At 30.5% G+C, this 72,089-nt stretch overlaps 3 protein-coding genes across 4 annotated transcripts; 1 reads left to right on the forward strand and 2 right to left on the reverse strand.

Annotated features, from left to right (window-relative positions):
* Nucleotides 1–1,294: 1,294 nt before the first annotated feature.
* Nucleotides 1,295–24,897, reverse strand: SOS1 (sodium proton exchanger, putative (NHX7) (SOS1)). 2 transcript variants are annotated; one of them, XM_020366787.3, is made up of 24 exons: nucleotides 24,754–24,897; nucleotides 24,210–24,604; nucleotides 21,926–21,976; nucleotides 21,635–21,726; nucleotides 20,864–20,941; nucleotides 20,630–20,787; nucleotides 20,337–20,438; nucleotides 20,144–20,261; nucleotides 19,850–19,902; nucleotides 19,687–19,752; nucleotides 16,018–16,062; nucleotides 15,792–15,844; nucleotides 14,999–15,183; nucleotides 13,324–13,371; nucleotides 13,071–13,178; nucleotides 12,293–12,524; nucleotides 11,117–11,419; nucleotides 10,672–10,769; nucleotides 10,338–10,469; nucleotides 10,024–10,233; nucleotides 9,733–9,939; nucleotides 3,663–3,930; nucleotides 2,514–2,815; nucleotides 1,295–1,807 (listed from the first exon to the last, which is right to left on the reverse strand). In XM_020366787.3, exons 2-24 carry the CDS (start codon nucleotides 24,502–24,504, stop codon nucleotides 1,514–1,516), a joined length of 3,498 nt encoding a protein of 1,165 aa, XP_020222376.2. In that variant the 5' UTR covers nucleotides 24,505–24,604; nucleotides 24,754–24,897; the 3' UTR covers nucleotides 1,295–1,513. The 2 variants fall into 2 exon arrangements, with proteins under 2 accessions (XP_020222376.2, XP_020222377.2); XM_020366788.3 differs by having other exon boundaries at nucleotides 24,210–24,601; nucleotides 24,754–24,867.
* Nucleotides 4,946–8,304, forward strand: LOC145949172 (uncharacterized). The gene is made up of 4 exons (XM_083068875.1): nucleotides 4,946–6,979; nucleotides 7,063–7,250; nucleotides 7,346–7,732; nucleotides 7,824–8,304. The coding sequence occupies exons 1-4, from the start codon at nucleotides 5,577–5,579 to the stop codon at nucleotides 7,973–7,975; spliced, it is 2,130 nt and encodes a 709-aa protein (XP_082925001.1). The 5' UTR covers nucleotides 4,946–5,576; the 3' UTR covers nucleotides 7,976–8,304.
* A 6,548-nt stretch (nucleotides 24,898–31,445) lies between the features above and the next one.
* LOC109805061 (putative potassium transporter 17) lies at nucleotides 31,446–36,128 on the reverse strand. The gene is made up of 8 exons (XM_020367011.3): nucleotides 35,966–36,128; nucleotides 35,629–35,854; nucleotides 34,902–35,123; nucleotides 34,750–34,800; nucleotides 33,800–34,060; nucleotides 33,431–33,483; nucleotides 32,971–33,340; nucleotides 31,446–32,574 (listed from the first exon to the last, which is right to left on the reverse strand). Exons 1-8 carry the CDS (start codon nucleotides 36,068–36,070, stop codon nucleotides 31,718–31,720), a joined length of 2,145 nt encoding a protein of 714 aa, XP_020222600.2. The 5' UTR covers nucleotides 36,071–36,128; the 3' UTR covers nucleotides 31,446–31,717.
* Nucleotides 36,129–72,089: the final 35,961 nt, after the last annotated feature.

Consider the following 72,089-nt stretch of genomic DNA (forward strand, 5'->3'; position numbering starts at 1 on the left):
TTGGTAATTGTAAGTTACATCTTTTTTTGGGTCTCTTTCGATGTGCAAGAGGTCGTTATTTGATTTTTATTTTTTCCCTTGATTCAATGTTTCTTTGACATATTGGTTTAAAACTCCCGGTGAAGTCACGATATTGAGCTTATATTTATTTAGGGAATTTGGGTCTAAATGTTGGACCACAACACTTGCCTAGTAGCTTTTTATTGGGCTTTGTGAGTCATTTGCTTGTACGGGGGCTATTGGGCTCGCCTTAAGTTTAATTATGTATTAGTCTTCCAACCTAAATTTATATCATAGAATTGCTTCTTGCAACCATTTTTTTTTTTATCTTACATCTATCATATGTTACGAGACACGTTCTGAAACACATATGATGGATGTAGGATTTACATATCTGAGTGCAAGAAGTATAAAAAGTTTAATAGGCATTTTAAATGACCTTTTTTTTTAACTAAACAAGTTTTAATAAAAAATTTATTTTCACTTAATTTTTAAAAAGGTCTGACCTGATATAAATTATTAGGTCATAGGTCCCTATTAAATGATCTAACTTATTTTCATCCCTTCTTCTCAAATTGTTGTAATATTTTCCCTTTCCTTCCTATGATTATTTAGATCTAAGTTTTTTGTCTAAGGACTAGGTCTTCAATTGAGAATTTACAAAGAATTACACACTAGTTGTAGTTCGTTATTTACCATGGGATTGGGACAACTACTTAATGTAATTATTTTGGTTGAGTCAAGTATTTTCTTCTATCTAGTTAGGATCACATTATTAATAATTTCAATTTTCCTATTGATTTAAAATTTTCTTGGATACAAATCTAGAAATACTTTTGATATTTTCTGTATGAAAAAATACTCTTTTATTTTAAATAAAGAAATTCTTAAAATCACTAATAACTTGTGTCCAAACAAGCTGATAAGCACTCAATTGACATGAAATTTTGTTGTATTACCTAGTTTTCCAATGTTCCTTAGAAGTGTCGATCTATAAATTGTGTTGGATTATGATTTAGAGATTCCAAATAGGGATATGAAGTGAGGGTACAAAAACTTGACCAAGTCCTTGCTTGTTCTTTTTGCCCATAACTTCAACTTCTATTCAGTTGGTGAAGTACCTTATGCCACGAGATATTTGACATGTGGATGTTAAGCTGCTTAGCTCTAACGATGGAATGCTATGGATGTCAATATGTTTTTGGCACATATCGTAATACTTCGCCCAAAATCTCCCCCGAAACCAAAAAACCAAAGAACAAGATCGCCATTAATGTAATGAGAACATCTTGAATATGGTTTGATTTTTCTAAATTCATTTCTAAAATAACAGTTTCCAGTACATTTTTTAAAACTTCAAGTAATAATACCCATTTCCAAATACGTTTATTGTTAACAAAATACAGCTTCGTGGTCTATTCTTACTATTAATTCTAATATACAATGTTGGTGAGATAGGGGCACCATTTATTACACAACAAACAAATAATTACAAGATTCTTCACCCTCAAGACTAGCGAAAAGATAGCGTGCTTGGTGAATCAATCCTCACAATAATATCTTCCTCTTCAGCTGCAGAATCATCACTTGAATTATCTCCATGATGATGCTGTCTTCGTCCTGTGCTTTGTGAAGGTGGATTTGGAACATGTCTTGTGACCTCATGGACCTTCTTGGCAGTTGCAGCTCCCTCTGATTTGACTGAAACAAGTGGACGGCCTTGATGCGACACAATGGTTGGATAGGAGAAACTATGAGGTGGTCTGCCATGATTGCTTAAACTTCTACTCCGGTGAGGGATGTCGACCTTGAAAATGATAATTAATAAATGGAAAAATAGAAGAGCTTAATAGGAATATATATTCGGTGTACAAGTTTTACATTGATAACCAATTATAAAAGTCAACAAATTCATCATATATAGTGTTTTTGTAATTATCTAAGTGTGTATATTCTTTATTCAAAATAAAATAAAGATTAACATTTCAGGTGCAAGCTAAATAACATTATAGGAATTTAAGCTAGTTAGTGAGGTTTGTATATAGTCAATTATGCCATGTGAGCCTAGGTAAATCCACAATTCCACACAATGGTGATAGAGCTCTTAATTGATAAGAAAATCACGTTATAGGTAAAATTCACCTTAGGCAAATCCCTTTGTAACATGCTAGTCAACTCGAATTATGATAGCAATTCACGTATTTCAGATAAATTCACTTGTGCACATATGTGATCTGTGCTATAGACCAGATCCAAAAGTTTCAGTGACTAATTAACCATGAACTATTGGGGGGATATATTGGAAACTAAAGCATTTAGGATCAATGGATTGTGGATTTAAATTTAAGCAACAAAAATAAAAAAGAAGGTAGATTCTCCTTTCAAAACTGCAAGAAAACTAAATTCATTTTAGAACTGATCTCAGTCAATCAAATTTGGAATGTAGAATTGGAAAAACTAAAAATACTTTTGTTCAATGAAGCAAATGTTATTATGTTTTGTCTTTGACATACCATGCTCCCATAAATGCTCAACTGCATTGCCCTTGCAGACAAACTATTGGTTTGTCGCCCAATGTCTTCAGATCCCTGCTGATGGTTTTTGTAGAAATGTTCGGGCCAACTCATAAGACCACTATGTTTTCGGCGGAAAGATCTATGAGGATGATCCGGGGCATGTGATGATAACAGTGAACTTGATCTTCTAATAAGAGCATCATCAGCCTCAAATTCTGGAATGTCAAACACAATTACCCTTGATGTAGTTTCAACTAGATAACAAGATCCTTGATGAGTAAAACTAGCTTCCTTAGAACCTGTTTCAATTGAAAGTAGAAGTTTGATCAAAATCATGTTCATCCACAATCAGACTGTACAGTTTTCCAGGAGGGCAGTGAAACTAAAAAAGTGGAGGTGGGGATCATAAAATCATAATGGAAACTAGCCAAGGAAAAGGGCAGAAGGCATGATGATCAAATTATAAATAAATATTAAATGATAAAATGCCAACAAATATAAATTTTGACGATGTAAAAATTATAGAATAAAACTATTATTGGGCCAATGGGCATCCACTTGACAATTTAAGCTTCTAAAAAATACCGTCCTTAACAATGGGCAAAAGTTTAATCCTTGTGATCCCAGTTTCAAAATTAAAAGGGTAAATGGTCAGGATTCAAGCCCAAATGGTTCTTGCAATAGGTGTGTTAGAGATATCATGCAAGTGTGTTTGCATATACGTTACATTCAAAGTAATGTCAATCCAGCTCCCTTCTTCCTTTAATGTTTTTGTCTCGGAATGTGGGAAATTCTCATCCAATACTAGCACAATGGATTTCTAAACAAAGCCAAAATAATTATCATGCCTCCACCTAAAAAGCTTAGGGTCTGTTTGGTTCAAAGGAGGGGAGGGGAGGGAAAGCGATGTATAGCCATGATTGGAAACAAGTAAAAACAGAAAAGTAGCATCTTAGTTAAACATAGTTTCCTCATCCAGCCTAGTTATAGTATTTGCACTTGAATTCTGCCTCCTCCTTGTGCCTTAGTATTTCCCAAACCATATAAAAACCATTGTCCACTTACTGGCAGTACAATGGAAACTCAAGTAAAAAGTATTAGACAGGGAAAAAATATCACAGACAGCATTAATTTAAGCTTGAATACCTGAACTTGCCAAATTTTGGAAGCTTGGATTCCCGTGTGAAGGAAGCAGCGCTGCTGGTGCTGTTACCAGTTCTTGACGACCTTGAGTTTTGACATATCCTTCTAGTAAGAGGGAAACTGAATGCTGGGGGATTTCTATTGTTTCCCCACTAATGAATATGGTCATTCGAGATCTCTTTGGATCTGCAACAAGAGCTCTTAACTCTTGCATACCCAGTTTCTCAAATATATGGGGAAGCAATAGTTTGGACAGGAAAATAGAACTTTCCTGCAAATTAAGATAAACTTGAGTATGACTATGACCAAAACTCTAAAATATATTCATTCAAACTGAAAGTAGTTATGTCATGTCATCTACTATTTTTATGTCTTCAACAGCACCAAACTTTAACAGCAAGACATATCTTTATGAATTAAACAGTATATCTTAAAGATGCATTTTGAAACTGAAAAACTGAATCCCTGTTGAGGTGAAGGGACATGTTGAAATCCATAGACAATGCATGCTGGAATTTCAGAATGCAGTGACATAAGCAGTCAGAAGCCATTAATATCAAAACAGCAGTCGCAAAAATGAATTATTAATGTAACATCCTTTATTATACACACGTGCTTATTTATTTATTTATTTAATCCATCTTATTTGATTCAAATGAATACTTAATTTTTTTTTAAAAGCAACATTAAATAAAATAAAATAAAATTTAGAACAAATGATACAAAACCACACTCATAATTATATTATACATTTTTTTTAACCTGCTTGAGTTATAGCCATTCTACTATCTAGATAATAGGAAAACAGTTTTATTTATTTATTTATATATATATATATATATATATATATATATATATATATATTCCTCTATAACATATTACTCTTTAGCTTTATACGGCTAGCAAAAACATAAAAGCAAATGGATTCGCATGATTGGTGAAAGGAAGGAAAAAAAGTGACTATTATAGGTCTTTCTAGGATGTATGGATCTTCCTATTGAGAAAAGAGTACTAAGGATGATAATCCTTGACCACTAAAGGTCACAACATTGTTGATAATATCTAGATTTCAACTAGTTCTAGGGAAAACAACTTGAATTACTATAGAAAAAGGTTATAGCATGTTCAGGGCATCCATCTATTTAAATTTGCAATCCATTTTATTCCAAATAAGAAATAAGAAACACAAAAGGAGTGAAATAAATATCATATAGAATGATAAAAAAAAACTGTATAACCATACAGCCATACTTTAATACAATATATATATATATATATATATATATATATATGGTAGTAAGTATCGCACGATTCGCGATACGTATCGTACGATACGATACGATACAGAGCCTCCGCGATTCGAATCGCATGTAGAATCGTTTTTGATTACGAATCGTATGCGAATCGCTTGAATCGTGTTCGGAATCGGAAAATCGCGATTCATAGGAGAAATCGCACGATTCTGAACATTTTGGGTCACCCCCGAAACCGGGTCGGGTCACGCACGACCCGGTTCTAAAAACCCTAAAAAAATGATTTTTTAAAAAAAAAAAAAACGAAATGAGACAGAAACTCCCGCTTAGACTCCCTGTACATGACCCACTTAGTGGGTTTCACTTTTTGTGGTCCATTTGCGTGGTCCAACTTCTCTGCTTCGTTTGTTTGGGTTGCTGTTCGTGGTCCAAGGTAAGGGCTTCCTTCTTGTTGCTGATTGGGTTGCTCTTGTTGCTGCTTGGGTTGCTGTTCGTGGTCCAAGACTCCAAGGTAAGGGCTTCCTTCTTGTTGCTGTTTGGGTTGCTGTTTGTGGTCCATTCCTTCACTTGTTCTCTCTTTTTTTCTTTGTTATTCCCTCTACAACTTCCCTCTCTTGCTGCTGTCTAAGTTTCTATTTATTGGTACTTGGTAGGCCATTAAAAAATGGGTCATTCAAAAAGAGAGCCGGATATCACTTGGAACTATTGTGATAGTATCCCTCCAAATAGACTCAAAGTAAAATGTAAGTTTTGTTCTCATGTTTGTTGGGGTGGTATTTCAAGGATGAAACATCATCTTGCGGGAACAAAGGAAAATGTGATTGCTTGCACAAGTGTTCCGGATGATGTGAAGGAAATATTTGTCAAGCTCTTGGAAACTAAAGATAAAAAGAAAGAGGATTGCTTGAATATAGAGAATGGGACAGTAAAAGGAAAAGAGGGAACATTTCAAATTTTCCAACAAAAGACAATGAATGAAGTTTGTAAAGATAGGGAATTTGTGATTCAAGAAATTTGTAAATGCATTTATGGTAATGCATTACCATTTAATTTGGTAAGGAGTCCTCTTTTTATTCAAATGTTGAAGGTTGTTGGAGAATATGGGAGAGGTTTGAAGCCACCAACTTATCACGAGGTGAGGGTTTCTTTTTTGAAGAAAGCTGTTGACAACATCCAAAAAAGCTTAGAGAAATATAGAAGTGATTGGGAGAAATGGGGATGCACCTTGATGTGTGATGGTTGGACGGATGGAAAAGGAAGATCACTCACTAATTTTCTTGTTAACAGTCCAAGTGGGACTGTTTTTTTGAAATCTATTGATACTAGTGATGTGATAAAGGATGGGAAAAAAATGTTTGAATTGTTAGACAACATTGTTGAAGAAATTGGGGAGGAGCATGTAGTCCAAGTTGTGACGGATGGGGCTTCTAATCTTGTGGCTGCTGGACAAATGTTAATGGAGAAGAGAACCAAACTATTTTGGTCCCCATGTGCAGCCCATTGCCTTGATCTAATCCTTGAGGACATTGGAGAGCTTCCGGTATTCTATAATACCATTGCTAATGCAAAGAAGATTACTACCTACATATATAGGCATACATGGGTCCTTAATTTGTATAGACAATATTCCAATGGAGGGGAATTAGCAAGACCAGCTGTGACAAGATTTGCAACTTCTTATCTTACACTAAATTGCATTAAACAACAAAAGAATGCTCTTAGATCAATGTTTGCATCGGAGGAATGGGCTACTAGTCCACATGCTAGTAAAAGTGAGGCTAAGCAAGTCATGAACCTAGTGTTGAGTGATGATAGATTTTGGAGATCAATTACATATTGTCTAAAGTGCGTGATTCCACTTGTGAAAGTGTTAAGGCTTGTAGATGGTGATTCAAAGCCAGCCTCACCATACATTTATGAAGCAATGGATAGGGCTAAAGAGAAAATTGCTCAAAACTTTCAAATGCAAGAGTCAAGGTATAAAAAAGTGTGGAAGATTATTGACACTAGGTGGAATCTGCAGCTTCATAGGCCTCTTCATGCAGCTGCCTATTATCTCAATCCTAGGTAAATTATTTAAAAATAATTATCATTTTAAGAACTACTATTTTCTTTGTGCCTAGTAGCTAAGTTATTTCTTATTTGGTTAGGTATCATTATGACAAGAACTTCAATCCGGATAGTGAAGTGTTAATTGGTTTATATGAAACCTTTCAAAGAATGGTTCCGGATATAAGGACAAGAGTTATAATAGATCAACAACTTGAAAAGTTTAAGGGAGCTAAGGAGATCTTTGGAATGGACATGGCAATAGCTACTAGAGATAAGAAACAACCGGGTATCCCTTTAATTTTTACTCTTTATTAATATCATAAACATAATACATAATAATTAATAACTACATTTGTAAAATAAATACATTTTTTTTTGTAGCTCTTTGGTGGGAGAGTTACGGTGGAAGAGGTAAAGAGTTACAAAAGGTGGCCATGAGAATTTTGAGTCTTACATGTAGTGCCACGGGATGTGAGAGAAATTGGAGTACATTTGACCAAGTGCATACTAAGAGAAGAAATCGATTGGAGCAACAAAGATTAAATGCACTTGTATATGTCAAATATAATCTTCAACTTGAGATGAGGCAAAATAGTAGAGAAGAGAATGGAGATACCTATGATCCCATATGTTTGTCAGATATTGAATCCGATGATGAATGGATCACCGAAAAGGAGAATCCTTGCTTGCCTATTGATGCCTCATGGATGGATGTACATGAGTGCTTTGGTGTTGATGAGGGAGCTCCAAAGAAGAAAAGAAAGAGAGGTAATTATTTATATTTAAAAGTTAGTTTAGAACTTGGAAGTTGGAATTAGAACTAGACCTTATTATTTTCTTATTTCTTTTGATTACATAGGTCCAAGAAACTTGAATGCCAAGATTGGTAAGGGAAAATCAATAATAGAAGATGAGGATGAAATTGAAGATAATGAAGAAGAAGAACTTTTGATATTAGAAGATGAAGATGACTTGAGTGATGTAGATCTTGGGGTTGGGGATGATGAATGATCTTGGATAGGGGCATTTTGTATAGATTTTTTGAGGCCATATGACTGAATTTGTGTGGCAGAATTTGTGTGGCAGTAGCACCACTTGTTGCTGAGTTTATGCTGCAACAACACTAATATTTTTTTTGGGTAGCTATATTGCTGAATTAGAATAGCAATCAGTCCTTGGTATATGCATATATTTAGCAACAACAATGATTTTTTTTGGAGGCTTTGTTGTTGAACTGTGCAGTCATTTCTTTTGGCTTTGAGACTGTTTTTATTTGTATAATTGTATCTTTGTTTGTATTGAAGTTTATATGTTACTAATTACTATATATTTATGTATGACTTCATTTTTATATGTCTTGTATGCATATATATACACTATGTTTTTATTGATCATGAATCTTACGATTCACGATACGATTCGATTCACGATTCAAAAAATAAGCCTTCCGATACATTATTTGTATCTCGATTCAACTACCATATTATAAATTAATAAGTATATATTAAATATTTAATTTTATTTTTAAATTGAATTTTAATAACTTTTGTAGTGACTAATTGGGATAAATGAGTTTTAGCATGGTATAATAATACAAGGATCACCAACTTGATCAAATATATATTCATTTAAATCCCCAAGGTGAAAACCTTCATATATATCCATGAATTCAAATCTTTATTACTTATAAGTTATAACATGTTTATATTAGTTAACCAAAAACAATGACTTACTTATCATAATTAGAAATAATATCTATTATTATAATAACCATTATTATTATTATTATTATTATTATTATATAGCTGATATGTAAAAGAGAAAAAGGAAAAGAAAAATTAGATATTATAAGTGCAAACATAATTTTTTTTATTTTTATGTTAACTGTATAAACAATCAATATAATATAATATAGTTTAAGGAATAATCTAAATGAGTTGGGCATTATTTTATTTAATAAGAAGCAAAATTTAAATAAAGTATTTGCAAACAAGAATTAACATACTAAAATGAATTAAAGAAGACACAAACAACACATATAAGATGATAAAAGAAAATAAAAACGGTTGAATAGTATATTAACAATAGTTAGATAACATAAAATCAACAAGATGAGGTTAAAGACACCCACCAAACAAGTATAGCTACATATATATATATATATATTTTTTTAAGATCATAATAGATGTCTTCTCCCCCTACCTTATCACTTGTTGTAAATAAAAACTTCGCTTTTGATAGTATTTTAAGCGATACGAGTCTCTCATTTTTTTTTCCTCTTAGTAACACCTCACTAATTAGAAAATAACAATGAGAAGTATGTGTGTGTGATCTTCTTTGTTAGCTATTTATAGAACTTCACAAAGCCTGTACATGCGTGATACAAATTTACTTTATGCATATCTTACTCTCCTTCAAGATTCCTTCATTAATTTTTCTGACATTCACATCCCTTACGCCTAATCCCTTATCCCTTCATTGTTACTATTCTTTCTTTTTTTTTTTACTTACCTTATCTATCTTTGAACGAGAATGATTGTCTTCATTTACTATTACTTCTATTTTTATATTATTTCCTTTCTTTGTTTGCAGGTCCCCGCCACTGCATAACTGCATGAGTAGGTAGCTCACGCTCATAACTCCTTCTACACGAGTCCTAGTCTTTGCGCTGATTAATACGATTCCCAATTTCTACAACTTGCATTTATCACATGAGTTTTGTTTTTATATCTCAAAAAATTAGGGTATTACAATTAATGTAACCATACCTCCCATAGGAATTTTTCCGTTGAAGGATCTGATTTGAGACATGATCTTATCTTTTCAGCTTCAAGAAAAATGCAGAATATCACGGAATCTGTGATGACATCACAGATATATGGTCTTCCAGTCAGCACTTCATAAAGACCCAATGTGCTCCCATGCGTAAAAGTAGGATAAAAGGAGTGTTTGGTGCTAATCATCTTGCTTTTCCACTGGAAAAAAACAGCAATTTTCAAAAGATGCATTTTGTCTACAATCAGAAATATGTTGAGCTTCATACTGAGAGAATTTAATACCTTCACCACTCCATTAGAAATTAACCAAATACCATTAGACTTGGCACCTTCCTTGTAAAGTGTCAAACCACGCAATTTCATCGTTTCCTTGGTAGAGGTTGAAAGTGATTCACTAACTGAAGATGGGAGAGCACCCAACATAGGATGTATATTACTTATTTTAGGAAGCTTAACCAAGGGAGGATTTCTAAGTAATTTCTTTAAATCAGTCTGAAAAATGAATGGATCAATTAATAGATGAACACACAACTATAATTCACCGAAGACTAAACAAACAGATAATAGATAGAGAGAAAATGAATATCACAAGATACCTGGACAGCATCATGGAGTTGTAGCATCTCTTTCTCTTCCAATATCCCAGCCTTCTCAAGGTTTTGAACATATTCAATTAAATGATTTAGCACTGCATATGTTGCTTGCCTTGTTTTTACAACACGCAAAACCTGAGAATTTGACATCCATAATATAATATAATAAAAAAATCAACAAAAAGAACATATTTTAACAACATAACCAGAAAATTGATGCACAGAAAATCGATTAACAGATTAAAGACCAATCAATTTGACACTGACAGGCTTAATCCAAGTAGAGTCCATTAAAACAAAAATTGAAAACATTGGAGGCCATGATTAACTAGCAAACCTGTGGGTATGTTAAATTAACATCTTCTAGGAACTTACGTGCTTCTTCTCCTTCTACAACACTTTCATTGATGACAGCAGAAGCAACATCACTGTCACCTACAGAAGTATATGAAGAGGAAATAAATATAAATGATCCTAAATACAATTAAAAACATGTTATCTGACCATACAATATTTAAGAAAGTAAGAAACAAGTCGAGAAGAAGAAAATAATGCTATATGAGGACATAAAATTGGACATATAGCATAAATTTAAACAAATTTGACAAAGTATGAGCTAGGAAGCACTGAAACACTGATATGCATAAAATATAAAGTATCCAGTACATTTGAATACATATTCATTATCAATGAATTCCCTGCCCGATTCCCATGCCTAATACATGCAACATATAATTAGAATACAATAATATTGACTGATTCCCTTATTGATAGACTTGTACCTATGAAGTCATGTAATTGTTGTCGAGCAATTCTGTGAGCTCGAAGAAATGCAGCACAAATATAACATGCAGATTCCAACCTTTCCACAGTGAAGTATGTGATTAACTTCGGTGGGAATATACTGGACTGGAGAAACTTGTAGTAATTCGGGAAATGAACGTTAGCTTTTAAACCTCTCCAGTCACATAGAGGCTCAGATGAAGCCAAATCTATTGCTTCCTCTACGGAAAGCATAAGGATATTAGCTGTTGTTTGAGAAATTCTTCCCTCATCAAGCATCTCCCAATAAGCAGCTTGTACACCTAATATGAACAATAAGTTCTAAAATCAGGCATGATACTCATATGATTGAACCAATCAAATTCATAGTAGCAAATAGGAACTAGGCTCATCAAAAGGCTTAACCAACAAGAGACTACCACATGACTAAGTTAATTTAGAATGCATGCATCTGTGTATGCACATGTCAAAAAATTATTACCAATTTAATATACGTTAACTAAAGCAATCACACATGTGTGTGTTGTGAATAATTCTTAGTGTTATTATATCATAACAAATACAACAATAGTCTTATGCCACTAGGTAAGGTCAACTATATGGATCCAATACTGCCATTGTGCTTGGTTAAAAACCAAATTCTCATAATATTATTCTCACAAAAACCAAACCCACAAGATTGACTATATGCAAAAATAATCTTTTAAAATCTCAATTCAATACACTCCCTGAAAATTAACTCAAAGCTCTTTTCTGATGGAAAAAAGTCCAAGAATGTTGATCAAGCACTAACCCTACCCTTCATTACAACAGTACATTACATGCTACAAAACTGAAAGTATAAAAGGAAACGAGATGCTCAGCTGAAAAGTTAATAGAAAGCACAATATAGTAACTTTAAACTGAAAAAGTTTCAGATCAAATTCTTAAATAAAATTGTGAATAACTGATTATATAAAAGCTTCAACTAAATATAAAAACATCCAAGAATCAAGCTTCAAGCATAATATCAAAAAATATATTGTCCTTAAAGATGCAATAGTGTCTAAATGATTAAATGCCTTTCCTAGATGAGGCTCCTCCTGCTGTCAAAATTTAAAAAATTGACACAAATAGTGAAATACTATAAAGTTAAACAACTCTAAGGACTGAAACAAATGTAGAAGTTCTCATACCATTCAGATGGCGTACTCTTATGTCTTTCAAGTTCATAGGATCTAGGTTACTATCACTTTCAAGTGCACCATGAGGGTGAACACGTTCACCTTCAATGTCATTTAAGCAGGAGATATATCTCTTCACTGTGGGCCAGTCAACAGGCCCAAGTTCCTCATCATCTCCAAGTTCCCCAAAAGCCTCCAATGCCTTGTTCAACATTTCATACTTTGTGAAGTCGAGGATACGTCTCTACATGAGCAAAACACGGGGCCAGACTAGATATAAGTCAGAATGAAGAGAAACAGGTTATATTGAGAGATTTTCATTTGGACTCAAATTACAAGCATTTATACAATGTAGAAGCTTCCCTATGTTTCTCGCGATCTATACTTATTTGCATATAAATTTATATAAAGCCCAAATGGTTACATAGCAGCTATGAAGCCTAGATACTACAAACCCATTAGGAGATCATATTTTCTTGCAAAGAAACTTGACAGATTGCTTTTTTTTTTAAGCCTTCTTGGCTCACTAAATTCTTTTAGTTGCTCTTTCTATTTATACTTCGTACATTATTGAAACTACAATTTCAAATACATATTAGTGCTATTGTTACATACAAAGTGAATTATCTGGATATGAGATATTCTTTGTATTTTCCTAGATTAAAGAGAGAGAGCGATAATGAAGATAAAACATGAAGACATTAGGCCATCACTTAAAGTATGAGATATTAAAATACTTCATCTATCATAACAACATAAGTTGAACAAAGAAGATCAGGAGAACCCTGACCTTAGCTGCTGATAATTTATCCATGCCAAGGTAGTGTAAAATGAATTGTGTGGTTGAACCATTTACTATAAGTGTTAAAAACACAATTCCACCAGTGAAGAAAACAAACTGCACAATCAAAAAACAATCGAGTCAGTTCATAAAGACAATTAGGATATCAACAACTTCTGGGTTATGCATTTGAAAATCTTAGAAAAGAGTCATGCATTTGAAACTTACAAATGTTTTATTAATCATAAACTGAAAAGCATACCAGTGTTCCGGTTTCTGAAGTCAATTCAACTGATTTGCCACTCGAACGCTAAACAAACCAAAAATTTAATAATTAAAAGATTAAACTAAGAAAATATGGACATGAATATCAATGTTAGCCTCAATGCCTCATATTAATATAGGAACAACATTTTTTCCTTGCTTTTCTTAACATACACTATAGACAATTGCTATGGAATTTGTTCTAGAGAACAGATTGATTTAGCAATGTGTTGTATCCTTTAGTAGCTAATTATGATAAACCTTAAATACAGAACATCCTTTTGAAAAGCATTTTGTCAAGACAGCAACTCCAAGATACTATTATATGTATTTGAACTTGTTTCAATAAGCGAGTACAACATAGAAAAGAAAGGAAAAAAGGTATAAAGGCTTGATTGCATTTTTAGGGTCCCTTGTGTATAACGAATGTGTAATTTTGGTCTTTCATTGCACCAATTGAGTCCCTCAAGATTCCTCCCATTTTCAATCAAGTCCCTCCATCCTGATTTCATTCAATTTTACGCCATTGGTTTGCTCAAATATAAAAGGCATTTGTTCATTGTTATCATTAATAATTTATCCATAAGAATCATCAACACAACAATTCATAGCACCATTTTAGGTCACTTTACTTTAAATATTGTGTTTTTTAGTTGATACCCTGTATTTAGTCACTGTCATTCATGCCCAGATTGTCTTGTTAGCTAATTTTGTTGAAATATTGGATGGAATCACGATGGAGGGTCCTAATTGTAAATGGGAGAAAACATGAAAGATCCTATAGGAACGTGAGGAATCAAAATTGCACAATTATAATTCTTGAAAGGCTAAAAATACAATTAAGTCAAATGTAAATTACTTTACACAATTAATGCAACAAAACTAAGAACAGGGAAAGAAAATATCTTATCCAGAAACATCACTGTTACAGATATAATATGAAACCATTTGGTTGTCTTCATTTAACAACTTAAGCTTTTGGGATGTGGTTTAGAGTTCAATTCTTGGCACCTCCATTCTTCTAACAAAAAGTTGAATTTCAGCACAAGTTAGGTGGGCTTGTGCATTATTCATGCTTCAAGCCCAAAGAGCTCTTGCATAAGGGTGCGTTAGAGATGTACTATAAAACCATTTATGTGACTTCACCTAACAACTTACTCTTTTGAGATGGTTAGCTCACTACAATCCAGTGTTGTCAATTTTAGATCACGGAAAGTGGTGGAAAGCCTATAGCGGTTCTTAATACTAATGATATATAGCTGATTTGTAGATCAAGCAAACCTGGTCCCTTGACAGGTACAAGAACAACTGCTAATTTCTTTTACATTTTCCAGTAGCCATTATTCATTTCTTTTTCTACAAATCATAATGTATTGGGAAGATGAATATATCTCATTATTCCTAATTCATGCACCATTATTATTCGTATTCCATAATCAGCTTTTATAATTGCAATCATGTGCTTTACCTTTGGTTAGTTTCATTGCTTTGTTATAGGAGTTTACCTTACTGCCCTATCTCTTTTTAAGTTCCCTTAAAATAGAAGTTCTTCCTTTTATCAGAAAATCCAAAAGGCACCTATCTCACTTGTATATAATATAAGGCACTATCTCCATGAAGAATTATCTATATGGAGCACTATAAATATGCATCATTAGTCAATGAATACTTGCCTTAACTGATAATGAAAGTGACAAAGCAACTGCTCCTCGCAATCCTGACCAGATGAGAATAATAGCTTCTTTCCAATCCAAACCATATCCAAAATATCTTAGAAAGGGAAATAATGCTCCAACTACAATGCATCGAGACACTTGAACATATGCATAGAGAAGCAAGAGGTGGGTCCACGATGTTCCTAAAGCAGACCCAATACTTTGTAGTCACTCTTTCAGACTTACAAACATGAGTATTTAAACAAGATAAAAGGCAAGCAAAACTTGCAAGAGTTTGTAGAAAATGTAAACTTATCAAAGCATCAAAATTAAGTCATTACTGCTTCTTTGAGAAGAACATATCACAGTAATTTTTTTCCCAACTTTCTTGGGCCTTCTCATCTTATAAGGTTTGTTACTAGAGGGAAACCAAGAACTGAAACACAAATTATTTATCAATTTCAACAAACTATAAAAATACAGTTTTCTCCAGCATTATTAAGATTTGTTACTAGAGGGAAACCTAGAACTAAAACACATTATTTATCAATTTCGACAAACTCTGAAATACAGATTTCTCCAGCATATAAGATTCATCAGCACAATCATACAAGATTGCTATAAACTCCCATTTACTAACATTATTTTCATGTATTACCATTCAATATACATCGTGGTACAGATTTTCCCAATTAAACAAAAACTAAGAATATAATCCATGGCATAGCGGAAAAAAAAAAAAAAAAAAAAAAAAAAAAAAAAAAAAGAGAGAGAGAGTGAATAAATGAAGTGATTCTTCAAGTAATACTACCATGATAGAAAACATTGTCGTCACCAAGTACTCCTTCCGCTATAACAACTCCACTGCAAAGCAAGGATATGTAATTATTAATGAAAGTGATATACTAGTAAGTATGTCCTACATTTTCTCAACCAGAAAAAACATGTTTCTATTTTTTTAATCAAAATAACATTAAAAGCCTGTTTCACAAGTTATATCAATAGATTATGATTTAAGACTCCAACTAAGCTCTTACCTCAAAATGAAAATTAAGGTATTAGCAATATAAGCAATCATTTCCCTGGATAAAAATAAATAAAGGATTAAAACACAATTATATTTGACTACAAAATATAAATACAGAAAATGAGGGGATTTCATATGACAAATCTAAGGTGTGACCTTGTCACAGTAGCAAGGCATACATTAAATAACTGTTTTAGCTTTGAGACATAATTTCCTTTTCTTGTGTCTTTATAGGTATAGTATTAAGACAGACAAAAAACAAGATACATAAAGAGAACAAGAAATCTGCTTAAATTGAACAGGACACCGATTTATTATGGAAAAAATACGTGAAGATAGTATCCCTCGGCATGTACATGAAGATAGTACATCCCTCCTATCCCTTGGCATGTCAGACCCCCCAAAGTGACAATAATAATAAGAATAATTTATTCAAGCAACTGGATTGGGGAAGGGTGGGGTGGGGGGATTGTTCTTGTAATCTCAGCATTCCATCTCTATCGCTTTTCTTTATTTAGCTTTAATATACAACAACAAAGGTTTTCCCCACTCAGATAGTCATCTAAATAGATAAAACAACACATAATATTCTATCATAGATCATATGTATAGACAAATCATTCACTTCTAAATTTTTCTAGGTGGTTTAGATTAGGTTGAATTAGACCAAATTTGATTTCAGAAATTAAACCAAAATTGAATGATTTAATAAAAAATACAATAGGATTGAATTGGATGGTTTTGGTTTTTTTCCTCAAAGCCTATCCAATCCAATTTGCCACCACCTCTGATCTCCATCCATAAACTACCAATGATGCATAGGCTGCTCCATCAAAACCTTGTGTCATAGGATTCAACACCACCCTCAGCTGCTTATGCTAACATATTTTAAGTGGTTGAAAAATGACAGGCTTCTAGATCCATTGCCACTTTAGTGCACACTAGCAAGTCCCATGCTTATCTCTCCTAATCAACATACCAATGTCCTTGAGTCTTGGGTTTAGGTATGAATCACCAATCACAGCTCTGGCAAGAAATATCTATTCTTCACAATCCTACTTTTGAATATTTGCTTTTAGTCACACCAGCTAATAGTTCCCCAATTCACAATAAGAAGAGGTTGGTATTACCATCCTCTCATTTCCCTCTCTATTGATTACTTATGTTGAGTTCACTTAGTTTGCTCTCCATTAGTTGTTTGACTCACTCCCTTGATTATGTACCCCTTTCACTAAAGTCTAAAGATTTTGCTTATTTTGCAAGATCAAATTCCAAGACAAATGATTGTACTAGATGTGAATCCCAGTGTCCTTTACCAACTCTCCAACCTTGTGTTAACTTCATCATGGATTCCCCTCTCTTTTTCTGAGCTCAATCAGATCATCCTACCCTTTCCAAACTACAGCGACTGTTGTCAAGCCGATCCAATTTACCTAGTCTGCCTTCTAAGTCATGTTAACTAAAGTGAAAAACCCGTAGTCATGCTAAGTCTCCTTTTGCTTTAATTCATTATGATGTTTTGGAATCTAGTTAATAAATCCACTTCAGGGTCCAGAAATTTCTCCACCTTTATTATTCATGTTCCAAATGACTTTAAAATTGGAAAGATATGAAAGTACGGAACTGAAAAGTAATTTTATTACTAATATGAAAATTACAAAATAGAGGAAATTAGTCCTATTATATATCGACTTAATCAAACTTAATTCAAGAACCTCAAGAGACTAAAAACTTTACAATTCTCAAGATCATAAGAATCAAGCCTAATTAAATATTGAAAATTAAAATCTATTAATTACAATAATTATACTCTACTGTCACTTCCCCTAAAGTTGGTGAATGGATATCAATCATTCACAACTTGCAAGTAAGATCTTGAAATTGCTTTATAGGAAGTCCTTTGGTGAATAGACTATCTAATTGTTTCAGGGACTTACACTGTATCTATAAGAATGTTGTCTAATTTTTCTTCAATGAAATGTCAATCTATTTCTATATATTTTGTCCTTTCATGCTGAACTAGGTTGTGTGCAATGTTGATGTGGATTTATCATCACAAAATAGTCTAATATGAGTTTCATACTTTATTCTGAGGTCATTGAGAACAATCTCCATCCATAACAACAAACAAACCCCTTAAGGCATGGCTCTAAATTATGCCTCCACACTTAATCTTGCAATTACATTTTGTTTTTTACTTCTACAGGTCACCAAATTTCCACCTAAAAGCAATCAATATCCCATGGAGGATCTCCTATCAGCAAACAACCACACATAATCAGCATCTATATATATTTCCATAGATAGACTTCCCTCCTTTTTTGAATAGAATTCCTTTTCTAGGAGTATCCCTTATGTATTGAATAATTCTATCAACAAATGACCCCGCACAATCAGCATCTATACAAATTTCCATAGATAGATTTCCCTCCTTTTTTAATAGAAGTCCTATTCTAGGAGTGTCCTTAAATATTGAATAATTAATTACATATTGAAAGTGTTTCTTCCTTGGATCATGCAATAATTGACTAACCACACAAGCTACATAAGCTATATAAGGCCTTGAGAAGATAGATAAATGTGTTTTCCCAAAAGTCTTTGATATTGGTTCTTGATGTTGATCACAATGAACAGTAGCAAATGGGTCTAAATCAAAGGGTGTAACGGAGGAGGGAACCCAAACCTTTCTGCAATGAAGGTGAAAGGATTGTAATCTTTACAATTCTCAAGAACCTAAGAATCTATACAGGTTAATTAAAAAAAATTAAAATCTATTCATTACAACAATTATAAATTACAAATGTAAATAGTGCATAGGTTCATTGTACAGGCTAACAAATCATAATTACAGTTCTTAGGATAATTGTAACTTATGTATTTATTATTTACGGTCTATATAATTCAGCTCTGCTTACATAGTACAAACTCAAAGACGTGAATTTCATCAAATGTCTCTCATCTTTCTCATCTATTTAAGAAATGCCTATCTTTTTCTTTTTTCTGTACAATGGTAGCAATGAAGTTTGAATTTAGGACCACATACAAACTATCCAAGCCCCCACCACTAGGTCGGCCCTAGTAGGTTATCCATGCTTCATCTTAATCTTAATCTTAATCCCTACTTAGACAGAGTTCCTTTGCCCATTTTGGTCACCTAGAAAGTACAATGTTTATACTTTCTTTGATTCCTTTAAGTCCATTAACCTCTCAGCTATATAAGCATAATTAATATAATACAGCTACTAGTGAAAATAATATAGTGTTTCAAGTTTGTTTCATTGCTTTATTTCCCGCATTCCAAAAAGTGATTGTCATTTGTGCTTATCAATTTGAGTAATCATATCACAAAGTGAAGTCGAGAAGTAATGGCCAAAACAAACAAGAGACCAAACAAAGAGAAAGTACATTAGCGCAGAAGAATTTACGCAAATTAAAAAGAGGACTCAAAGATGGACTCCTAAATGAAACCCAGAGCCTAGAAACCTTTAACTGTAAGAATATCAAGGGTGGGGGAGGGGAGCCAATAAAATATATCTTTAATGATCCACATGGAACTAGCAATTCCTTTTCTTTTTCTTTTTCTCCTTGACACTTTATCAAGTGTACACTGAAAATTAGGCGAAAAAACTCCTATAGAATGAATTCAATCCATATACACAAGGACAAGTAAAAAGCATACCAAAAGTGATGTAAGCTTTGTTGACTTTCACCCTTAAAAGCAGTCTTTGCAAAAGCTGAATAGAACCTGTAGAAAGATTTCAATAACCAGATTTCCAAAAAGGGTTATAGACATTTTATACTAAAGGTCAACTTACATTTGATACCAAAAAAGGTCAACTTACATCCCCAAAGACATCACTGTCAAAACACCAGAGACATCTGAACCCTCCTGAGCCTGTAAAAGATTTTGACCATCAAGTTCTCCATGTACAAGATTGAAGTAATTCAAAATAACAAGAACAAGAACCAAATATGATGATTTGATATCAATAGATAAAATCTCTCATCTTGCCACAAGATACATCCAAGAATTAGGGTTATAAAACCAATACACATCCTACTTGTGTAAGTATTCATAATACAAAATGTAATATCTAGTTTACTAAAAGATGAATCAATGTTTGAAGGGTACTTACAGTGAAATAAGCAATGTAGCTAACAGCAAATGTTAGAGCAATCTCAATCACTGTATCATTAAAAATAAACCCAAGCCACAAAACAGATGCAATCCCAAAAGCAAGACCCATTCCTACACTGGAACGAGCAAACAGTCACATGAGCAAAGATAATTTTTGCCACTAGTGCAACAAAGAAGTAGGTGAAACCTACGCTCCAAGTGAAACTTTTGCTAGAAATTTGATTATAGCAACCCAATTGAAGGTCTCTCCAAGAACCATCCGATAGAAAAGAGTATAAACCACAATAGCAGTCCTGGACAAGAATGAAGATTACACTTTGTCAAATACAAAATAAAAAACATTTAAAAAACTACCACACACGGAAATATTCACTCATTCTTCATATTCAAGAATTTGGGCCACTTTTTGATACTTGGATTCATTTGGCAAACACAGAAATTTATTGAGGAGAAATGTTAAAGAGTGAAGGGTACTGAAAAATACCCATCATTCATCAAGGATTCCCCTTCAATTATTGTGCTTAGTTTTTTGCTGGCACCAAGATCTTTCAACAAAGCCACAACAGCAACAGGATCGGTTGCACTCAGAAGTCCCCCAAGCAACAGTGACGTTTTCCAACTCCAATTGTATGGAAAAGTAAGCTGAATTATGACAAAAGAGCTATAATCATATAACACAAATAACGAAATCTAAACATATTAGTTCACAATCACATACCTTCAAAACAACTCCGAGACAAATGGTGGAAAGTGCAACACCCGGACCAGCTAGTAAGATCATTTGTGCAATACACCTCTGCATTCAGTCCAAAATGCATTTTGTGATGCAACATCAGGCATTTTATAAATAATAGTCAACGATTGATATTATTATAAAAAAGCATAAAATTTTCTCCCTGTTTAGCAGTCTTTAATACAAGCTATGTCTGATCTTATTGATTTAATTTCTTCATCCTTCATTTGGGGGTATTGATAATTATATGAAATAGAGTTATTTAGTCTCATTTTGTGCATTAAAAATTTCAAAACTCAGTAATTGATACTTAACTTAGAATTGTTAGTTTCTAGCTAATTTTCAAGTTGGTGTCCTTTAGTTCATATGACCTTTTGGTTAGACTTTGTAGGGCATTTGGATTATTTTGTTCAAGTTTCACACCATTGGTAATGCTTAATTATGAATATGTTGGCTGCTGGGGCTTTGTGGAATTTAGAAAACAAGCATACAAATAAACAAAACAAACACAACAGCTCACATTTAGAAAAGGCACAAAAACATACATAAATTACTTGTAAGTAGGCAATAATTTATATATTGAATTAGCATACCAAAATGAAAAGGCCTTCACAAAATCATGTAAGCATGTGCCAATGCTTGCATACATATATGAGATAGGAACTATCATAACAGAAAGGCACCATCACTTTATAACTTAAATTAATAATAAAAAAATAAAAAAGTTGTGCTCATAGAAAAATCCAAGAAAAGAACCTTAATTTGGTGAACTTCCATTAAGAATGAGCTCTCAAAAAGGAGAGCAGGGAGAAAAACAGCTAATAGAAGATCTGGATCAATCTCTGACCCTGCATATTAAAAATATCAATCACTTTAATTATTTTTAAACAAGAAACAGTGAAGATCAAAGCTTCTTAAGTTGAAACATATTCTAAAAGCCCAGTCTATACACATGCTCCAAAGCGATACAGTGAAAAGTCTTTTCCCTGCTTTCTTTTACTGGAAAGTACATTTAAAATAACTAAAATAAAAATAGAACAAACTTACAAAGGCGAATTCCATGCCCAATCTTTCCCAGCCGATGATGAGTACCATATTCTGTTAAGAAATCCAGCATTAATCAGTCAAGTTATTAATTAAAAATTAAAAACTAAATAAATGGAATTCATTCTATAAATGTTAAATAAAATTTTTTTTAAAAATGTACATATGCCAACAACAGTTGCTAAGTCTTTCAAGTCTCCTTAAGAATGTAATCATCCCTGGTTAGCTAGATGATGTTTTTTAAGGGAACTAGCTTAGATAGTTATGAATGTAACTAGTTAAAACAAGAAGGTCTTGTTTGGATAAACGTCTTCGTAAGCTTTTAAAGAAGAAGAAAACAAGAAGGAAAAATGCATTAAGCTTCTCTCACTAAAATCAATTTATGCACCTTTGCTTTTGGAGAAATTCAATGGGAGGGCTTCTATAAAAGTACATAAGTTGATTTTAGCTTAAAGGAGCAATTCAATTCATTTTACCTTCTCTATAAGTGCTTAAGGAGAAATTTATTCATATAAAGCCTAAGAGTTGGTAAATTACATAAGAATTCTATGAAAATATCTTATCATAAGCAGGTTGTTACAGAAAACGATCAGAATAAATGGGAAACATCACAAGAAGCAAAAGAAGAACACACACAATTTCAACATGGTACAACCAATGTTACCTATTTCCACATGAAATTAGAGAAATTCTATTTCGTTTTACAGAATGAGTACAAATAGTCTCAATCTTGTTACAATGAACACTACAGTACCATTATTTTTTTATCCTAACCTACAGCCAATAAGCCAATTTACATTCCAGGAAGATACACAAAAACACATGCGAACCAAACCGTAGGGGCCCCTCACCCAGAGCTACACCACCTCTCCTTCAAATTTTGAGTTCCAATATATCGGGTCAGGTTTACAATTTGGAACAATCATTTACAAAATCCTAGGCATCTCAACATGGTTTTTGGTAATAACATGCTACTGATATGCACAAAACTTGCCCCTTCAAAGAAAAAGGAACAGGTGGCCAAATGCTCAAGGCTTCCACCAGAGGAGGGTTTAGAGGACAGGTGTATTACCATCACAAGCAAAGAAGCTATTTAAGATCTCAACCCTGGATCTCTAGGTCACAAGTTCGTATCCATTTCTTTCATGTATAAAGGCAACAACGAGGTTTGAATCTAAGACCTCTTGCACTTTGAAAAAGAAAATAAATGAAAATTTGTCTCACTATTTCATTTGAGAAGTTCAATGGTGTTTTCTGCCAATTATCACAATTTGATGCATCTTCTCTTCACCACTTCCGCTTCAGGAGCAGACTAGCTGTACATCTTAATTTAAGTCCAATGTGAAATTACTTACCTGTTCTCCCTTTTTTTATATTTCTTATTTATTTTGAAATTTGAATTCCAATATGTGATGATCTTCTGAAATAGTAGTATGTTTTATGTATGCATGTGTTCTTGATTGGAACTTCAAACAAGAAGCTCAAAAAGACAAATTAAAATAAAGTAAATAATGTACATAGAATCAAGAAAATATGAATGTTTCACTATAAATTGCTTATTTCCTATTTTGGTTTTTGATAAAAGAATAGAGATACCCGTTTCCCATTTATCTCCCTTTGTTTCAAACAAATCTTTTTTACTCTCCAAGTATGGTGAAATAATACCACCATGCCATGATGTTGGTATAAGAACAAGAACTGGCACAGTACAACAAAGGAAAAATTTAGATATAATTGTTTAGGTGTTTTTGGCATTGTTCTAGCATTAAAATTAAGGTTTTACCTTCGAAATCTGCCTAATTTTAATACAAACCAGTATTATGCAAAATACTCGCGTGAAAATCTAATTCTGATTAGTAAATTGCATCAAGAGTACCTAAAAAATTCCATCTTTGTTTTGCTAAAACAAAATATTGGATTTGATCCAGTATTTATTTACTCTCGAGAACATTATTGAGATCCAAAGATAAAATGATTTTGCAACATCCCAGACCTTTGAATTTTTTTCTTTGATTGACCAGAAGTGGACTGAAATTTGAACTAAAAGGAAGTGTTTCAATTTGAATTCAAAGGAAAATTTTCTCCTTTCAGTCAGTTCTAGTCCTCATATTGAAAGTCAACACTCCCAGAAGCCTTTTGACACTCAAAAATCTTTCTTTTTCCTAGCTCTTCAACCGTGATCGCACCAAACCGAAATCCACGGGTAAGTGGTTCTTCCTAGAAAGTAAACTATCATAACAATAATAATAGTAGTAACAGAAGATCGAAAAGAGAAGGGAATGAGAACCTATGGATCCAAGGGCAATGCCAAGGATGAGCAAGGCAACAGTATAAGGAACTCTGGTTCCACGCAATAAGTGCCTACATGCAATCCCCAAAGCCAAACTGAGACCAAAGAAGATAACTGCATCTGATGGATTGTTCTGTTCCTCTGAAGAAGAAGAAGAAGAAGAAGAAGAAGGAGAAGAAGCAGCAGCGAAAACAGAAAGTGAAAGAGGTTGTTGTTGCTCCATGATTCTGCAGGGAAAATTTGCTTCTGTCATCGCTGCTAGTAAGTAAGCAGATATTGGAACTTGGAACATGGAACTGGGAAAGTCGCTATCAACCGTGAGACACGTGCAATGGAGAAAGATGCATTTTCTTCGTATTTTGGATGGTGTTTGTAGTCATCGAATCTGGCTGCTGAGAAGTCATAACATAACAGTATAATAAACGAAAAAAAAAAAAAAAAAAAACAAACAAACAAACAAACAAAAAGCTGCGGTCTTAAGCGTTGTTGGAATCATATACTTGTTTTTTTTTTTTTTTTTACGCAAGTCACACTACTCAACCTCGTGTCAATAGGCCGGTTACTTGTACTTTGAACAAGGATTTTCGATTTCCTTCATTCTAGACTTGTGTTTTAGCACAAGTACTGAATTCTAGGTTGGGGACTCATTTTATTCGTTGGAATTTGAAAACTTCTTTTTACTCTTTTATTTTTGTTGAAAAACCTCTCATCTTCTTTTTCGGATTCCCTTCTTATACTTGAATATAATTTTCGTCTCATTAGTTTAGTTTTTTTTAAAAAAAAAAATCTTTTTCTTTGAAAATCATCTTTTTTTTTATAAGCAAAATCAGTTTCATTTTTCCTTCCTATGATCAAAGTTTATTACAAGAAGGTTAATTTGATAATTTCATCACTTGCCATGTCTGGAAAAGATGATGTCTTAATTATATTATCATATGTCACACTAACATGATTTTACAAGGACAAAAAATGAATAAAAATAAACTTACAAGATGAAAATTTTAAAAATATTACATAGACTAAAAGAAAAAATAAAGTATTGTATATGTTAAATTTAATGTATAATAATAATTATTTTTTCATTTTCTCATCATTTTCCTTGTTCAACACTATAAATATAAATATTATATGTCTTAATAGTATTCACTCCAAACTCATCTCAACCGTGATCCAAAAGAAGTGTTGTAATAGATTCAACCTAATAGGTTAACCTACATATCTCGCAAAAACAAGTTGGATTTTATTGGATTGTACTTTTCAACCCTCCAACAAACACAATCAAACTCATACATTCTATTACTCCAACAAATTAAATGACAAATCAAGTTGGATTGACCTTTTGGGTTCACCTATTCAATTACTTATATTTTTCCTTGACTTTGACCTATTAATTTATATTATTTTATTTGTAGTTAAGTGCTTATTAAGACATATTTATAGTTGTATTATGTACTTATTTTTATTGTTGTCAATGAACTTATTTATGATTGTATTATCTACTTATTAAGACTTATTTATGATTGTCATGTCTCTTATTGATTTCGGACGAAACCATTATCCTTGATGTTACAATTAAGACAACCTTCAAAAGTTTGCAACTACTATTAAGACATAAAGTATATGTGCATATGCATGTTAAAAAAAAAAGAGATAGTGTGGGGTGAATGAGAAAATTTTGAGTAATGGCATATGCAAGTGACCTTATAGTATTGAATAAGGAAAAAAATGAAGGAAAGATTTTTGTTTTCATCCTGTAAGTTCATTTTTTTTTTCATTTTTTATCTCTGAAAACTTTTTCCTTCATTTTTGTCTCTCTACTATGTTGTTAACATGACATGATTACTAATGTGTCATATAATGTTCACATGATACATGATGATGTGACATTATATGTTGACTAAATATATGATGGTGTCATCTTTAATTAATATAGCACGTGGTAATGTCGTGAGGTTAACATTTTTGTAACAAATTTTAATAGCAAAAATGAAAAATAAAAATGTTTGAATTTTACAAAAATGATTAAAAAAAAAGTTATAGGAACAAAAAATGAAAAAACTCAAAATTATATAGACAAAAAAATTATATTTTAACCTTTTTTATAACAATTTTTCTAACCATCTATTGCATTAATAAATAATATTTATAGATAAAAATAATAGACACTAAAATTTAATGAGAAATTTTTTTCTCTTATTGGTTATTATCATTTTTCTCAAAAAAAAAAAAAGAAAGTTATTATCAGTAGATGAGTAGATACAACTTTTTTTAATAAGAGTATATATAATTTTAAATATTAATTAATTAGATAAAAAATAATTAAGTGGAAAAAATAAATGATTAATTTAAATCGGTTAAAGATATTTTTTTTTATAAGCAAAATAAATTAAGGGGAATACAAGGGGTACCCCAACCCATTACAAAATACAAAGTCACCTAAACAAAATCCAACGTAATCCATACAAAAGGTAATCACCAGATTGTAATGTCTACCACCATTACAAAACTATGACCATAAAATGTCATCTAATAATCAAACAAGTTCAGTAATCAAAAAACCCGATACAAAACTAATACCATGGTGTGTACAGAATCAGAAAGAATCATTATTCCAGAAGTTAAAGCAAACACTAGGGGAAGAAAACCACGCTGAGAATGGGTAAAAAATGATTTATCTTTAGTCTTAATCCAGTTCCAGCTACGTAGTTTGATTAATTCCACTAAATCCGTAATTTCCACCACCTTGTCTTTAAAAATGACATCATTTCTAGCAAGCCACAGAGACCAAATTGTGGCTAACCAAACCACAAACCACCTCATCCTATCTCTACCACTGCATCTAGGAAATCCAATAAAATGAGCAAAATTTTCATGACAGAAGTTGTGTAAAACTGTTGAAACACCAAACCAAGCAAAAACAGATAACCATACAGAATAAGCATAATAACATCCGAATAATAGGTGAGAGGTATTCTCCAAATCTTCACTACACCAAAAACATCCACTAACAGAAATATTAAGAACCTTCCGCTTAATTAAGTTATATTTACTTGGTATCCTATTCAGCAAGGTTTTCCAAGCAAAACCTGATACTTTAGAAGGTACACAACTAGACTAGAGAAATTTATGAAGCGAAAAATCTGCGTAGATACCATCATTAATCACTGCCTTGTATGCTGATTTCACATTATATATCCCATCATTAGAATCCTTCCAAAACCACCTATCACAAAAATCATTCTTTAAGACAGTTGTTCCTAAATCAGCAGCTAATTGTGATAATAAATCTAATTCCCATTGAAATAAACTCCTATGTCAAGACCAAATCCACTCAAAATCTCCATCCCTCCAAAGTACCATGTTTGCGACCGATACATCCTTGTCAGAAGCTATAGAGAACAATCTACTATACGATTAAAGATAATTTTTAAAAAATATTATTCATATTATTAATATTTTTAATATTATTAATTAAGTTAATCAATTGTTTAAAATTATATAACGACTTTAAAGGGTCTTATATATAAAAATAATCTTAATATTAAATTTATTATCATGAATTAATATAAATCTTATATTGCAAAGTCCGGAATCAAAGCAAGTTTTTAAAGTTTCATTTACTTTTTTTATGAACAAAATTTTACATACGAAATGTACAATAATTTATACATTCGTAATGGTGAATTATAAGGCGAGGTAAAATGCAGTTCTACATGTAGAGTTATTTTTAATAGTTACATTACTATTTTTAAATTATTTTCTTTCATATGTCCTGATTGTTTATTTATTTTAATAATATATTTAACGGTTAAAAGTAATTTTATTTGAATGATGAATGTGTTTGGCCCTTTTTATTTAAAGTATATTAAATTAATTCAAAAACCAACATTATAAAAATTTCAATTTCTTCTTATTTAATATTACTTGCATAACATTTTTTTTAAAAATAGTTACTAATAAAATTGATGAGTAGTTTATATGATTAAGATATGACCCTTTCTATTTTAAATTATGGCCATAAACCTCAAAATCTCTGGATGCTCAAATTCTACCACTAAAGCATATATGTGTTATAATTCATGCACCACATGTTACATGTTTCATCCAACTTTAATTGCAAAGTAACATTCTCTTTCGGCAAAGCAATCTATTATGAATATGTTGTTTATGCCAAACTATTTATTTTACGGCTACATCAAAGAGGGACCCTGCTGTGTGATTTGGATTATTATTTTGGCACCATAGAACGTGTTAAAGTAAAAGCTTTGGACTTTTCGATTTAAATAAGACGTGACTCAATCTGATCAACAAAGTCAAAGTTTAATTAATGGTCCTTTCTAGTAACATTTTTCATAAATCATTATCATCACATACGACATATGTTAAAGTATTATTGTTTTGAAAATAGAATAACATATCATGTACGTAATTCCTTCCATGAATAATTTTTTATTCAAAATTTAATTGATGTCCAAATACTTTTAAAATTGTACATGGTTCGAAAATTGTGGGCACTCTCTTAAATATTAATTCACCTTATAGTCTTATATATACTGTTTTTTTTATTTTTATTGAATACTTAATTTTTTATTTTAAATTTTTTATCTCTTGAAAATATTATTATTAAATTAAATTTCAATTTAATTTATATTTTAAATCATGATGTATTGTATCAATTTAAAAAAAATTACTTTTTAGCAAAATTAAATTTTAAGATTCACCGGTACTAAAAAAAAAACTTTTGCATTGATAATTTACGCCAATTTTAAACCATCGATTGATTTGTAGATTTTAGATTATTCTTTTTAGCATTAATATGGTATTCTCGCAGATTTTTTTAACCGATTTAGAAAGTGATTTTTAGATTGATTATAAAATAATTGATAAAGTTATTTTACTTAAATGATATCGTGCTCCAAAATTCTGTCATCAACTCTTTTTTTTTTTTTTCATTCACCTTAGATTTCATTTGTCATTGTCTTGTATCCTCTCTGATGATGTATTTGTTCTCCCTCTTTTTTTTCATGGATGTAACTATGAAGTGCAATAATAATTATTAATTAAAAAAAATTAATAGTTGATATTATAATTGATTTTAAATTTTATTTTGTAAGAATTTGATTTTATTATAAGTTTTAATCATTGATTTTATAATCATTAATTGTGAATATACTTTATTCTCTAAAGTTCTCTTATTTTAGAAAAGTTAAATCCTTTTGTCATTGTTGGTAGTAGGCTCTCTCTTTCTTTATCTTTCTCTCTTTATCTTTGTATTGTTCCTTTGTTGTTGTTAAATGGTTCCAAAGATTCAAAGTTGATGGGGATATGGATGATTCACTTACAAACATGATTTATGATATTTGTTGCAAAGACCTTTAAGTAGGAATATGTGTATGATAATTTATATAATGTTTAGAAGAACCTTTTGTACCCAAGTGCATAATGTCATATATGTTAAACTTGTTCGATTTAAAAGTGAAAAAAAAAAGTAGAGTAATAAAAGTTTCATATAATTGCATAAGTTGTTTAAATACAAGTTTCTTTAAAGTAATATTATCCTATAATTATGAAACAAAGAAAGTTTTGCGCCAAATGAGTATAAAATATAAGAACACACATGCTTATCTTAATAATTTCAAATTGCACATAAAAGAATTTGAAAAGTTGCATAAATATATAAAAAAAATGTATAATATCATTATCAAAGTGAAAGTGGGAGATATTAATAATGATATAGTGATTAGTTGATCACATTCAAAAGTATTATAATATTTTTGGGTAATACTTTAATTTAAATCATTGTTTATTAATAATAAAATGTTACAAAGAACTTAAGATAACGATGAGAAAATATGTGATGAAAACTTTATTTTTCTAATTAATTTTCCTTAATAAAAAAAAATTGATCATTTGTTCTTATGTTCAACTATAAGCCAAGAAACATATGACTCATACTTTTATATGAATAAATTGAATCTTTATGGTAACCTTAGATAGTACACACAATTCACGACCTATTTATTGGTGATTTACAACATATATATGTGATTATCACATGATTGACAACTTTTTGTACACTGAGTTTTAGATTGCGGAGAATATTTGCCGATATTTCATCATTTTGAGCATTTAAGAATTAAATCTTTTGATTTTGATATTTTATCCATGTTTGCTCCCAAATAAGTAGGGGTGCTTTATTTAAATAACCTAACTATTACCATTTAATAACCATTTTTAATGTGATTATTATATTCAAATCATAACCAATTTTACATAGTCAATTTTGATTTGACAAAACTAGTTATAATTTTTAAACAACCAATTGTGTTTTTTACACCATAAACAACCGGTTATAACTAAAATTGGTTATCTAACTGGTTATAGCTAAAACTAATGAAAAAAAACAACAACAAAAAAAAACAACAAAAAACAACAAAACAAAACAAACAACAAAAACGAAAAAGAAAGTTTGAAAAATTATCTTTATATTTAATAACCTTTTACAACTATTTTTATACGTTAATAATCTTCTTTATATAAATTAAATAACTATATGTAGTGAGAACATTTTTAAGAATCATTCTTCAAGATTAGAGTTTTTAGCTATATTTTCTTCTAATAAGAACTTTTTTGAGATTTTATTTTAAAATATAATTTTTTTTAATCTATCATTTTTACTTTTTATTTTTAAATTAAAATTTGATATTTTAAATAAATTATCGTTAATTAAAAATAACCATTTATCATAATATAAAAATAAATTTTAGTTAAAAAAACACCAATTTATCCTGTGTATTGATTTTTAAGGTTAAAACATTTTTTTTAAAATTCACAAAAAAAAATTAATTCAAAATTGATTTTAGTTTTAATCGGTCAAATACCCGATTTTGAAATATTACCACTTTTTTAAAAATTAAATCCAGTTATACCAAACCAAAACTTATAAAAAAGAATTGGTTATGATTAATAATCATGTATTATATATGGTCAATTTTTGAAACTATTTTTAAATAAACGGTTATTAGAAACCGATTAAATATGGTTAAATTTTTTTATAACTATTATTTAGATTATCCCTGATAAGCTCTTTGTTTGAACGGGTGAACTAAGAAGTTCAAAAGACTGGCTAACTTGCAGCAGTTTATGGTTATGGTCAATTCCTTGCACACTCGTTATAAACGGAGTGTGTAGCAAGGAATTGACCTTAAGAAGTTCCCTGTATCTCACCAGTAATTGTGCAAGGAAGTCACCATAATCGTATATAACCTGTTTGTAACTGCTACATGAATATGTGTAAATACTCTCTTTACTTGAGCAGCTTTATACATGAATATGATTTAGCCTATAATGTTGCCTACTTGTAGGATCTTTATGGATACCATTGCTCAAGCTCTTTTGTTTATTTATTACTTCAATTTTTTGCCCTCTCTAATGTTATGTGTATGTATGAGCTACTGAAACTACTGAATCTTGGGAAATTTAGATGCTTGAATGCAGTTAACCCTTCAAGCCTCGTATAGCATTCCAACTTCAATCCGTTGCTGTGGTGGAACCCCTAGAGCAGGAAGGCCAGATCTACAGTTACTATGCATGACTTCATAAAACCTGAGCACAATTTTATCAAACCAGCCACAGTTCAAGCCAATGTAAAATCTTGTTTTTCCACGAACATGAACAACTCCGGCACGCCTTGCTTCTTCTAAGTTAGAAGTCTCTTCAATCTCTTGAGAATCAGACGAAAGATTCTCAGGAGACTGAGAGTTCTGTATATGTTGTGTCAAACTACTAATGACTTGATCGACAAAATGATCTCCTTCTAAATTTAGAGCATCTGCATAGCCATATTGAATCACACAGCAATATACCCCTTTGAGATTTGATTTCTTGATGACAATCCTTTCATGTGGAGCTACCTTGGGGATTAACAAATACCGAAGAGTAGTGAATATTGTGATCTTATGAAGGGATTTCATGCTCTTTATGTAGTGTCCAAGAATAGGAGTTAGCCCTTCTTGAATGTTGGTGTAAAAGAAGCATAGCCCAGGAACCCTTTGAACACTGCGGTCAGCTAAAAGCTCTTCAAGTGTCTCAAAGGTTATCTTGTGATTTAACTCATAATCAATCTTTCTTTGTCTACCATAAAACCAACCAAACATGATGAAAGCAAGGATAAATGATATGGCAAAAGGAATCCATCCACCTTCAGCAAATTTAGTGAAAACTGCACTCACATAAACCCCTTCCATCACAAAAAATACAACAAAGTATAGGGCAACCAGCACCATCGGAGTCCTCCATATCATGATCATGACCAATGTAAGTAATATAGTGGTGATAAGCATTACTAGGCTCACAACAACACCTGCAACAAATGTTATACCATCATCAGAAGATTGCAAAGACTGTTATTAGATACTAAATAGTCTCAATTACTAAATAGAAGCAAGTCTAAGGCCTCTCTATATGGCGAAAGCTATATTTATTTCTAGTTCTAGACATACGAAACTGTTACAGTTTTCAGAAGACTGCCTGAGTCTTGATTACAGAATAGCTTATTATTATATTTTGACATACTTGGAGCTAACAAAAGCCTTCTATTGATCTATAATGTACCATTGATTAATTTCAAATCAAAATGCGTGACCCAAAAACTGTTACAATACTTCATAATGTGAATAAAATGGAATTATTTTTTTCTTAATCAGGTAGTAATTATAAGGTAATGTAAGCAATCAAAGGGCTTTAGAAACAGACATACCAAAAGCATTTCCAATATCTTTTCCATCTCCAAAAATAAGTATCACGGCAACACAAAGGACCATCAGGATGTAGTTCACTTCAGGGGAGTAAACCTCTCCTTCTTTATCATGAGATGTGTGGACAACCTTTACACGAGGAAAATAATCCAGCACTACAGATTGCTTGATTACAGAAAATGTGGCTGATATTAACGACTGGCTAGCAACAACAGCAGCCGAAGTTGCAATGACAAAGATAGGCCAGTAGACTGAAGTTGGTATAAATTTGTAAAAGCCATCATCATGATCATTGGGATGTTTGATCAGGTATGCTGTCTGTCCCGCATAAGTCAGAACTAAAGATGGGTAGATTGTGAATAGGAAAGCTATCTGTTACCAAAATAACAAAGAAGATAATATAATAATTGACTGAAAAAGAAGTGACCTTGAAAGACAGACCAAAAAATTTTAGAAGTTAACCTGAATGGACTTCTGATTGAAATGACCAAGATCAGCAAACATTGCCTCAGAACCTGTCAAAGAGAAGATTTTAAGAACAAACAAGATAACATGTACTTCTTTAAATGGATCCGCAAGCATATCCATCTAAAGAAAGGTGAATCTTCCCATGTCAAATTGTGCAATTCTAACAACTACGCAAGATTCTCTTTTGCACAATTCTCATATAGCCACATTATTTAGTCCATATCTTGACCTATTGCAAGTACTAGAACATAGCACGTTGAGTTATAATATGATTTGACAGGGAAAGAAAGGGGTCCTTCAAAGATAAGACTTTCACTTCTATATCAACAAGGGTATATAATTTAATAAGGATATGATACACACCTGTGATGCAAAGGACAGTACCACCAAGTAAAAGCCAGCCAGATTTTCCATTTGTCCAAAAGAAACGGAATATATAGTGCGGAGATAAAGCCTTAAATATGGTAGGATAGTGGTGTATGATGCTGTAAATTCCTACAATTGGGGTACTCAGGGTCCATGCTCCCATTATTGGGGAAAAGAGGAAACTAACACGGGATGTACCGAACTTTTGCAACAAGAACAGAACGATCAAGACAACTGCAGAGAGTGTTTCCACTAGCGCTGCAGCAGAATATGTAAAAACAGAAATTAGTTACATAAACCAGGAGAGTGAATTGTATACTCAGATCTACTCTAAATATGCCTTATGATAAAAGGTTTCTCTTGATTGATGGTTTTATCAGTTTTTCCAAACAACTTCATTATATAAATTTTGTTATTCAAATCATTAAGTTATTCGTCATAAACTTTAAAGAAGAACAATGATCACAAGCTTCTGATCCTATGTTGCTATCCCAAACCCTCAACATAAAAGGCCATTTCTTAATTTGCGAAGGTCATAGTATGCAACAGGATAATGAGAGTCAAACATGCTATAAATAATATCTCCATAATCTCTTCCTATATTTCAATATTCGTATGTTTTGTCTTTGAATTATGTAAGTAGTACTTGATGATGCTGGCCGCTAGTTCTGACATTTTTTTGCATCTGATTAAATTAAGGGTTTTGTTAATATCATCTTAAGTAACTAAAAGTGAAAGGTTTTTATTAGGAAAGGAACAATTCACTACATTAGAAATACCAAACTTTTCTAAATTCCTTCCCTCCCAATAAAAAAGCTCCGACTTTTAGTTGTTTAGAATAACAAAACAGTCAAATTAGTCATATTCAATAAGTTTGACAGTATTGCATATATGGAAGCTGCAAAATCTCAAGGCCAGAGTAAAACCGTACGAAAACCAAAACTTACATTTGCTAACTGAAGGAAAAGGTGCTCTTAGTCCATCCATAGCTGACAGCACTGGAACCAAACTAAGCAGAGTAAAAACAAAGCCACAAAAAAGCATCGAACTTTCCTGAAATGGTACAAAAAAGGGGGGAAATACTGTCACCACACCAAACCTGAAATTGCGGGCGTAAGTATTCCATCACCAATAAGCATGCAAGTACCCAACATAGCAACAAAGAGCAAGAGCCTCCGAGCAACTACGCTTGTTTGGAAGAACCTGGCAAGCAAAGTACTCTTTTGAAAGTCCTTAGTTGAGTTCAAACCGACATGCTTGGAAGGCAGGATCCCTATATTGACATGCCTGCAAAGCAACGAGTACAAGGCAAAAGTCCCACCTGCGGTTCAAACAGATTCAGTCTTATTGTGAACACCCATAGTAACGAATCCCTAAGTGTGCGTATTTGGGTGACAAAATAGATTTTGAATGACATTGATTGTGTGTTTGCTTCAGCATTGAAGATCCACAGCACCCAAAAGTAACTAACTAACTATTAGCTGCTTCCTAGATCCACATCCACCAGCAACAAATGTGATATCAAACACACGATTTTTCAAAATTGATTCTGGTTAATATTCTTTTATTTATAGGAAAAATTACTGTTTAGACAATGAAAATCTATCTAAGTCTTCATGCATTCAATCCAATCCTTAGCACAGATGATTCTAGTTAAACTTAATCTTGAATTGAGGTGATATATGTCTGAATATTTTTATTCTCAAAGCAATTCGGTACTAAACCTTAGTATAAATACTTCCATCTGACTTAAAAGCTTAAAAAAAAAAAAAAAAAAGTGATTCTGAATCGAAATAGAAGCATGAAGAAAGTAGTTAGCTTAGTACCTTCACCGTGGTCATCAGCTTTGATGGCAACGTTGGCATACTTAACGACCCCTATGAGAGTAAGAGTCCAAAACATGATGCTGTAAATGCCGAGATAGTCATCTTCCGTGGGAGAGTTGAGTGGCATTGAAGGGTAGACGTAGAGTGGTGATGTTACAAGTCCTCCAAAAACCACTCCAAGAGTCTTGTATGCAAGAAGCAAAGTGTCCCTTCTTTCCTTCCCCTTCTGCAGCAGCGCATAGTACATACATAAACAAACATGTTACTATGTTAGTTAGTTATTAATGTTGTCGATGAGATGAAAGTGAAGTTACATTAACACATCATAACTCATAACCTGATGTTGTTGAGGGGAACATGCAACGTTGGTAGGAGCGGGGTCGCCGTTGACGTTGACGACGACGACGTCGTTTGACGAAGGGAGCTGGACATGGCTTTCCATGATTGCCCCTCGTGCTGTGTGAGAAGCCGCACCACACCAGATCCTTTCACTGAATACCAACACCTCCAGCAAATGCTTTTATAGACACAAATATTCACTCCAACAACGGAAATTAAGGTGTTTTTTTTTTTTTTTTTTTTAATGTCACTTGTTTCAATTGCCCACGGCTTTGCCCATTAACCTGTTCTTAAGGTGTGTTTGTTTTGTGATTACCATCAAAAGTAACACATTACTTACTTTGGCATTTTTCATAAAAAAAAGTGGAAAAAAAATATAAAAATTATTCAACTGATGTTGAATGATTTCCCAAACACACGCTTAATCGTATTTATCTAATGGCACTTTCATAAATAAAATATTTGTTTAAGTAAAGTATTTAATGTTAAGACCTTACAAGAAAATTAAAGTTGAAATTTTAACATATTTATGATATATTACATGTATGTATATATATATTTTTTTCTATAAATTACAACTTTTCTCCGTTAGCAAGGACTATAATTGGTGGTAGCTTTATGAGAATTGATGTATTCAGTCGGTAATTACAAAAGTTAACCTTTTATTAAAAAACGAAATTAGTTATTTTATTTTTTAAAATAAATTAATAAATGTATATAGTTACAATTATATAATTAATTAATTATAAATAAAATTATTTTAATCAAATAAAATAGTTTATCATGAAAATTGATATAATTAATTATTTTTAACTAAGTTGCTGCTTTTATAAAGTCGAAAAACTAAAAATGTATAAATAAAAATAAAAGATTATATTATAAAAAATCAAAAATATAATTTAATAAACTCTTTTTAAAATATATACCAGCTTAAACAATAAATAAAAAAATAACACAAAATTTTTTCTATTTCATCTCTCTCATACATTTTTGAGAAAGGTTTTAAAATATATTATATTCATTCTTATTTATAAGATTTTATTCCTTTATATAAAATTCAATTCAATTTATAATTTTTGATGTAATTATTTTTATATTAAAATATTCCAAATTAAAACATTTTTTTAATTTAATGAAATATATTAATTATAAATTTTTTGAAAGATATATTTTTAAATTAGTCATGAGAGAAAACAATATTAATTATTAAATAAAAAATATATAATATATATTCTAATTAATTAAAAGATAAATAAATATTAATTAAGAGAAAAAATAATATAGAAATAACTTTAAAAAATTATAAAAATAGAATAAATTTATTATTATCAACTAAATTAATTATCTTAAAATAAGTTTAGGTAAACTTACTCTTAAAATAAGTGGATCCTTCAAAGTATCAAATAATTTTTAAAATTTTTAAAACTTTGTAAATTTAATATATGCATTAAGAACTTGTAATTCATTGATTTAATTGTTAAAATTTGATGTAAAACATGATGAATTATTGAATAGAGTAAGTCTAAGTAGATATCTTCTCATAAAAGTAGACTTACTCTTGAAATAATTAAGTAGATCACTTCTCATATATATTAACCTCTATATATGAAGCATGAACATTTATGTTGCACAATAGTGTTGTTAACAATTTTTCTTCAATAAAAAGATTCGTACGGATTCTTTTAAAACTTTTTATCTAATTCAATTTTTAGTTATCATAGTTATTTATAAATTACATATTAATATTTTAAAATAAATTATCAATAACTAAAAATATTTTTTATTACAATAAAAATTATATATCATAAATTTAAAATATAATTTATACGTTTAAAAATATTTATGTCTATTAATTTTAAATATAATTTATACATTCACACATAATATTTTTTATATAAATCATTTTTTATAAACTTTAATTATATTATATATAATAAACATGTCTATAAATTAGTGTATATATAGATTTAGATAATTTAAAAGTTAAATATAAATAATATATTATAATTGATTAATAATAATCGCAAGACAATGCATATGTTTAAGTATGGATATTTTGAGGTTGATAAGGATAGTCATAGAAGTAGTGTGTTGTAACCAAATTTTCAATATGCTCATCTTGTCTAGTAGGCATTTGCTCCTAACCATGCATGGTTATGTGTCCATTATATAAACTAGGGTTTCACAAATTTCCAGGATCCCGTCAATGTGGTCATAATTAGTGTTTTTTAACAGTAAACTATCAAAATTTCTATCACATAATAATTAGTCACAAAATTAAGAGAGATGGTTAACACCGTCAAAAACTTGATCCAACAAAATAAACGTAAGGATATCATCAAGTAATAAATATATAGTTCTTCCTAAAGGACTATAGGTTTAATACGACACTTATCTCAATTTAATTCTATAATAATAGAATGACACACATTTCCTATTTTTTCTTCTTCTTAATTATCGAGGGAAAGTATTTGACACACTTCTTGCTTCACAGGCATATGATTCTAATGTCATGCTACTTAATGTCTTAATTATTAGGACGACATTTTATCATGGACAAAAGTTTGGATTTATATATCTAGGTATTGGATCGAAACTCATTATTATTTTAAAAAAAATACTTTAAAATAAATATTTGCTTAAAATATATTTTTGATCTATCATTTTTTTAGTTTGATCTCTTAAATTTGAAAAGTTTTATCTTGATTCCTTAAAATAACTGTCTTAGATAAAGCTGGTTCCATTATAGTTTAATACACCAATCTACAAGTTGTTCATATATGTGACAAATTTTAAAAGATATAGCTTTTTTTTAATTCATGAAAATTGAATACAAATACCAAAAGAGTTTATACATTATAATTAACTAATTAACGTAGACCTCTTAATAAAGATCTCACATTATTATAAACATTTGTCATCTCAACGAAAATTAAAGTTGTTAATAAAAAAAATAATCGAATGATTAATTTAGTCTAATAAAAACACTTGATTTTAAAAATTAAAAAAAAAACACAGGAGACTAAAACTAAAACTATATATATATATATATGAGATCAAAGTATATTAATGTTAACCTAAATCTTTATCAATCAAGCTTTTAAACCTTAAAAAAATTATGTGGATAACTGCAGTTAATAAAATAAATAAATTTAGAAGAAAAAAAAGAGTTAAATTTATTTAAAATAGAATTAATCCTGTCGTATTTTCGTTTCTGAATTTTTAATAGTGGAATCACATTATTTAATATTTCAACTGCTACGATAATTTCATATATCAATGCTAGCAATGATTTAAACTTAGTGAATGCTGTCCTAAATAATCACTTGTACGGTGTCATACATAACCAAATATAATTATTTTAAGATAAAAAAAATTAAATATAATAATTTTGTGAGATGTTCTTTAAATAAATTTATTTAAAATCAAATTTTTATTTAATAAAATTTGTTAATCTTTAATACCAACTTAGTATATTAATTATTAAGATAAAATATTGATTTTAATGAAAAAGTAAACGCTAAAAGCCTAAAAGTTACCGGTTAGCTTCTCTACTAAATATTAATCATAAAAATTTGACAAATATTTTACATTAATAATATAATTTAAAAATAACACTAAAATATAAAACAGTTATTTTTTCCTGAATGACATGATCTAGAGTTCAAACAAAAAATATAATAAATTAACACTAAAATTCATGACACTTACCATATATTGCACTTTAATGGTCTCCATTACTTTATTACTAAAGTGATCTACAATTATTTATCTGACTTTACACACGGCCACGATCCCCCAACTTTCATATGGCTCATAAATTTGACTGAATCTTTAAATGAATATGGCTGTTTTCTATTGTTTGTGCTTGACAGTATAACTAATGGAGTATTTGTAACCACCACTAAGAGTAGTGGATTGGATAAACTTATGTTTCTACTTGAAATTATAATTAATGGAGTTTTCAGCCGCCCACCACTCAGAGTAGTGGGTTGGACAAACTTTATTAAAAATTGGTTAAAGTATTTTTTTATTTATAATTTTTTTTTAGTTTAAAATAAATATTTTTAGTTTATATATATATATATATATATATATATATATATAAATATATAATTATTTTTAGTCTTTATATTTAAGATAGATCTTTTTTATTTTTATATTTATTATTTTTATTTTTTTAGTCTTTGATGTAACGACCCGTCAGGTCTCACACAATCTATAGAGTCAGCGAGAGAGTGCACTAAATACACTTTCCCTACCAAACAGATAATGCATGAAATAAAATATCTTAATCATACGGTTATATATATATATATATATATATATATATATATATATATATATATATATATATATATATATATATATATATATATATATACAACTGAGTGATATTTCAATATAATAGGTTATACAAAACAATTAGCAGCTTACTACATCAATACTACAAAATATAAGCTCCCTTGATGCTTCTCATCCAAAAGATCCCCAATCTCTCGGATCAACACCTACTCCTGATCTGCTCGCATACCAAGGTATGGTCATCGCAGTCCCAACCACAAGGGAAACACACTAGGGTAAGCTTACAACAATAAACATTATAAAACAACATCAAAATTACAATAAACAACTATATATAGAATTAAACTTTCTGTCTTTCAACAACATCAACTAAAAACAATAACATTTTCAACACATTCAACATAATATACAACTTCAATGCAACCAATAGGCAACATCCATGCAACATCATATACAACATCTACTAACGCCTCGTCACGCATATACAACTAGAAGATCTCCAACAACTGAGGTTAAGTAGTCTAGGTGGCATAAACCCTATCGAATCCAATGTTTGACCTATCTCAACCAGGTCAAGTATAGGGCATCGTTAGCAACTCCAAAGAGAATCAAGTATAGACAAGAATAGGCGATTAATCAGGTGTGCCACTCAGACTCAGAGGTCTAATACTATTGTCAAGGCAGAACGGTTTGGGTGTGGGTCTACCACGACCTTAGTTTGCATCGCCAATTCACATATGGAGTTAGCCCACCCACTGCCCTCCAAATACCATGCACCCTCCAGTACCTAGTCAAAGACTACATGCAACTATAATCAAACCATTCCACTAGTGGAAAAAAGGCTTTTAAAATCGGTTAAATAACCGATTTTAAAAGTTAACTTTTAAGATGAGTTGTTTTATAACCAATCTCAAAAGTCCTGGCCTTGAAAAAAATTAAACTGGAACGGGCCGTTCCAAAACTGGAACGGGCTGTTCCAGGTTGTTAAAAAGACTACTTGAAGAACGGACATCAGAACGACCCGTTCTCCTTGCAGTACGGGACGTTCTCCCTGAAGAACGGGCCGTCCTCCTTGAAGAACGAGCCGTTCTCCTTATAGAACAGGCCGTTCCATATTCAAAATTTACCCAAAATGAACCTACAACAAAAATAGAGACAAGAAAAGAGCATGAGAAAACGAAAAGAGACACAAGAAGAGCATGAGAAGACGAAAACGAAAACGAAATTTACCTTATTGGAGACTTTAGAAAATGAGAGTGTGAGAGAGTAAAAAAAGGAATGGAGGGAAAGATTAAAGAGAATGAGAATGGAGGGAAATATAAAAGGTTTCTGACGATACTTTTAAAATCGGTTATTTAAGAATCGATTTTGTATACTACATACAAAATCGGTTCTGAAATAACCAATTTGAAAAGTAGCACTTTTAAAATCGATTCTGAAATAACTGATTTTAAAAGTAGCACTTTTAAAATCGTTCATAAAATAACCGATCTTAAAAGTACTTTTAAGATCGGCTAAATTTTAACCGATCTTAAAAGTGTTCATATTATTTACAAAATTGTCACCGCGTCACTTTTAAGATCGGTTACCTTGTAACCGATCTTAAAAATCTGATTTTAAATCCAATTTTTGCACTAGTGTTCATAGGCACTAGTGTTCATAGAAAAGTAAATCAATAGAAACAACTTAGAATCTCCACATGCAACCATCAATCATCACAATATTTAGAAATTTCAAGATAACACCAAAACCCAACTTCTTCTCCACAACTCAACTTAATCCATCTACATCAAAATCACTTCAAACAACATGAAATGAAAGCCTTAAAATTAGCAAGTAAGCTTCCCTAACCTCGAATTCGCAAACTTCAAGGTTCTGGGCTAGACAAGAACTTTGGGGGAAAACTCTGTCCTACCACGAAATGGACGAGGAAGAAGAAGCTTGCGGAGAAGAAAAGAAATGCAAATGGCTTCAGTGCAAAGGAGAAGAAGAAGAAGAAAAAGAAGAAAAAGAAGAAAAAGAAGAAAAAGAAGAAAAAGAAAAAGAAATATCCCGCACCCACTCTTCACCGACTCCACTACGAGCTTCAACCTTGAGAAGGAACAACAATGGGTAGTTTAGAAAATGAGAGAGTGAAGAAAAAGAAAGGGGGAAGGGAGAATAAGAAAGAAAAAGGTTTTGGGCATTACATTTGACATTTTGTAATATATTCTCTTTCATATTAGCATGACAGAGATATTAATTCAATTTTTATATCTAATGTCAGATTTATTTTACTAAAATTATTTTAACTTAAGTTTGTTGATGTTTCATATCTCTTTTGTACTCTTATCTATGACGTCGTTGTTGAGACACTTTTTTTATTACTTTCACAAAATTGAAAACGTTAACACATAAACATAAAACAAGTAATGTTACATAAACAAATCATGATAAAGAGTAAAACATTAAAAAAAATGTGAGTATAGTGACTAAAAATACCTATATTAAACTATAGAAACTAAAAGAGATTAAAAAAGATAAATATTTAGACTAAAAAGATCTATTTTAATTTATAAAAACTAAAAGTTAAAATAAATAAAACTATAGAGATTTAAAAAGTATTTTAACCTTAAAATTTTAAAATAGATGGGCTAAAAATAGTTAATCCATTTATCATTTGTTTAAAATGCTTTACAAAAAAAATAAAAATTCATCCGTCACCCATTGAAAATAAAAACAAATTACTCATTAAATTTTTTTAATTTTATTTAATTCACTCATAAAATTATTTTAAAATATTAACTACCTATAATATAATGAAAAGAATAGGTGAGATTCTAAATAATTTGACATGTTTAAATTTAGCTTAATCTAACTTATTTAATAAAAAGATAAGATTTAAATTTATATATATATATATATATATATATATATATATAAAATATCTTAAACAACTAATTTATAAGAGATGATATGTAAACTTGATAGGTCAGGCTTATAAATTTTAGCCGGATAAAAAAAAAATTATAACATGTTAATTTATTTATATTAGAATCTATTATATATAGTATAAATTAGGCTAAAATCCTATTTTGGTCCCTTATATTAATTGTTTGTTTCAATTTAGTCTCACTTTTATTTTTGGTTTCAATTTGGTCCTAAACTAATTAATTGGTTTCAATTTAATCTCAAATTAATTAATTGGTTTCAATGTGGGAGTTCCGTCCAAATTATTTAAACAGAGTTAACTTTTGGCTACGTGGATGTCACGTAGATGCATACGTGGATGCCACGTGGATGACAATTTTTTTGAAAACACCTGGACCCGGAACGGCCCGTTCTGAAACCGGAAGGGCCCGTTCTGGTTGCAAAATTAAAACACCACCAGTGAAGTAGAACGGGCCGTTCTGAAACCAGAACGGTCCGTTCTACTGTCAGATGCAAAAATTATCACACCACCAGATGCAAAAATTATCACACCAACAGTGCAGTAGAACGGGTCGTTCTGGATTCAGAACGGGCCGTTCCAAAACTGATAATAGAATATTCTTGACTTAATTGTGTTTTTGACCGCTCAAGTATTATAATTGTGCAATTTTAGTCTTTCTCATTAAAAATTTAATAATTTTAAAATTTTAATATATATATATATAATGTTTTAAAATTATATAATTGTTTGCTTATTTAAATTAACGTATATTATAATTTTTTTAATCTATCAAATGACATATATTTATTATTATTAAATAAATAAAATTTATATATTATTAGTATTTTAATATTACTGATAAATTAATATCAATAATATTTTTACTATATTTATAAATAAACTAATAATTTGATAAATATAACTTAATATATATTAATATACTTTTACAAAAAAATATAAATATATAAGATCAAATATATATTTCTAATTAATATACTTATATTTTTATAAAAGTATATTAATATATAACACGTTATATTTATCAAATTATTAGTTTATCTATAAATATATTAATAATATTATTGATATAATTTTGAAAATTATAATATACGTTAATTTGAATAGATAAATAATTGTTTAATTTTAAAACATTATATATATATATATATATTAAATTTATTAATTTTTAACGGGAGAAACTAAAATTGTACTATTATGATATTCGAGGGACTAAAATTGTTCATTTAAAAATTGAATGACCAAAATCGCGCAATTGCAATTCTTTAAGGACTAAAATTACCCAATTAAAATCTTGAGGATCAAAATTGCACAATTGTAATACTTGAGGGATAAAAAATGCAATTAAATAGAGTAATAATTTTTTCTTTTTCTCTTCCTGTTTGAAAAAATATTTAAGTATCACTTTATAATTTTTTGTAACTTATTTAAAATTAGAGGAATAAAATGATAAAAATTAATAAGATAAACATAACAAAAAAAATATCAATATATTTATTTTATTAGATATAACAACATAATTAAAATATAATTAATAATATATTTTATAGAATTATTAATATTTTATATTTAAAAAAAGGATGAAACCGGAACGACCCGTTCTGAAACCAGAACGGGACGTTCTGGTTGCACTTTTGTGTGTTAATTTTGCACCTGGAACGGGCCGTTCTGGATGCAAAATTAACACACCAAAAGTGGAACCAGAACGGCCGGTTCCGGTTTCAGAACGGGCCATTCTGGGTCCAGGTGTTTTTAAAAAAAATTGTCATCCACGTGACATCTACGAAACATCCATGTATGCATCTACGTGGCATTCACGTGGCTAAAAGTTAACTCCGTTTAAATAATTTGAATGGAAGTCCCAAATTGAAACCAAATAATATATTTAGGACCAAATTGAAACCAATTATTTTATTTGGGATTAAATTAAAATCAAAAATAAAAATAAGACTAAATTGAAACAAACAATTAATATAAGGGACTAAAATAAGGTTTTAGCCTATAAATTAAGACTGATATAAGACTCGTTTGGGTGCATGGCCCACCACTTTTCGCTAATTATGGCGACAATCTGGTTCAACATGATTCTGTTCTTCACTTCTTAACTTTTCCAATCCATCTACCAATAACTCTTCATTTTGCAGCCTTAACTGTGTTGAAGCATGTATCTGTGTTGTCCTTCTCTGGGATAACTAGTTTTGGGTGGGAGTTTAAAAGATTGCGAATTTTCTATTGTATTGGATCTAGGTAAAGTTTATGATTCAAATCCACATTGCATTGACACGTGGATTAATTACCCATCATATAGGATTTAAAAAGTAAACAAATGAAGGAATGCTTATAGTCATGATTATATGCGTATACCAAATGAAACAATTGGATTGGCACGTATGCATGAATGGATTGCGCACTCAATTTATCGCAAAGACAGTATTGAAGCTCTATTTTAAAATATGAAATATTTGAGGTTGGCATTTTTAAAGTGATCGACAATTAATTACATATAAAATAAGATGTAATAGTAATAGGATGTCAACGGATTCGCTTAGCATTGTTGACTAAATGTAGATGCACTAATGATGTCGACAATCAACATTCTGGTCTATGACAAATGATTATGAGCTTGTCTCGACCTCTTTGAGGTGTATTCATTGTTCACTCTTATGCCACCAAAGTTATATATATAGACAAAAAAGAAACAAAAGAGAAAAAAAAGATATTGGAAAAATAAAAACATTTTCATGTTAATACTGAGGTCGTGCATAGCCCACTGGCACAGACAGAAAGGTGGACAAATGTATATATGCATGGTTTTATCAATTTTTCACGTGTTACATATTATATATTTATTGGCTTCTCAAGTGAGTTCTCAAGAAATAGTGGGACACGAGTAACCCTTAAGATCAGAGGTGGGTCCAATTAAAACGCATCAACCAAACTATGATGAAAAAATGAATGTCGACACATTGAGAGTGTTTAATGATGGGTGTCGTGAATGAATCACCTCAAGCTGATTACCCACAACCACAACCACAACCAAATGCTTTTTTTTATGTGAGCCGTTTGTTTTAGGATTAAAAATTGATTTCGGAAAATGTGAACATCATTGACATCTTTTTGTTAGTTGTGAAAAATTATTTTCGGATATTGTACATTTTTGAAAATATTTTTCTGTCATGTTTGTTGTTTTTCTATTTTCAACATGTTGTGGGTATCATAATGTAAGATTTTGACTTCTTTTTTTTAAGTGTGGATGTATTTTGTAATGGTCCGATAAGTCATTACACTTGTTATTGAACAATTATAACATAACGAAAGATTAAACAACATACATCAAAATTAGAGTTTATAATATAATTAGTAACTAATATCAAATAAACATGTCCTATATACAAAATATAATATCAGTTACAAAATAAATCTAATTGTCAATAAAAGTCTATGCAACTTGACAACATAAGAGTAACCTATATCCAAATACTAGCCACCTCCAACGAGCAACTGAGCAACCATTTTGCTAGTACTATCTTACTTCCATAATAAGTATAATCATTATAGTTCCTATCACAAGGAAAATATAGGGTAAGTTAGTGAAAAAATTCAACATATAAACAAAACATCATCATATTAAATTAATTCATCTCATAATAGGATAACATCATCATAGCAACTGAACAACTTACAACAAAATAATGTGATATTTCCATAGAAGTTTTAAAAGTTACATCAATAATTGTAACTTTTTTTCTATTTATTATTTATTTTTTATTTTTTATTTTAAATTTAAAAAAAAAATTAAAAGAATATTAAAATATAACTAAACACAATTCCTAAAGATATTTAAAAATAATATTTTAGTTTATATATATATATATATATATATATATATATATATATGAGGAAGGTTCAAACGACACCGGTGTAACTTTTACTAAGTGTTACACGTTCAATAACTTTATATTAAATGTGAATTTTGTAAATCTAACCGTTAGATGGAAAGTTCATATCTCTTAGATCATATATGTCAAATTTTGTTAAAATTGAACAACAACTTGAAGGTAATCAAAGTGTTCATATTTTAGTATATCTTGAAATGTATATATTACGTCAATTTTGTTTTATGAGAATGAAGTATCAAATCATCTTAGATTAATATAAAATTTGATATATATGATCTAAGAGATATGAACTTTCAATCTAACGGTTGGATTTACAAAATTCACATTTAATATAAAGTTATTGAGCGGTGTAACACTTAGTTAAAGTTACACCGGTGTCGTTTGAACCCTCCTCATATATATATATATATATAACATTTTCAAGAATGAAATATGATACTTGAAAAAATACGCTCCCCGTGTCTAATTCCCAAGCATAATCTCAAGACTGACTTGAAAACAAAATCATTTAAAAATGTCTGAGAAAAAAAAAGATACAAAGGATTATACGAGGAAGGAACCTTGATGGTTATATCATTATAATGCTTATTTATACATCTATATATTGAAAATAAAAGCCTCTGTAAAATGATTTGATGATATTTTATAAGAAATGTAAAAGAAAAATTGATGCAAAATTAATACTATTCTAATTGGAATTTGTAAATGCTCAGATGGTGAGATGGTGATTTAGTTGATTCAATATTTGTGAGGGTAGAGATATCTATAAAAAAATATTCTAATGCTCAAATTAGAAGGGAATTTAGGTTAAAAATGAGATTAGGGTAAAATGGTATCTAGTGCCACATATATAAGTGGTTTAATAGTATTACATGATTTTAGGGGATAATTTTGCATGATATATGCGGATATGATATTATCATGGTGCTTAATAGTGGAGATATTACCTTTAGAGGGTCGGTCTTTAATATATTCCAAAATTCCTAGAGATATGGTGTGGGGACTTCCTTGAACAGCGTCTGGGTGACGTCCAAGATCTAGCATGATCAACTCGGCCCGATAGAGTCAGGTTTATGGGGAGTTCGACTTAGTCTACCTAAGTTGGGTGGTACACAAGTTCTCCTAGTTCTGAGCTTCGCAAGAGTAAAGGAATTATTAGTTTGATCGTCCCATGATCCCATAGTGTAGGCACTTGTGTGGTTTGACGTGTGGGGTATGTTTTTTATGGTTTTCCCACACACATTGATAAGTAATGATCGCGATTTTAATGATTAGATTTGGCTTGCTCATTGTTTTGCAAATTCAAATGTGGTTTGTCAATTTAGAGAAGGAGAAACAATTATACTATTTTCATTTAAGGGTAACATCGACAAACTGTTCATGTTTCTCTTTGGTTTGTTGTGGGTTACGGGTTAACTGCTTGGTCTTAGTTGTTCGTGATTTTATGGTAGCTTTCATGTGACTTGCTTTTCTCTCAGATATTGTCCTCTCCTTTACTAGTCTTTTAGTATTTTAGTATGTGTTGTGTTTGGGTGAGTGCGTTGATGAGAAGGAAACATTTGCAGTTAAAGTCCAATGATAGCAACTCCTTTGAGTCTATGATGAGGTTGCTTGAAGAGAATGCTTCCATGGTTGCTCAGAACTTCTAGCGTGGTAGGAATAGGTGTGCTTATCGTTGGTAGGGCCGACCCAAGCATTAGGTTGCCCCAGCCCTAGCTTTAGGCCCCCAAAATATTATTATTTTTTACTTATAAAACTTAATGAATCAGTTGTATCAGTACTAACTTTGATTTGTTGGTCATTGTTTAAGCCTAACATTGTAAGGATTGGGATTCGATCCTAGTATCGTAATTTTTGCTAAAAGTTCCTTTTTTATGGGTGACTGTTGATTTTTTTGCCACTTTCTCTCATCTTTAAAAAGGCTCAACTTCAAAACTCGCTTTAGACCTCAAAATATGTTGGGTCAGCATTGGTCATTGGTGTGGTTCAGTCGATGGAGGCAAAACCCATCTCTATTAAGGTTGAGGAATTGACTGAATCATTATCAAGGACTCAAATGATGACAAAGGGAAAACCCGTTGGATTAGGAGGGGCATGAATGGGTTAAAATTAAGGTGGATTGGTAATGGGTTAAAATTAAGGTGGATTGGTATGAAAGCCAATTGGATAGTGACGAATTGGTGGTGGTGTTACTTGATAGTTGTGCGTTTTTCACATCATCACACTCACATCTATTTGTTGTTTTTCCTTATATTGAAGGTAATGATGTGTACTTGGGTGAGGAGATGTATTCTTGGCCATTCATGTATATGTATTGATGTGTTTTGTAAGATATGGGTGTTAATATTCCTTTCAGTGCTTTGGAGTGTGATTTCTTAAGGAAGGCGAATGTGGCCTCAAGTTAACTACATTCAAATAGTTGGGTGTTCCTTTGTGCTTTTCAGGTGTTGTGTACATATGTTGGTATGGAGTCGACTCTTGCAAAGTTCTTGTATTTTTATCAAATGTAGGTTGGCTCACTTATTGGATAGATGTCGCTCAATGGGTGGAGCAAGAGGGGTTTGTTTAAGCTATATGCATAGTCTTTTAAGTATTTCAAGGTTGAGTATGTTCAAATTGAGGCTACCATTAGGCACAAGAGGGGGAACCTTGTGTTCCACGGTATTAACGAGGTGGTTGGTTTTTGTGGTTTTGGAGGGAGAAACCATTGAGGTTTAGTGGCGAGAAAAATATGAGGCTTTCAAAGACTAAGATTGCCGAGTGTAAGGAGCTGGCGAAGTTGCCTTGACCCCTGCATGTGAAAGTCGTCTTTCCACTATTGAGTGTCTTATCTGGATCAAGCCTTAGAGGGTGAGTTTGGATATTATGTGTGTAGTTGTGTGGTTTGTTGTTTAATTGATTTTTTCATTTATGTTTCCCATGTAAATGTGATAAGGAAGAGTATATATGTGTTTATGGTTTTGGGGATGTGTGGTTTGTTGTTTAATTGATTTTTGATTTATGTTTTCTATGTAAGTGTGATGGGGAATAGTATATAGAAGTAGTTGAAGACCAAGTTCAAAGTTGACAACAAGGCTTAGAAGCCAATGGTTGGTCAAACATTGGGCATCGTTGCAAGGGCGGTGGAGGAGGAGGTCATAATCTCTCTGGTTAGGAAGTTGAAGAGTGCAACATCAATCAAGATGGTTGCACATTCATGCTTTGTGTCTTTAAAGAGTAGCAACTCGACTTGGGTGAGTAAATTCGTTATGATTACAACTTTGAGGACAATCTCCGTTGCTAAAGAGGATAAGGGTAAATGACATGGAGCAAGGTAAAGAATTTGAGAAGGTTGAGGAGGTGGAAGTGAAGGAGAGACAGGTTGTAGCAATTGAGCAAGACGTTCAAGAAGGGAGGAAGGTCGAGAAAATGGTGACTGTAACTAAACTTGAGGTTGTGTAGGTTGTTGTAACTCAAGGTGTTAAAGCAAATAATGATATAAATTGAATTTCAAAATAAATTTATTGATTTACTCAAACAACCAACATTGATATAAAATAAAGTTTAAAATAAATATGTTGTATTATTACAATGCTTACAACTCAAAAATGCAATACTTGTTATTGAAGAAGGGTGACAAGAAGTATTATCCTAAATAATTAATAATATTAACTTATTATTATTATTGTTGTTGATATTATTATTATCATTATTATTATTATTATTATATATGATTGGACAAATTTAGTTATGGGGCAAAAAATATATAATTCATTATCTGTCTCATATAATGTCAGATTTTAGTTAGATTAAATTAGGTTTGATTCAAATATTCAAAAAAAAAAAAAATCAAGCTCATTGAGTTAATTTGAGTTAATTCAAATTTATGAATTACCCGTAATCACTTGTACTCCTAAATCGGGCATGAAAAATCCAAAATTACACCACGTTTGAAAAACTTCCATGGCCAAAACCATTTGAAATTCCTCTTAATTGTTAAAATTAAAGTCCTTCTCTTTCAATCCACCGGCTGGGATTAGAGGAGTCCTCCCAAGCCGTTGGATCAGGAACTAATGATGAGGTTGTAGTAGGCCCAGCCCAGGGGTCATCGTCCTAGCCCACTACATTTATTTTCACTTTTTTTTTTTTTCAATTTACTTTCTCTCCGCAACTTTTTTTTTTTTTTTTTTCCATTCTTTTTCCTTCCCGTGCTTTATTCAAACCAGGTCGACCCGCATAAAGTTGGACAAGCCCTTCCTTTAGATTTCTCAAAACAGTTTTTTATTAGGTTTATGATATATATACCTCTTTTTTTTTATAAGTACACCTCTTTTTTTAAAAAAATAATTAAAATTTAAAATATTCTTAACTTTTTTAATTTTGTATTTTGTATTTTTTAATTTTACATCTATGATATTTAATTTAATATTTTTTTTCACATTTTCTCTCTTTTTCAATTTTTACATGCACTCCCTTACCTTTTCTTCACCTCACCTATTTTGGTAGCATGTGAAAACTAAAAGAGAAAAAATATGTAAAAAAAAGAAGAAAGTAGCAAATTGAAAGTTAAAGATATAAAATTAGAATTTAAAAAAAAAACTATAAATTAACAGCAATCAATCATTAATTTTAATTAAATAAACTATCTCTTCATATATTAATTCTCATCCATTATTTTTTACCGTCTTAAATTAACAAATTCTTATCTCAAAATTCACTTAAAATTTCCCTCTACCTCTTATTCTTCACTCCCTTTGGTTGCTCTTTAATTTCCCTCCCCCTTTCTCCAGCTTTGTCACACACCAACCTCATCCCCACCCCGGGGACTCTTCTCCTGCTAACTTCTTCATTTTGATTTTTTATTTTATGTTTCTTGTTAAATCGTTGATAAAACCACATTACAAAAACTATTTTTCATTTTATATTTGGACTATATATACATCAAAGTCTAGTTTTTCTCTGAGTTTAAATATATTTTTAGTCTTCATAAAATGACTAAGTTATAACTTTGGTCTTTTTATTAAAATTTCTTTGTTTTCATTCTTTAAAATTTTGAAATCACGGTACATGTAAAATGAGTAAATATTAATTTTAGTATCTGTAAAGTATTTTTATATAATTTTTATTCTTCTAAATCTTATATTACTATTTTTGTTTCTAACGAATATTTTGAAATAGATTAATAATATTTATTTTAGAAATTATATATATATATATATATATATATATATATATATATATATATAAGTTTAATGGTAACATAATACTACATATACTTTTTTTATATATCAGTTTTTCCCTGATACTTTGTCTATATTCATAGTTGCTTTCACATTTATTTTCAAATTGCATGCATACTTTATAGTTGACTAGGTGATTAATTTAATGATGACTGCTAATTAGATATTAATTTGGTTACGGTTAAATAGAATAATCGTTTGTCCCAAAGCAAGATCTGTATTGAATCAACCATTAGCCAGTGTTAAAGTGTAGAAAGACTTGAATTCAAATAACAACAAAAATAATAATTAAAAAACTTACGACAATGATAGCACCCGACCTATAGGAACTTTAATAATAAACTTGTAGATGGCGTAGCTTTTTAACTATTATATGTTAATGGTGACATATAAAAAATTGTAAAGTAGTTTTAATCATATTTATATAAATGATAAATTTGTTAATTTTTATGATAATTATATGACATTTAATAGAAGAGTTTTTTTTAATGTCTAGAATTATGGTTACTGACAATCATAAATTTCAAGAATCATAATTCAAAATAATTAAATCTTTCATTGGTTATAAATGTTATTAAAAATTAATGTTTATACATGTTAATTGTGAATCGATTTTAATGTATTAATAAGTAAATTAAGGTAACTTAATCTTTTACCTATATTAAAACATTTATTTTAACTTAAAAATATTAGATTCTTACTATCCATGAAAATATTTTCTAGGAATGTTATTTTTTATATCATAAACTAAAAGTGAGAAATTAACATTTTCAATTTCAAATTCTTGAAAAAATAAAAACATTTAGTATAATAAATATCTCTAATAATCATACAAACTATGACTTCTAATTAGTTGATTGTGTAAAACTTTTAAAATTAATGACCAATGTTGAGTTTTTATGTCACAAGAACCAAGTTTGTTGTGATATAAAGTTGAAATACTAGTTGTTGATCAATAAAAACTTGGAAAATATTTTGTAATTTATAATATCCTAATTAAAAATTGTAAGAGAATGATTTACAGTTGAATATGAAAATATTGTTTTACATTTTAATATTAAAATAATAAACAACAAGTACTTAAAGACAAATGTAAATTTGAAAGATAAAAGTGAGGAAAATTGTTGAGAATGAATTTCACCTAACACTCCTTTACTTTCCTAAGATTATCTATATATGATTTTTACTATTTGGTGTTATTGAATTCTTTAAAGTCATTCTAAATCAATTATTTGTCTTAATAAATTCTACGGATACTAATTTAATAACTGATCCCTTAGTTTATCAAATTAGAGTCATTATCTGAAGTTTAAGAATTTATTCAACTAACGACTTCAAATCTATTCTCAACCTTTAGAATCATTAGGCGATTTGATTCAAAATGAGTTTAAAAAATATTTTCCAATCTAAATCTAAATCAAATATCAAAAGATGAGTGATAAGCTCACCTTAAACATTAACAACAAAATCAAATCATTAACACTCGATAATATTAAAAGAACTACATAAGAGTTTGATAGATTATATTCAATTTTAACAAATAAAAAGATCAACTACTCATGTTAATGAGAGCGATCTCCATGAACAAAGAAAGCATAGAAAAGGAAGATGAACCCACAATATCCTCGTCCCTAGATGACTCTTAAAACTTTCCTCTTTTCAGTTTTGTTTCTTGCTCTATTATCTATTCTAATTGATATTCATTTTTCTCTCTCTAATCATTTATATATGTCTAAGAAAAAAAATAGAGCGTGTTATAAATGAGCAATTTGCTTAGTCCATTCGAAACGGTTGAACAATTTTTAAATTCTTCATGATGAAGAAAGTTTCATTTGTTGATCCCTTTCTGGTCTATCGAGCACATTCTAAAGACAAATTTCCTTATTTCTTTGGACTTAATCCATTTCCAAAACGACTGGATGGATTTACTTTGTAGTAAATCCTTACTCTTTGTCTGAAATCTGCAGAGCACATGCAAATCAATTGAGCAGATTTGTGAAATTGTGAGGTCTTGGGACTTGATCAAATTTGCATGAAAAATAATGATTCATTAGTCCAAAATCTATCAACTTTTCACAAACTAACCTATTCATACATCATTTTAATTCTTACAATATTTTAGGGATTAAAAACATTTTTTTTCTTTTAAATCTAATTATATAAGTGTTAAATGAATTAAATTTCATAAGTAAAATTAACACTTATCAACCATTAAACCTTATTACATATACTAATTAATATACATATTAAAAACAATAACTAATGACTTTATTGGTTTACACCAATGATAATCCTATAGAGTTATCAACATCATTATTTTTTTGTATATTCATGTTTGAATTTAGGATTTTATGTATAATATTACAATTTTTTCATCATTTGAAATCTTATTTATAACAATATATAAAGAAGCTGATAAAAAATGTCTAAACTTTTGAACAACAAAAATATTAAGGAAATACTTCCTTTTGGTGTTTACTATTTTTTTTTATAGATATTTACATTCTTTTATTATATTTTAAGGACAAAATAAAAAAAATATATGTATGTAAATAACTACTCACTTATTTTGTAATCACTTTTGGTCTTTATTTTTGTTTAAGACTATTTTACCCTTAACTAATTATACATATCTCACTTGATCTACATATTTTAATATTTATTATTTCTAAATTTTTTAATATTATTTTTAAATAAAATTGATAAACGCCTGACGTATCTCTTTTCTACAATTCCAATGTATTACTTATTATGCTCACTCTAATAGTTGTTATTATATGTGGATAATTTTATAAGATAATTGAAATGAAGTGTTGCTTTAATTAATTAATTGGGTAGTAAACAATTAAAGACAGAAATAATTGTATTAATTAAGGGTGTGAGGATGTGGAGTGTTGAAGAGAAAAAGAAGAAGGAAAGGGCATGGCCGTGACTGGTTCAAAGCGAATTACGATCGAGATTCCTTCAGTTTCTAGATCGTAAATAAAGCAACCGTGTCCGGACTCATTGATTTTGCGCTGTATGGACCCTCAACCTCAAGAGTGAAGCAGACCAATTCAAAAGTGCCCCAGACCAAACAGAGCATAGGATACATTACATAGAAAATTAAAAAAATAAATATAAAAAAATAAAAATAAAAAAAGTAAGATTAAGATCCCTTTGGAAATTGGAACTGGGCGTGTTTATAAGTTGGTAGATACTCTCAACGTTCTTTTTCACTAGTTGATTTTTTAAAGTCAAATTTTATTTTTATTTATTTGTAAAGATAACATTAATTATTATATTTTCATATTTTATATAAACTTTAATTAATTTATAGATAAGAAGTAAAAGTAAAAGTAAGAGAGAGTATAATAAAATTGTTTATGAGGGTTGTTAGTTTATGTTATAAAGAAAGAGAGGTAATTAAAAATGGTCCAACTCCAATACTCCATTCCATACACGGTGTGTCTTACTCGGTTAACGCGGCCCAAACACATTGCTATATATAATCTAGGTCGGCAGTGGTGAGGCTTCACTTTTCCTCTCTCTTTCCAATTTCGAATCGACATGGATTCAGCACCAAGATTGATTCCCCAAAGGGGTCAGGTTCTGAAGAGGATCCTCAAGAAGCTCTTTTCTTGTGCCACGTGTCATGCCCATCCCAAAACCCCTTCTCTAGTATTCCCAGCACCACCACCACCTCAATGAATGGGTTTTCTTGGGTTGGAGTTGGACCACAACATTGTTCATCTCATTCTCCATCAATCTGGGTTTACGAGGCAAATGGACCAGTTAACATGAATTCTAATATAGTTTTAGTTTTAGTTATAGTTGTCTTCAACATCAATTTTGTGTGTTTCTTGTGTAGTGCGGTTTTAGTAACACGTCAATTTTGTTCACCATAGTGGTCGGTCTTTTGTTGTATTGTAATAGGAAAGTCAAAAAAAGTTGATCACTTCCTCATGCAATTTCATCCCGGGCTTGCTAAATGTGATCATTTTTTGTATCTCCCTTATCAGTTAGAAATGCAATCGTGAAATCTGTCTCTGCCTCTGCCTCTGGGTCTCCCAGTGTAGAAAATGTTGGTGTGACGGAGGATCTGAAAATTGAATGTTGTTCCGAACTGGGAATTGAGAGCTGAGCATATTTTGAGGTTGTCGTGCGAATCACGCTAATTAGATAAAAACTTTGTAGTTTGAAGTTTGAAGAAGTAGCCAAAAAGTAATTAAGAAAGTTGGTAATTGAAGGGGTGCAGCCGCACGTGTGACTGAGGTAGGGTAGGAGGGCATGACTGCGACGTACAACCAATGGCAAGAATTTTGTCCTGGTGGCTGGTGTAAAATGATTGTCGTTTTTTGTTAGGGTTCAAATTCAAACTAGGTAAAGTTGTGTCGAGTAACTTTAATTTGACGTACCAATAATGGTGATTATAGGAGACTTGGTAACATGTAAGGAAAAAAGGAAACTGCTACATGATTAGGAATGTCAAGGAAAGGGAGTGGATTTAGATAATATTTTTCCATTACCCTTTTCTATTCCTTCACGTATTTTTGTAGCTATCTGTATATATATATTTTTTAATATGAATATCTACAAATATTTACAAATATCTGTAAGTATTTATTAAAAAACTATTTTAAAGATATTTAACAAAATATTTTAATTATATATTTTAGTTATTTGTACAAATTTTTTCTTTCAAAAATTGTAAAAATTTGCATTAAAAAGTGTTTGAAGATTATAAAATTAAAATTTAAATATTTTTTACAATTATATTAATAACAATAAATAGACTTAAAAATTAAATTCTAAGCATTCAATTATATAAATTTAAAGTTTAAATAATAATTGTTAAAATAAAATATTTTAATTACATATAAACCAAAATAAAATATAATATTTAACTATTATAAGTCCAAACAAAATTTAAATAAAATTAAATTTATATAAGTTAAAATAACTTAAATTTATACAAGTCCAAATAAATTCATTAGCAGTACGAGTATTCACGAGTGTGAATACTATGAGTACCGGTACTCGTACCCTCCCTGTTAACATGCAAGTATTAAAAATATTTATATTTGTTCCTTGTAAGTATCCATTTACAATATTCATTTCTTACCCTTTGTGAATTTTATCTCCAGGAACGAATTATTTTGACATTCCTAAACATAAAACTATCTATTTTGAACAAATATTAATATGTATAAATTACTGCCATTTTGGGTGTATTGTGTTTTCAATTTTTTTATATAAAGGGTGTTAATAACACGTTTTTTTAACACAATCATTTTTGTTAATTATAATTTATTAAAAGTTACAAAATTAAAAAATATAATCATTTAAAAAGTATTTTAGATAAATTATTATTAACATTTCTCTTTTATGAAGTTATATTTATTACATTTTTCTTTGGAAAGAGATTAAGTTCTATTATAATAAGAGATTATAAAGATATAAAATAATATAACAATGCTGAGAAATTAATATAAATATCAAGTCTAAGATAAATAAATTATTTAAAAAATGTTTAAACACATTTTGTTACTCAAGTATTATAATTGTATAATTTTAGTTCTTAAATTTTATTTGAATAATTTAATCTTTTAAATATTATAATTGTGCAATTTTTGTCCCTCAATATTTTATTAAATAGTTTTGGTCATTTATTTACTACAATTGTGAGATTTTAGTCTTTACATTAAAAATTTAATACTTTTTTTATGCAACACTAATGGATAAAATGAATTCTCAATATTTTTAATTAACTTTCTTCTAATTAATATATTTATATTTTTTAAAATATATTAATATAAAATAATTTATATTTTCAAAATTATTAATTTATATATAAATATACTAATAAAATTATTAATATTAATTTATTAATAATATTATAATACTAATAATATAAATTATATTTATTTAATAATAAGTAAATATATATATATATATATATATATATATATCATTTGATACATGGATAAAAATTATAATATATGTAACTTACATAAGTAAACAACTATATAATTTTAAAACATTATGTATATATATTATATAATTATAAAATTATTATATTTTTAATCAGAGAGATTAAATTTATATAATTACAATATTTTATAAACTAAAATTATTTAATTAAAATTTAGTGGTCCAAAATTTCACAATTATTATACATAGGAAACTAAAATTGCTTAATTAAAATCTTGGAGATCAAAATCGCACAATTAATTCAATACTTAAAGGATTAAAAACACAATGAAGTGTAAAAAAATAATAAAATATAGAATATAATAATTTTTTTTACTTAATACACACTATAGTACTTGTATTCTAATTTTTAAAATAATCATTGTATCTAAATATTATATATCGTATTGTGTTTAATGTAATGACCTGACAGGTCACTGCACTAACTATTGAATTGTTACAACATAACAAAATGTTAAACAACATACATCATAATTAAAGTTTATATTACAACTAATAATTGGTATCCAATATATACATAATATACATACATACATACATACATACATATATATATATATATATATATATATATATATATATATATATATATATATAAAATACAATACCAATTGCAAAATAAACCTAATGTCAATCAACGTTTATATAAAATTCGACTACATTAGAGTAGTCCTCAACAACTGAACTAGCTACTTCCAATGTGACTATCCTCCAACACAATGTCGTCACTCAACTAATCTTGTCCTACTCTTATACCAAGTATGATTATCGTAGTTCAAACCACAAGGAAAAATAAGGTAATCTAGTGAAAAAGAACTCAACATAACAACTTCTTGAAAACATCATTATATTAAAACATTTCATCTTACAACAAAACAACTTCATCATAACATCTTATCTTCACACAACATATTCATCATATCAACATATATGCATTTACATCATCTAATGCATCATCACATATATCAACTATGGAAATCTCCTACATCTTAGGTTGAGCAGTTTAAGTAACTTGACCCTACCGAATTACAACAGTTGACACTGAGGCCATAAACAACGATCGACACTAAGGCAAAAAACAATGGCTAGCACAAGGCTAAAAATAACTGCTAGCATAAACTAGATTGATTTCTCATGTTTCACTAATTAAACAAGAAAGTATGGTACTATGTCGGAATAGAACAATTTGGATATGAGCCTACCACGACATTAGTTTGCAACACTAAGTTACCTATGGGGTTAGTCCATCGACTACCCTTCAAATACCACAACCTTCTGATACTAGGTTAGAGACTAATGTCCCCGGCCCAATTCTTTACTCGATTGGCCATTTCATACATGTGTACCTCGATTTTGCCCACACACGAATACCACATAGAACCTAGAGGAGACAACTGAAGAACGACTTACCCATTTAGTGGCCTACTTACCAATTGATGGGTTCAACCAGGCTCTCGGAGCATCGCAACATATATATGCATAATGAGATATTAGGTTCAAAAACATTTTTTACTCCCTTCTAGTTTCTATGTATCGTAGTTAAGATATGCATCTAACTCACATATCTATAGCTTAACAACTTAACAACTTATCATCTTTCTACATTCAACTTATTAGTTTTAACAACATACAACTTATGCAACATTCAACTTTCAATATATCAACTTAAACAACATAATAACATACGTCTTACAACATTCATGTCTTAAGCAACAACGATAGGAAGTCAACACAAGCCATTTAAACAAGTAGCTTTTCATCATATACATCTCGCGTTTGGTGCCACTCACTAGGCGCCCGACATCGGGCGAGGTAGGGAGCTCCCTGTCTTGTCCATGCCTGGCATTGCATCATTTGCACCTAACGTGATTAAGGCAAAAAGTGCCCCACACTCCCATGCTTAGCGTGACAACATCCACGCCTGACCCTAATCAGGTAGAGGACTCTCTGCCTGACTTACGTCTGACGTCACACACTCTAGCACTTAGCATGAACCCAAGCAAAGACTAGCTTATCTTCTCACGCTCAGTATCATTCAATCCACGCTCAGTGCAACTCCAACCTGAGATGAGTCTCTCTCTTCACATCCGACACCACCAATCATGCACCCAATGTGAGTGAGACAGAGGCCTCTCTTTTGGAACTACGCTCAGTGCCTTGAAGGCATGCTCGAGTCAGGGGTGGGTAGACGGACCCGGGTCCGCGGACCGGTCTGTAGGTCCGCGGATAACGGGCCCATTTTTTTCAAATCCGTATGACTATATCTGTGAGACCCTACCCATTTTGCATTCCCATTTTACCCTTAACCATTTTTACTCTCACTCACTTGGCTGAACCGCATTCTACTCTCTCATTTTCCTTCCTCACTCTCCTAACTCTTGCCCTTGGAAACCATAGGTGTTGTCGCTGAGTAGGGGTTCAGACTTCTTCTTCTCCTCCGTGTCAACTCAAGCTTTTGCCGTTTGTTCAAGCTCTTCTCCGTTCTTCCCCGTTCTAGCTTGTCTCCTTCCCGGAAACTCGGATCTTCGAACTGAGGTAAGGGAAGTTAGTTTTGCTGCGTTTTTGGCTGAAATGAGTCTAGGAACTCATTGTGATTGCGGATGAGTGATGGTTCTAGGCTGATTTGGTGAAAATGGGGTTTTTAGGGGATTTCGGGGTTTGAAGAAAATTTTGGGGTTTTTAATGAATTGTGTTTGCATGTTGAAAATGAGGCGTTTTTATTGACATTTGATGAGAATGAGAACTTTTGGCTGGATTGCATGTGGATTTGCTGTTAAGTTTTGCAGGATTTGGACAAATTTCGAACTTGGGAAGAGTTGCTGCTGAGTTCGCGCTGGGCGCTGTTCTTCGCGTCGGGCGCGTGACCACCAGGGGACTCTGTTTAGGCAAGCCCGCCGGGCGCAAAGCTGTGTGCGCCGGGCGAGCTTGCAAATGGGAGTCTCTGGTTGGCCCACGCCGGGCGTGACTTGAGCTGCGTCGGGCGCGATATCAAGGGTGACATGTTTTGGGTACTCTGGTGCCGCGCTAGGCGCGCGTTTGGGCTCGCTGGGCGTGGAGGCTCCTTGGGAGTCTCTGCCAAGAGAGCGCTGGGCACAATGTGATTTGCGCCGGGCGCGAGACCTTGGTAGGTCTCTGCCTTCCCCACGCTGGACGCGGGTTAGGCCACGCTGAGCGTATGAGACTCCTTAGAGTCTTTGCCTGGCAGGCGCTGGGCGCAATTGGAATTGCGCCAGGCGCGTGAGAGTCTTGGACTCTCGGGTTGAGTCTCGCTGGACGCGAGTATTCTTGCGCTGGGCGCGCTGGCCCCTGGTGCTCTCGAGTTGAGCCGCGCTGGGCGTGACCTCTAGTGCGCCGGGCGCACAAGGAGATATGGTTATACATGCTGTTAGCTGTTGAATTTTGTTGAGGTTGATAATCAATGTTGTTATATGCTGAACTAGGCCGAACTTGATGAATATGCTGTGCTGACTAGGTGATAAGGCTGAGAAAATAATGTTTAGCTATATTAAAGGTATAATGTTGTGCTGAGTTGGGCTGTGATCGATGAATTAAAAAGTTGAGTTATAGTCTTGTGGTACTATGGAATGTTGGGCTGAGTTGTGAGTAATAAGTGTGTTGAATTGTTGTGCTGTGTTGTGCTGTGCTGTGCTATGTTGTGCTAGCTGAACTGTATGATGTTATCGCCACTAAGTCGGTGCTGTTATTAGCCACATATGTGGTGCTGTTATAGCCGCTAAGTCGGTGTTGTTGTTGCCGCTAAGCAGTGTCGTTATAGCCACTATTGTGGTGCTGTTATTGCTGCTAAGCAGTGCTGATATTGCCGCAATGCGGTGCTGAGAATGTTGTATGCTGTGAGTGGTATAAGCAATGCTGATATGCTGATAGCCGTAGCTGTTTTCTATCATCATATTATGCATATATGTATATTGATTTTATTTACACTAGCTTACCCTTTATTGTTTCCATGATGTTTGGACTGCAATGATCATACTATGTATGGGAGCAGAGCAGGGATAGGTGGGTGACTAGTGGTGAGTCTTCAGCGGACCGGTGGAGCTGATCTCTTTGTGATTATTTTGTTGTTGAGCTACTTGGGGTAGTAACACTTGGTTGTATTTTTGTACACTTTAACTCTGTTCAGATTGGATCATGTATATGTATATTCTAGACTCTATATGTATACACTTGTTCTTTTCTGTGCGGTGTTTCTAGTGTGCTGTGCTGTGTGTAGTGACCAGCCGGGTCGTTACAATATCTAATTTTTGAGCCCGACCCGTGAAGTCCGCAGACTTGGCTGATTTAATCCGCGGGCTCGCGGGCTAGTCTGCGGACTTCACTAATTAATATTTTAAATATTATGATTTTAATATTAAGTTGTGTATTTAATTTTTTAAATTATTATGACATTAAAATTATGTTTAGTTGGTAGGTATTTGTTATTTGAATTACTTTTATGATATTTTGATGCTTTTATTATTGAAAGTTTGATACTATTATTTAAGTATTTGTAATTATTTTTATTTTAATATTTTAATATTTAGTATTTTAAACTATTTTAACTTTTGATAAATTTTAATATGATAAAATTTAGCTTATAAATAAAAAATATTTTTTCTTTTTCTAATTTTATGTATTTTTATTTTTTAAAAATTTATTTTTTTGAACCATTATTTAGGCCGCGAATTTTGGCGGGCCGGATACAGACTTAAAAAATAAGTCCATTTATTTTATAAACCAGACTTATCCGGCCTGTATAAAACACGAGTTTTACGGACCGGACCTTAAATGGGTCGAACTTCGCACCCCTATGCTCGACGTTGTATCAGATTCTACATTTATGCAAAACCCGATTTCGCCCAGTTCACCTGAAAATCAAAAAAATTTCCAACAAGCAATCCACAATATAACACGTGAACAACTATAGAAATGATATTCGACTCATCAATATTAAATTGTTGTTGATAAAACTCCGTACATTTGAGCTACAACCTTTGAGCATAAAATAATTGTTAATTATGTGAGGCATCTTCATGATTTGAGTTACAAAAGAAAAATAAAACAGCGCATTTCTCAATTCATTTTCCTCTAACCATTATATTTTAAGGAGTTTCTAAATATAAATATGCTTCATAAAGATTCGTCTCTGACATAGCATGACTTATGATGTGGTTTTAATTTTATAAGAAAATTGACTACAGTGACTCATCGATTTGGATCGACTTCAGCATATTATTAGTTCATAGTCTGTTTAAACAAACCTTTTACAAATAATTTTAAGAGAAATATTAAAAAAAATTATAGACTAAAATTAGTTCTATAAAAAGGCTAAAGTTATTTTTATAAGTTAGAATTTAATTTATAAATAAATTAATATGAGAAAACTTAACTTATGTATAAATTAATTTTACTTTAAAAGAAATTTATTTTACTTTTTTTAAAAAAATATTATCCAAACTAACTTGTAATCATTAGAATAATGACCAAAATCATGTATCATAAACACTTTTATGATATAAAAAAACACCACGTATATTAAAATGGGCAATAGCACAATTGAGGTAATTTTTTTTATAATTATATTATTAATATAAAATATTCATAAATTTATTAATATTAGTCTTTTTAAAAATATCTAACTATTCATCTTTAGTAAAGTTTTTACTCCTAACACATCTTTTTATCCGTAAAATTGAAACTTCAAATTTTATCTAAAAAAATTAAATTCAATATCGCTCAAAATCAATAACTCATTAGTAATATCTCTTATATAAATAATTTTTTTTGGTAAAGTTAATTTATTCTAATATATTAACTTATAAAAAATTTATGTTCATTAATAATAATAATAATAATTATTATTATTATTATTTTGTCATCATATATACTACAAGTTCATAAGATTATAGGTGTTTGAGAATTAGATTGAAAAAAGTTACATTCATATATTTTTTTATTTAAATATATTTTAGTCTCTTAAAATTAAAATTATTGTTTAATTTCTATGATTTTTAAAAAAATTATTTTAATTCTTCATGTTACTAATAACATATATAAAAGTAACAAATTGAGACAATTATGCATTATTTTTTGAGTTTAATGTGATGTTTTTATTAATAGGAATACTAATAAATAGATTTAATATTATAATATTAAATAATTTTTTGAAAAAGTTTAAATCTAAGAATTAAAATAATTTTTTTTAAAATTATAAGAATTATAAGATTAATTTTAAATTTGAGAGACTAAAAATATATTTAAATTTAATTTTTTTAAATATTTTATGTGTTAGAATGCAAGTTTTTTATTAAACGTAATCTTAAATTAGTATTAAAATACACTATGATGGTTGGAGTTAGGATTGAAGGCGGACACGGTCTGGTTGTTGTGGGATTTAAGGCTGACACAGTCCTTGGCCTTCATAATGGGAAATTGGGAATGTCTCCAGTCCACGCGTATAATAAAGACAGCAACACTTGATAAACATATTTGTGTTTCTATATATTTAATTTTTAACGATTTTGAAGAAAAATTACCTAGAATCAAGTTTAGATTTCAAAAAATAATTTTATTCCGTGATTTTTTTAATGCCAGAATGTGAATAGTATGAATTAAGGGGTAAAAACATCTAATAAAAAATAGAAATAAAGAAGATGGGTAAAAAACATCTAACAAATAAGGGCTACATTTTCTCAAAAATATACTGAGTGATTATTACATGAGTTGTGAGTGAAACTAGAGATAACTGTAAAAATGAGATAGTTGTAGAAGTTAAAAAAAAATGTTAAAAAAGAGTTAAAAAGAATTAAAAATAATTCAAATATTTATATATACTTGAAGGTAAAATGATTTTATTAAAATAAAGATAAAAAAAATGGTTAACAATTTTAATATTATATATATATATATATATTAAAAGTGTGTGAATCATTTTTTTTAATATATATATATGAGGAGGTGTATATATATATATATATATATATATATATATATATATATATATATATATATATATATATATATATATATATATATAATTGTGCAATTTTATTAATTTTTCTACGCATCTTGCATCAAATATTGAACACTTTAATTATCAACCAAAAGTGTAATTAAATTATATTAGCATATTATAAGTAACATTTTATCTATCATATCATATGTTTTTATCTAGTGACAAGTCAATAAAAGTATTTTAATTATCAATAAAAGATTGATGGAAGATCAAAATCGTAATATTATTATTTAAATAAATAATTAAATTAGTTTTTGAAATTTTATGTTATTTTTTAATGTAATCCCTTGTAACTTTGTTAAAAAAAAAAAAAAAAAGAGGCTGATTCAGTAGCCTAGAATGGGCCGTTTCCAAACTGGAACGGGCCGTTCCAAACTACTGAATTGAACTACATATTGTAGTTGAGAACAGGCCGTTCTGGGAAGGAGCACAGGCCGTTCTAGGAAGGAGAACGAGACGTTCTGGAGGGAGCACGGGCCGTTTCAGATGAGTCTCGGAACGACTGTTCTGATTTCAGAACGGGCCGTTCTGGGCGTGGATTTTTGTGCGTGATCTGGGAGTTCAGAACGGGCCGATCCGGTATCGGTACAGGTCATTCTGGCCACTCCGGATTGCCTATAAATAGGGGTGAGGGGGCTGTGAGGAGAATTAGAGGTTCTAGAGAGAAGTTTTAGAGAGAAGGTCTCTAGGTCAGTGAGCTCCTTTTTCTCCAAAATTTCTCTGTTTAACTCCTTTTCTCCTCTAGATCAATAACTCATTCTGTCTTTTCTTGAAATTCAGATTAGAAAGCTTGTTTTGGGAGGATTGAAGTTCAGAGTTGAGCCTCGAAGGGAAATTTTACTTTTTTTCAATTTTTGGCTATCTGAGCCAATCTTCAGGTAAGGGAAGCTAGATTGTTTGCATGTGGTTGAATTTGTTAGTTTGGATGGGAGTTTTGAACTCTTTAAATAGGTTTAGGTCGGGCGCAGGTTGAGCGCGTCAGGCGTGGAAGAGCTTAGAGCTCTTGGGTTGGTGTTAGGCTAGGCGCGAGCTGACTGCGCCGATCGTGATTATATTTATAAATAATTAATTTAAATTGATGTTTATGCATGTTTAAAGTCGAAGTTTAGATCATGTATGTATGATATATGATGTATGGTGAGGTATGATTCATATGTATGCTTGTGATGATACGTATGAGTGGTTGAATATGATATGAGTATGTTTATTGATCATAATGATTTATGATGTATGATGCATTATTGCATGTGATGTCTTATGACATGTGTATGATTGTTGATCATGATGGTGGGCAGACCATTATGATGTATGATGCATGATTGCATGTGATGCCTATGGCATGAGTCTAGCCTAGGACTTGAGGAGAGGAAAAATATTTTTGAACTGGAAAAGCTCACATAGAGTCTCTTGAGAGTGGTGCTTGGATAGGCCACTGATATATGAGAGTGGTGCTCAGGGAGGCCACCGAATTTGGGAGAGTGGTGCTCAGATAGGCCACTGGGTTGGATGAGTCTCCTCTAAGTCCTTAGCTAGTGTTAGAGCGGGGTATGAGATCGAGGGTTATTCCCTTAACCAAGTACTCGGGAAGGTGCGTGGATCCTTGCAGATAGTCGGTGGGCGAACTCCACAATTGACTTGGTTAATGCATGTTAAGGTCGTGGTAAGCCCGTACCCAGCTGTGCTATACCTGACGGTAGATCTGGACTTCCAATTGTGTAAGTGACATCATCCGAGTAAACCCGAGTGAGGATTATATATCCTGTTTAGTTGTGACCGAGCGGGCGCATTGGGCGTGAAAACGGTTGGGGTGGTTTCGGTAGGATGAAATGTCACTTATACAACTCTATTATTATGGAGATCTCCTAGGTGTATGCGTGACGATGCATTAGATGATTGATATGCATTGATATCTGTCATGAGATGCATTTATTGCATGATTATTAATATGATGAAGTGTGGTGTTTGACTTCATGTTTGATGAATGAATGATTGATTGAAATGAAAGGTTCCTTAGGGACAGGATTTGGGATGCATGTGTGGTATAGATTTTATTCTGTACTTGTATTTTTGATTTTTGAATTCTAGCTTACCCTTTTGTTTCCATGTGGTGGAACTGCGATGATCATACTTGGTATGGGAGCAGGTCAGGGATAGCTTGGAGTAGAGGTGATCGTTGCGAGACGAGGAGCTGAGTCTCGTGTTTTGAGTTACCATTTTGGGTAACATTTTTTTTGTATGTGCTTGACCGGCACTAAGGAATATTTTGGGATGACTGTACATATATGGTGCTATATTTTATATACAGAAACTTAATTATTTTGATCTTTATATTTATGCCTGTATGTATGTGTTATCCAGTTTAATATTCTCTTAGTTAACTAGTTGTAGTGCGATTCCACTAAGTGTAAAGACCGTGGCGGGTCGTTACATCCCTAATGTTAATAAAATTAAAAAAAAAGTCTACAAAAATATAATATGTCACTTATTTAAGTTGTTTAGTTAAATAAATTCCATTTTTTAATAAATAGAACTGCCTAAGTAGTATAATAGTACCATTTGGCATATATTTGGTATATATTTGAAGTGACACTTGTCATGTAGGTATGTCACGTGACATATATTTCATGTGCCATACAATTTATAAAACATTATCATTTTAATCCACTATACTATAAAATTATATCTCTTTAATCTCTAAAATTGTAACTCAATATCACTTTAATCCCTAAAATTTTAACTTGATGTCACTTTAGTCTCTAAATATTATCATAATTTTATTTTAATTAAGTAATTATGACTCAAATATTTTCACAATAAATAGATAATTAAATTAATATTGTAATTAGAATGATAAATATATTCATCCTTCAGGAACTAAAGTTGATTAAAATAAAATTATGACAACTTTTAGGAAATAAAGTGACATCAAGTTAAAATTTTAGAAACTGAAGTAAGATTGAGTTACAATTTTAGAAACTAAAATAACATACTGTTATAGTTTCATGAATTAAAATAATAGTGTTTTATATTCATATGTCACTTGAAACATATATGTCAGGTGACACATATTATCTCACATATATATCACATATATGTTACATGGCACTATCGTGTCATATAGACATTTTTGTTTAAAATATCAAGGTTTATTTAACAAAATAACTTAAGTGAGTAACATATTACATTTTCAGTTGTTTTTTTTTATTTTTAAAATTCATTAAAAGTATAAACTAAATTGAGAGTGACATACAATTTCAAGGATTAATTTGATCATTTACTCTACATAATTTTTTTATGCCAAAACTAAAATTGCAAAACTTAAAGGATTCAATTAGTGTAAATAAAACTTACAATATCAAAGTCACATAATTACTATATATGAGATACTTAAAGTGCAAGTAAACTTAAAATAAATTATGTATATCTTTCGTTTTTGAATAATTTAATAAAAACATTATATTCGTATATATCTAAATTATTTTGGAAATAGGTTATAGTACCTATTATCAAAGCATTTAAAGTAAAGTAAGTTCTCTCTCGCCTATCCATTTTATCTCTTTTCCCTCATTTGTGTGCTCTACTTTAAATAATGTAACATCCTGCTATCTGTTGTCCACTCTCATAAAATTACGCTGCACATAAGCATTACCTTACAAGCTGGTTTTGTAGGATTGAGTTAAGTTCAAATTCACTATTCTAAGACGGTATCAGAGTTACCCTAGATCATTCAAAAGGGTCACCTACCATTTATCCTAACCCAATAATATTAGACGTGAGGGAGTGTATTACAAGCAAATTTTGTAGGATTGAGTTAAACTCAAATCTACTATTTTAAGTCATAAGAGAAAAGGTGGTAAGTTAATGTTGTTCGATAGTCAGTGATGTATCCACAAAGGTTAGGATTCGTACTACTTAATATCTCAGTCATCGACCGAGGTATATGTAGTGGATTCATATGACTAGGCCTAAACATGTGTCTAGGTGTCTCATAAATGTGATTAGGCCTAAACATGGGTCAAATTTACCAGCTGGAGGGTCAATTCTAGACTGCTTCAAATGACAAAACTCGACCAATTTCTGACCCAGTGATACATAAATTTCAAAAGTCGTAAGTCAAGAAGGCAAAATGATTTAATAGGTTATTTGATCGTCTATCGACCAAGTGATACATAAATAAAATAATTTTCTCATCAAATGAATAAAAACATATAACATAATTATAAAAATTGATTCAAATTGGTCGGTTAAACTGGTCGCACCAGAACCCGGTGACACAATTAGTCCAAGACTAATTATGGATTATTTATGCAATTGACCCGATTGAAATTTTTGAAACCCCACCAATTTAACAGTTGACCAGCAACCCGCGAGTTGGTATAAGAAATTGGTTTCTTGCACTAAAAAAGATACAACTTTTGGTCAACATCATTTATATAATAATTGTACGAGTTAAATACTTTTCATATATATATATATATATATATATATATATATGTATATCTTAGTGAAATGAAGTTTTAAGAAAATGTGATTATTCAACATTTTAGAGACTATTAAATTAACATGCTCCTTTGTTGTTATATAATTTACTTAAAAAATTGATATAATAAATTTTTTATTTAAAATTATATTTTAATTATAGTTTAATCAATTTATAATTTGATTATTTTATTAGTATTATATTAACTATTTTCTTTTTGATTTCTTTAAAGTGTTATAAATTTTATTAAAAATTTTAAATATAAAAAATATATATATAACATAAATATTTTCTTAAAATTTTAATAGAGATTAAATCATGTAATTGAATTAGGGACTCATCAATTTGACCATGACTCATTATCATGACTGATTTGATAACTAGTCCAGTTTTTAAAACAATATAATAACTTGGTTAAGATAAATAGTGAAAGATTAAAAAAAATGTAGTTCAAAATATCGACATTATGTGCATATTATTTCTTGTTGTTGTTGTTGTTGAATGACAAGTTGGGTTTTGTGTATTCATAATGGGCTGTAATGGAAGAAGAGTGAAGGATCGACCAGTCTTGAACCCTTACGAAACAACAGGTCCAATAAGTGTTCTTCTGACGTCAAGGTATGACGTTTCTGTCGTCACTTGTCTTTGAAACATTTTTGCTTAATTCTAGAATATCTTTTTTTGGGTTAAATTGGATACTATTATTAAAAGAAAAGAAAAGTGATCGAATCTAATTTCCACCGTAAAGATCCGAAAAAGCAAAAGCATTAGAAGGATTTTTCTTCAACAGTTCTTTATATTTTTTAATCTCGAATTGATATATAAAGAGAAAAGAAATGAGATGAATTATCCAACTGTGGAGATGTTATCTCAGTCACAGTGTAACAAAGAAAAGCTAAGCTACAAAACAAAGCATGCAGGGAGTTGATAATGACAGTTCAAAGAAAAAGTAAATAGTTAATCTTAATTGGACAAAAAATAATTATATTGTATTGTTTAAAAAAATTAAATGTTTTAATAATAAATAGATCAAATTAAATAAATTGAATTTTTTTTAATTAAACTTATATTAAACTAACTATTCAAACTTTTAAAGGTTCTCTTAACTTTAGTCCCTCGAAAAGATATTTAATTCTTCAAATGTTGAAAGAAAAAAAATTGTCTTCATTTAAATGTATAATAACAGGATGGAATGATTATTTAAAGTGTTAAAATAGTTTATTCTTTCAAAATATTTAAATTCTTATAAAATTTTATTTATTTGAGCTCTTACATTTTAATAAAAACACGTTTTTTGAATATATTTTAAGAAGAGACTAAAATCATATCACTTTTGATGCATTTTTAAACTAAAACATACTTAGAAACTATAGTTGTCAAAATTGGTTTAAGTCCACCAAGATAATATGATAGTTCAATAGGTTTGGCCAAACTAAATTCTTTAATTTAAGATTTGAAAAAATTAGGTCAATTTGAATAAAAAAAGAATTGGGTCAATTTGACTCAACTAACAGACTTAATTAGACCAAAAAATTTAGACTAAAAAAATACCAACTCTATTTACTCCAATACTTTATTTATTTATTTTCTTATAAAAATGCATATAAAATTATGCAAAAATAAAATAAAATGAGTAAATTTAACTTGACTGGTCAGGTCAACAAAATCAAATGGGACAACAAATTTGTGACCCATATAAAAAATGGCTCAGCTCTATACTTGACCTGCTTCTTACATCTTAGCTCACTAGATTGTCCATCTTTACAACTCCATTATTAGAAACAAATAAAAAAAAAATAGCTAAAATCACATATGTAAGAACAAATGAGAGTTTAAAAAGACATTATTTTCGATTGTTAGCTCAAAATATTAAGAATTTTGATATAAGGGTTAGGGCATGCTTGAAATCTTCTTTACTACTTCTAAATTTTTTTAGATGGTATACAGATTTTTAGATCTGTTTGATTTTTTTAATTTAAAAAATATTTGATTAAAATTATGAAAAAATAGTTTATGCATACAAATAATTTTATACTGTCACCTGATCTATTATATATAAATATATAATAAATTTGTTTATTTTTATAAATTGTAATAACTCTTTTCAAAATCATGGTAATCATAATTTTTAATTGATTAATAGTGTAAATGTTTTTACATAGATAATAATAAAAAAATAAAGTTAAAGATTGTTTTTATTAAAAGTTTTATAATTTTAGGTTTTAGTAGAGATAATTTGATTCCATGGAGGAGAGTGTGAGCGTTTTAGCCCTTCATTGCAGGATGAAGACTTAGACGATGATAT

Source organism: Cajanus cajan, chromosome 2, assembly GCF_000230855.2.
Source record: "Cajanus cajan strain Asha chromosome 2, NIPB_CcT2T_4, whole genome shotgun sequence".
Classification (NCBI taxonomy): Eukaryota; Viridiplantae; Streptophyta; class Magnoliopsida; order Fabales; family Fabaceae; genus Cajanus; species Cajanus cajan.

Excerpts from the sequence above, each read along its gene's own strand:
- LOC145949172 (XM_083068875.1), top strand. The coding sequence starts at position 5,577 with ATGGGTCATTCAAAAAGAGAGCCGGATATCACTTGGAACTATTGTGAT. Across the intron at positions 6,980-7,062 it reads GCCTATTATCTCAATCCTAG|GTATCATTATGACAAGAACT; the intron begins GTAAATTATTTA and ends TTATTTGGTTAG. Across the intron at positions 7,251-7,345 it reads TAGAGATAAGAAACAACCGG|CTCTTTGGTGGGAGAGTTAC; the intron begins GTATCCCTTTAA and ends TTTTTTTTGTAG.
- SOS1 (XM_020366787.3), bottom strand. The coding sequence starts at position 24,504 with ATGTTCCAAGTTCCAATATCTGCTTACTTACTAGCAGCGATGACAGAA. Across the intron at positions 15,184-15,791 it reads CGACAATGTTTTCTATCATG|GAACATCGTGGACCCACCTC; the intron begins GTAGTATTACTT and ends GGTCTGCTTTAG. Across the intron at positions 2,816-3,662 it reads CCAAAATTTGGCAAGTTCAG|GTTCTAAGGAAGCTAGTTTT; the intron begins GTATTCAAGCTT and ends CAATTGAAACAG.
- LOC109805061 (XM_020367011.3), bottom strand. The coding sequence starts at position 36,070 with ATGGAAAGCCATGTCCAGCTCCCTTCGTCAAACGACGTCGTCGTCGTC. Across the intron at positions 33,341-33,430 it reads TCAATCAGAAGTCCATTCAG|ATAGCTTTCCTATTCACAAT; the intron begins GTTAACTTCTAA and ends TTTTGGTAACAG. Across the intron at positions 32,575-32,970 it reads AGATATTGGAAATGCTTTTG|GTGTTGTTGTGAGCCTAGTA; the intron begins GTATGTCTGTTT and ends CATTTGTTGCAG.